This window comes from Onychomys torridus, chromosome 9, assembly GCF_903995425.1.
Source record: "Onychomys torridus chromosome 9, mOncTor1.1, whole genome shotgun sequence".
NCBI classification, from domain to species: domain Eukaryota; kingdom Metazoa; phylum Chordata; class Mammalia; order Rodentia; family Cricetidae; genus Onychomys; species Onychomys torridus.
In genome coordinates, this window is record NC_050451.1 from 43,068,778 (window position 1) to 43,138,108 (window position 69,331).

Consider the following 69,331-nt stretch of genomic DNA (forward strand, 5'->3'; position numbering starts at 1 on the left):
AGAACAAGAAGAGGGAGGAATGAAAAAAGGAGGAGAGGAGGACTCCAGGGGTCAGCTTCCCAGCCGCAAAGCCAGACTTGGAGTAAGAAGGAAAGGAAAGAATACAGAACAGAGAAAAGTAAAAGCCCAGAGGAAAAAGGTAGACGGGATGATTTAAGAAAAGCTGGCTAGACAAGCCAAGCTGGGGCTAGACATTCATAAGCAGGAATAAGTCTCCATGTATTTATTTATTTGGGAGCTTGGTGGCAGGCTCCTAAAAGAGCAAAGAGTTAAAAACAAGAACAAACAAACAAAAAACTACAGAATCAGCTACCAATATTGAATCCATTGACATTCTTTCCCAGGAGAGGGAAAGACTGGCATTAGGTCTGAGGTAGAGTGCCTTTCTATTATTACCGGGTTATTGGCAAAGCACACATTGCCACCACCGAATTATGTGCCCCCTCAACTCCCTCCCATTCTAAACACATGGTCCTTCAGTGTGGAGGAGCCTGGCAGAACTTACTGAGACCGCTTTTCTTGCTATTTGTAAAAACAGTCGGCTGGGAAGTGATTTCGTAGCCTGTAATCCCAGCACTGAGGCAGCAGAGGCAGGTGGGTCTCTGTGAGTTCAGGGCCAGCCTGGTCTACAGAATGAGAGCCAGGACTACACAACACAGTGAAACTCTGTCTCAGAAAACAAAAACAAAAACAAAAAATACATAATAAATAAACAGGGAAAAGAGGATTCACAAAACATTCAAGCTGATGACCCATAACTGCTCTGATTAAAACCTGATTCCAGCCGGGCGGTGGTGGCGCACGCCTTTAATCCCAGCACTCAGAGGCAGAGCAAGGCAGATCTCTGTGAGTTCGAGGCCATCCTGGGCTACCAAGTAAGTTCCAGGAAAGGCGCAAAGCTACACACAGAAACCCTGTCTCGAAAAACCAAACAAACAAAAAAACAAAACAAAACCCACCAGATTCCAGGAGGGAGCTGGGAGATGTTACCTCCTCTTTTTTTTTTTTTTTTTAATTTAAGATTTTCATTTTATGTGTATATGTGTGTTTTGCTTACATGTATGTCTGTGTACCACTTGCATGCAGTGCCAAGGAACTCAGAGGGGGGCGTGGGATCCTGTGGCGGTTTGAATGATTGGCCCCCATAAGCTCATAGGGAGTGGCACCATTAGGAGGTGTGGCTTTGCTGGAGTAGCTGCGGCCTTGTTGTAGGAAGCGTTGTAAGAATCTTTTTCTATCCTGCCAGTCAGCTCCCAAAATAATGACCTGGAGACCTCTTTTAATTATGAAAGCTCAGCCTGTACCTTAGGCTTCTTACTAACCAGCTCTTATAACTTAAATTAACCCGTCTATATTAATCTACATTCTATCACATGGAGTTACCTTTCTTCCACCTTGCACCTCCCCTCCTGTTTCCTCCCCATGTCTCCTGGCTTCCTTCACATGCCTAGATTCCTCTCCTCTTTCTTTCTCTCCCCAGAAGTCCCACCTGTATCTCCTGCCTCCCTATCGGCCATTCAGCTTTTTATTACACCAATCACATCTTCACATAGTGTACAAATATCCCACAACAAAGTATGTCACTATGGGGCAGGCTTTGAGGCTTCCTATGCTCAAGATACCTCCCAGTGTCACACAGTCCACTTCCTGCTGCCTTCTGATCAAGATATAGCCAGCACCATGTCTGCCTGCATGCCACCATGCTTACCTCCATGATGATAATGAACTGAACTTCTGAAACCGTAAGCCACCCCAATTAAATGTTTTCCTTATAAGAGTTGCCATAAGCCCGGCAGTGGCGGCGCACGCCTTTAATCCCAGCACTCGGGAGGGAGGCAGAGCCAGGCGGATCTCTGTGAGTTCGAGGCCAGCCTGGGCTACAGAATGAGTTCCAGGAAAGGCACCAAAACTACACAGAGAAACCCTGTCTCAAAAAACAAAACAAAACAAAACAAACAAACAAAAAAAGGGTTGCCATAGCCAAGGTGTCTCTTCACAGCAATAGAAACCCTAAGACAGAGCCTAGAGAGCTGAAGTTATGGATGGTTGTGAGCAGCCATATGAGTGCTGGAACTGAACGTGGATCCTCTGCTGCAACAGTAGACAGTGCTTTTATTTGTTTGTTTGTTTATTTATTTTGGTTTTTTGAGATAGGGTTTCTCTATGTAGCTGCCTCTGCCTCTCGAGTGCTGGGATTAAAGGCATGTGCCATCACCACCCGGCCAGACAGTGCTTTTAACAGCTGAGTTATCTTTATAGTCAAGGCACAAGTTTTCAATAAAAAGGAAAAGATGCAAAACTAAAATTAGAAAACAGAGCAACCAGAATGATGCAAATCTGCATTGAGCCCTTCCTCACATATCATCAACAATTAGAGTCTCATTGCTACTTAAGACAACCAGAGTTTATGTATCCCAGGATTATATATTATGATTAAGGTGGGCTTAACCAATCCTGCTGCACCCTTTCTCTCTGACGGACGGGTGACAGCTACTTAAGTCATGGAAGTGTTCTGTCCAGCAACTGTCTCTCCAAATGTCACAGAGCTGTCCAATTAGGAAAGATGAAAGATGCCAAACAAAGTCAATAAGATAACATTTAAAAAATGTTAGTCTGGGGCTCGAGAGATGGCTCAGTGGTTAAGAGCACTGGCTGTTCTTCCAGAGGACCCGGGTTCAATTCCCAGCACCCACATGGTGGATCAACCAAACAGCTATAATAGGATCTGATGCCCTCTCCTGGCCTGCAGGTATACATGCAGAGCACGCATACATGAAATTAAATAAATAAAATAGTTAGTCTGGAATTATCAACACATGCAGCAGTTAAATCTCAAAATGAGTATGCTGCGTTTAAAAAAAGACCAAAATAAGAGAGCATACTTGTCTTAGTTACTTCTCTGTTGCTATGAAGAGACACCATGCCCAAGGCAACTTACAGAAGAAAGAATCTAAATGGGGCTTGCTTACCGTTTCCCAGGGTTAGTCCATTGTCATTCACGGTGGGGAGCACAGCCCAGGGAGGTAGGCGGGATACTGGCGAAGAAGCGGAGAGCTCATATGTGATCCTCAAGATGCAGGCTGAGAGCGAGAGACCAGGGCCTATCCTGGGCTTTCGAGACCTCAAGCCCACCCCTAGTGACATATATGCCTGCCTCCCCCAACAAGGCCACATCTTCCAAATCTCAGACAGTCCGACTCCCCAGGAACTAAGCATGTGGTGGCCATTCTCATTCAAATCACAACACTAAATGAGTCCTCAATTCAAAAGTCTAGAGAACCGTCACGGAGAGCAGACAGGTGATTGCCAAGGTGTGAGCAAGGAGGAAAGGGCCAGGAGAAAAGGATCTTAAAAGGCCATAAGAAAACCTTCTAAAGAAATTGTTTCATGGGTGTTTATATGTATTAAGGCCCATCAAATTGTAGACTTTGGCCAGGCTTGATGGTGCACACTTTTAATTCCAGCCAGCAGATCTCTATGAATCTGAAGTAAACCTGGTCTACATAACGAGTTTTGGGCCAGCCAGGGCCACATAGTAAGACTCTGTCTTTAAATAAATAAACAAGAATTAAAAATAAATTACAGGGTTGGGGATTTAGCTCAGTGCTTGCCTGGCAAGCACAAGGCCCTGGGTTCGATCCTCAGCTCCACATATAAATAAATAAATAAATAAATAAATAAATAAATAAATAAATAAATAATAGACTTCAATGTAGAAAGTTGTAATGTATGCCAACTACCCTGGGGTGGGGAAGAAGTAAACTAGGTTTGGTGGGCATGCCTGTAATCCAGACACTAAGGAGATGGAGACAGGGGGATGGAGAGTTTGAGACCAGCCTGAGCTACATAGTAAGGCCTAGCTCCATAAAGATTCTAGCTCCAAATATGAGGCTGGTCTTGACTGTGCCAACCTGTAATTCAAGCACTTGAGAGGGAGAGGCGGGACCAGGAATTTCAAGACTCCTTCAACCACATGGAGAAACTGATGCTAGCCTGAACTACAGTGAGATCTTGTCTCACAAAATAAGTAAATAGGGTTGATAAGCTGGCCCATCTAGACTCACTTAAGCCTGACAACCTGAGTTCCATCTCTGGGACCCCCAGAGGAAAGAAAGCTGTCCTCCTCTGACTGTGGCAGATGTGGTCACATACATGTATACACACAAATATACTTGTATACACACACGTACATGTACACACACACACACACCATACTAAAACTAAAGGAAGGAGGGAGTGATGTGTCTTAAGGTTCAGATAAAAGGCTCTGGAGTCAGTTGACCGTGGGCTGCAGCAGCTTAGCCTTCTAGGTATCATTTCCTTCCCTCTTGTGGGAAGAATGCATCGTTCCTATGTCACGGGGTTCTTGTGAATGTGCAGTGATTTTCACAGAACTTGACACACAAAACCACAGCTCAGAGCTGGCACGGATCCTTGGAGCTGAGATTCCAGCACGCTAGAAGTTGAGGCATGAGCATCTCCAGGAATTGGAGCCACTCTGTCTCAAAACCCAAGCAAACTACCTAGAATCCCATCACTTGGAAGGCAAAAGCAAGCTCTGTGAGTTCGAGGCCAGCCTGAGCTACAGAATGAGTTCCAGGAAAGGTACAAAGCTATACAGAGAAACCCTGTCTTGAAAAACCAAAAAAAAAAAAAAAAAGTAATTTAAAAAAAATTCAAGGTCTCATCAGCTCACATCAAGCTCAAGGTCATGAAATCCTGTCAACAACAGCAACAACAAAGGAGTGATGGTGAGGTAGCTGAGTGGGTAAGAGTGCTTTCTGTGCGAGCTTGAGGACCTGAGTTCAAATCTCCAGCACCCACATAAAATGGCTGACGTGACTACGCTCTCCTGTAACTGTCATCAGAGAAATGGAGACAGGGAGATCCTGAGAACCCAATGGCCAGCCCATCAGCCTCGCTGAACTTCCAGTCTCTTAAGACACCCTGTCTTAAAGCAATAAGGTAGGGAGCAGTAAAAAACCAGCTAGGACATCCTGCTTGGTACAAACAGCATACACAAACAAAACAAAACAAGTTTCTCTTTCTCTCTAAATAACACGCTTGTGACTTCAAGCATTGCTCATCTTTAGTCAGCCATGGTGACTCCTGCCCCGACTCCCAGCACTCCGGGGGCTGAGGCAGGGCCACTGAGAGTTTACAGCCAGTTTTGATTACAGCATGAGGATATCTTAACTCACGCACAAAGCTTTCAGTTAAAGGAGCTGAAGACAGATTGGGACTAGAGGCTAGCTCAGCTGGCAGAGTATTTGTCCAGCAGTCAAGGCAGGAAGCCCTAGGTTCCACCCCAAACACTGAGGAAAACTGGACACCATGTCCCGCGAAATCAAGCACCCAACAGGTAGAAGTGAGAGAATCATAAGTTCAAGTCACGGGAAGCTACAAATGTAGTGGAATTCAAAAGCTACTACTTAAAAAAGTCAAGGACCTCTCCAAAGGTCAAGCCATGGCTTAAGAAGTCTTGGTGGTAATTTAGCATATATATTCCTATGCTCCTAAACGATTTTCTTGTGTACTTCCAAGAACTCCTAACAGTGTGTTTATCTAAAATGCCTATCAAGCATCCAAGACCATACGAAACAACACCTGTCTCCTAAGTCAGGAAGATAGCTTTATTTCTTGTGCAATTTAGGGTGAGACTCTCCTTTCTTAGACAACCTTACTTCTTAGCTAACCACTTTTAGGAATGTAGACTGAGCACATAGATCCCCTTTTTGATATACTAACTGGTCATTAGCACTCAGTTGACCTCCTCTTTTGCCACTTCCATTTTGGGTTGTAAAAGAAAGTCTGGTGGTCACTGCCTAAGGAAAATTCTTACCTGCCTTTATGACCCTGTAAGAATTCAAGCCTGGTGACCTTGCTCTGCCAGAGGATTGTTATTGCTTGGGTTTATAACTGGATTCCTGAGAGACTTGGGGGATCAGAGAGTATAAAGAGAGAGAGGAGGATTTTTGAGGAGAGAACTTGAAGATGAGGCAGAGACAAAAGAACAGAAGAACTAGATGGGTAAGAACTGGAGAGGAATGAGCTAGATGGGGCAGAACAAGATGAGAGAGAAGGAGATGTAGGGGAGCTAAGATGGGAAAGAACTAGATAGATGAGGACTAGATGGGGCAGAACTGAGATGAGAGAATTGAGATAGAACATAGAGGGGACAGCAGATAAATGTGGAGAGAAATCAGGCAAGAAAGGAGCTAGGCATGAGAGCAGAGTAGAAGCTGTGTAGAGAGACAACCATCACAGAATAATACAGTGCATGGACTACAGTGTTTTGTGTACATAGATTCACTTCCTATCATCAAAGATTAAATTATCAGCTGGTTGTAGATTCTCCCCAGCCCCTAGGTATTCCATAACATAACAAGTTCAAAGCTAACTCGTACTACAAGAGACATTGTCTATAAATATTTAAGGAGATAGGGATGTAACTCTGTGTTATATATATAGTATGTATGCTTGAGGTTCTGTGAGCAATCGCCAAAAAGATCTTTCACTGCAGTTGACAATCCTGCATATATGAAGTCTTCATTCATAGCTGTTTGAGCACAGACATATATAGCCATGCACCACATGACATTTCTGTCACCCGTGGATAATATCCACCTGAGTGACCCAGATTATGTTGTTTAGTGAAAGCCATCAGAGATACACTATGATGTTCCAATGAGTAGGCAGTCTTTTGCTGCTAATTTGAATAAACTGGCATGCCAGACGTGGTGGAACACACTTTTTTCTGGTAGATCTCTGAGTTCAAAGCCAGCCTGGTATACACAGTGAGTTCCAGGACAAGCAGAGCTACACAGGAAACCCCATCTTGGAAAAAAAAAAAAATGAGCAAACTCTTTGGATTGTTTTGTTTTGAGGAGATTGTACCTTACTTGGTTGCCAAGGCTAGAGTGTTAGTGACTACTCACAGGCACAGCCCCTCTACTAATCAGAAAGGGAATTTTGAACCTTAGTTACTTTTTTCTATTGCCATGATAAAACACTATGACCAAGACAACTTATAGAAAAGTCTATTGGGGTTGGGGATTTAACTCAGTGGTAGTGCGCTTGCTATCCAAGGCCCTGGGTTCGGTCCTCAGCTTCAGCAAAAAAAAAAAAAAAAAAAAAAAAGTCTATTGAGACTTACAGGTTAGTCCATGGCCATCATGGTGGGGAGCATGCTAGGTGACAGGCAGGTATGGGTCTAGAGCAGTAGCTAAAAGCTTACTTCCTGATCCACAAATAGGCAGCAGAGAGCTGGCTGGGAATGGCATGAGGTTTTGAAATCTCAAAGCCCACCTCCAGTGACACCATCCTCCTCCAACAGGCCACACCTCCTAATCCTTTCCAAACAGTTCCACCAACTGGGGACCAAGTATTCAAATGTATGAGCCTATGGTGGCCATTCTCAAACCACCACTGATCCCTTCTGTTGCTCATCCCTCCCTCCTTAGGCAATTCTAGAGGTCCTTCACTCCCAGAAAGTCACTACCAAATCGAATGCTGGAACCTGTGGTGATCAGTGGCAGAGTGCATTATGGCCCTGAACTCCAGGATTCAACCAATCCTCCTCTCTCAGCCTCGCCCTGCCAGGCCTACCAATCTCATTGGGTTTAGTTGGGTTTTTCTAGAAGTTCTAAAAGCAGTAATGTTCCAAATATTATGCATTTTAAGGTGGTAATTGTCGAGACCTCTCATTGCCCTAAGATCCCTTAATTATGTGTAGGAGAGTTTTGGCTGCATGTCTGTGCACCATGTGTGTGCCTACTGCCTATGAAGCTCAGAAGAGGGCAGTAGATCCCCTGGAACAGGAGTTTTGGAAGGTTGTGAACACCATGTGGATGCTGGAAATTGAACCCAGGTCCTCTGAAAACAGTTAATTTTTTTTTTATTTTTTTCATTTTTTTCAAGACAGGGTTTCTCTGTGTAGCTTTGGAGCCTGTCCTAGAACTCAGCTGTAGACTAGGCTCTCCTTGAACTCAGAGATCCACCTACCCCTGCCTCTGGAGTGCTGGAATTAAAGGCATATGCCACCACCGCCAGGACAGCTAGTATTCTTCACTGAAGAGCCATCTCTCCAGCCCTTCAAGGGCATTAAATCCCATCCACTATGCACTGCAGGCTATTCTTCCATCCCTGTCCCCAAATCCTATTAACCTTGCAGTCATAGCAGTGCCTGGACTTTGTCAGAAGAGACCACAGTGCCAAGGGGCAGAGGAATGCTTAAAAGGCAATCAGCCACTTCAGGAAGAATTTACCAAATACTGGAGTTTGAGGGATGCCGGCAGCACCTGGGTGAAGTCACTGACCTGGGCCAAACATGTCTAAGGTGCTCTGGCAAGGGCTTTGGTAGGTGCTCACCACTCAGCCCTTGGTTAAGTGACTTACAGAAGGAAGGGAAAACAGACAGAGATGCTGAGGGAACCTAATTCAAAGCCTTGGGCAGAGCCAACAGAGGACATCCTTGACCACATGAACCTACTGACTGGAAGAGGGTAGGATCTGTTTTCTCGGAGATGGTTTTGTAGGGCCCCTTACCTCCCTCCTGGTGGGCAGCTACCCAACCCTCTGGACTGTCCCACCTGACCTCACTGCTTGGGACTTGAATATTGCCAGATGCCTAGGCCATACTGCTGTCCACATCAGCACCCCATATTACCCCCTACTGCAAACGTAAACTGAGATCATTTCTCAGTGACACATACTGTCAAGTATTCTCTTCTAAAAGAAAGGAACTGATGATGCCAACTTTCATCCATAACTCCTGGAGACTTCAGCTGCCCAATCCTGCACTACCCCAAAATTGACTGGCTATTAGAGACCAAGTACTAACTGGGACATGTAGCAACATCATTTCACTGTACTGATTTCAAATAGCCCTCTGTAAAATGGACAACTGGACTAACTACTCTCTGTGACTTTACTGGAGACACCTGGCAATCCATCTAAGGCAGGCAGAAGCTAGCTAGCTTTACTCATACCATGCTTCCTGGAGAACAGACTAATGGCCCTAATGGACCAGTCAGAAAAAGCCCACATCCAGAGGTCTCGGGGTGGGGGTTGAGGGGTGGACACAGGCATGACTCTGGACCTCCCAGGTTACCACTTGAGTACTCATTCCATACTCTACTACGGAACAGCACCGGCTCCCACTCAGTCTCTTAGGTCCCTTTGGGTCTTAGGTAAGGCAAGAGCACAGACCCGAACATGTCCAGATTTAAGTGAGGTGGAAGGAAACAGGCAGGGACAGCAATGCAAAGCAGCAGAGGCCATAACATCACTTTATTTGTATTCCTTCTTACACAAAACCATCCGAACAACAACAGAATAAGGCAAGGCAAAGGCTGGGCATTTGTTCAGTGCACATGTTCTCGGGGCTGTTCCATAAACCTTTTCTTGTTTCTCCAGCCCCTGCTCTCAAGGCTGAGCACTGTTCATATTGCTTCATATCCAGCACTATGAATTCCCATGCCCTAGCCAGAGGCCTTTGAAGACTGGTGGCTTGTGTCCCATCTTTTTTTTTTTTTTTTCCTTTTTGGAAACAGGGTCTCACTATGCAGCCCTAGTTGGCCTGAAACTCACTCTGTAGACCAGGCTAGCCTTGAATTCACAGAGATCCACCTGCCTCTGCCTCCAGACTGCTGGGATTAAAGGTGTGCATCACCATGCTTGGCAGTCCTGGAATGCCTACCCCTGCCCACCATGACACAAGGTAGGAAAGCAGACTGAAATGTTCCTCTCTGACGAGTGAGGGTCTCACAGATGAACTGTACCGGCAGATGGTCTGCACCTTCTGTGCTGTAGGAACAGAACTCAAAGCGTTTCCAAGGCTCGGACCCTGCACACAGGGCTAGAGGCCGATGGTATAGGAGCGGCCGGTAGGGTTGTGAATTGGAGAACAGACTGGAGCTGTCACCGCCCACTCATACCACACCTTCTTAGAATTGCTGCATCGCCAGAAACGCACGCAGATGCTCTGGCCTTCCTGCACCGTGATGGGCTGCTGAAATAGGGAGACAGGGAGAGTCAGGTAGAGCTGATGAACTATACACGGTAATTAATGTACTAGGGTAGGCAGAGATTAGATGACAAACAGCCAAGTGTAGGCTACAAACCTAGAACCCCAGAGGGCTGAGGCAGGAGAATCAGGAATTCAAAGCCAACTTGGACCATAATTCCAAACCCTACCTCAAAACCAAACCACAAAAGATAAACACAACAAAGTATTCTGACCTTACCTATTCTGTCAAAATATGGAACACTCAGACCGTGAACAAAGGGTAGTGAATGCTATGAGCATGTACAAGATTCCATGAAAACACCCAAGAGGAAGCCAACCTACTCTAGGAGGTCCGGAAAACGACCCGACAGTAGGAATTTCCAGGAAACCTAGGTTAGTTAGCAGGGTGGCGAGATGAGCAGAGACCCTCTCAAGCAGAGCAGAGGAATAAAAGCCGGAGACAGCAGCTGGAAGGCAGGAAAAATCCACCAAACCAACTCTCACACATGGTCACCTAAGGGCAGTGGGAGGGCACTGAAAGGCTTAAATAGTGAGGTAATTTCAAGTCAGAACTGTAAAAAGTGACTCCTGTCCCAGGTAAAGACTGGACATCTGAGATGTGAGGAGTCCACTTGGGTAACCCCAACCAGGATGTACCAACTGCTCAGAGCAGGTGACACAGGAGCAGAACACCCCAGCAAAGTTATCCCTCAACATACAGCCTTAAAGGTGATTCCTACCTTAATGGGGAAGAGGATGGGAAACCATGAGAACATCCCAGGAGAGTGAGTCTCTGGACGGATACCTGTGGAGACAGAATAATGGAACCTTGACGTCTCCGCCTTCCCTCTTACCTGTGATCTTCTGTGACCACAAAAAGGAGGAATCCAAGATCTCCATTCCCTGACCCTGGTTCCCCACCAAATTCTGTGCTGGCCCAAAAGTAACATCCACTAGAATTCAGCCCCAGCCTCAAAAGCTCCGAAGGAATCAAGTTTTCTGGAGCAGTCTCAAGAACGTGCAGACTGAAGGAATGCCCCCAGCGCGGGGATGCCCCCTTACACCGTCCCAGACACTCACTCAGAGTGATGTCCTGATAAAGCACAGTCTCAAAGTAGCCGGCAAAGCCATGCAGCACCGTGTTCACCTCCACAGGAAACTCCAGGGTGCAGTAGCGGTTGTTGTCAATCATGGGATCTGTTAGGAAATTGAGGCTGGATGGCAAGGGGCCAGAACCCCGGAGAACTTGGTAAAACTTGAATAAGATCTAGCACAAGAGGACTAGATGTGCAGACTGGGAGAGCAAGCAGAGGGAGCGGGACACCGTGCGTGAACCTACTTCGGTTGGGATGGCTGAAGGTGAAGCAGGGCTGGGGTGCAGAGAGCTGGTGGAAGTTGTGCAGCCGAACCACGTAGGGCATCTCGAACTGTGCCTGTACAGAGTGGGAGAGCCAGAGCTGGAGGGCACAGACGTGCGGGGCCAACTTCCCCAGAGAAAGCTCAAACCCCAGCCGGGTCAAAGAGGGGTCAAAGACCATGCAAAAACACCACTTCACTTCAGACACTTCCTTCAGTCCCAATTTCTCTTTTACTTCTTCATCTGCTCCACAGGAGGAAAACAGAGAAGACTAACGGATATTGCCACCTTCCAGAAAAGCAGCTCTTTACCTCAGGGTCACGGTCCTTCTCCCGACAGGCTCGGACCTCATTGTACAACTTAGAGGAAGAAATGGGAGCCAGGAAGGAGGTATATTCTCCAGGGATGCTCACACCGTCATCTACAGAGCAAGAGGGTCCAATCAGTTTCCAAAGGGAGAGAAATGGCGTGTTTGCACTAACTGAAGGCCCAAACAATGAAATGAGCCAAGGCTGCCCTGGGCATGGCAGGGAGACAGGTTGATGTGGCATGGGGATTTCACTCGTAGGCTAATTTAGAGCCACAGATTAGAAGTAAAGGAACGTAACACAGTCATGCACTACTTAGCACCAGAACAAATTGTGGGATGAGTGTAAAACGACTATGTGAAAACAAGAGTCCTCACACACACCAGGATGACCGTGATGTCCCTGATGACATAATCCTTCCTAGGGGCCACATCGTGTACATAGCCCACTGCTGATGACAGCCATTAGGCAAGGCGTGACTCTAATCTGGTGGTTTTGAAATGTTGTGGGGATAGTGATAGCCCAGGAAAGTTCCCAATGAACTTGCTCAAGTACCCCTTATGGCGGAGACTGTTCCCAGAGCCTCATTGTAAGTAAATGCTCTGTGGCCAGGTCCTATCCATGATCCTCAAAGTGCATACGTATTATGCCAGCTCAGGGAGTTCCCAGACCTTAGGTCGTCCGCCCACCCGTGGCTCTCTCAGAAGATCTCTGACATCGTTTTCTAATCTAGCAAGCAGCAATTTGCAGCTGAAAGATCTGATTTCCCAAGGCTGCTTCCTGGACCAGCCATCAACTGCCTCATAGGCCCAGCCTGGACCAACCTTTCAGGAAGTGCTGTGCTCCATCCAGACACTCAGGTGACAGCTCATTGTCGGCGAAGGAGCCCAGGAGCTCACTGACGATGATGTCCGCCTTCTCCGGAGCCACCCACTCCCGCATGTCTGACGAGACAACTGTCACCTGGCTCCCCCACTCTTCAAACTGCCAGTTCTCCAGCCTGAAACAGAGGGGACAGAGTAAGAACCAGGGCTGGAGACTGGGACCCAGGACAAGCTGCCCAGCAAGCAGGCTGCTACTCACGTCACCACAGCGTTGGGGTTCTTCTCCACAGCATACAGCCTTATCCGCCGGTCAGCCTGCTTGGCTGCCCGGAGAGACGCATTCACCAGGGGACCCCGGCCTGCACCCAGCACCATTAGCACCCTAAGAAAAGGAAGAGTCAAGCAGACTGAGCAGATGGGGAAACGGGTGGACAGCTCCCTGGGGCCATAAGGGAAGCACTCACTGGACATTGGTCTCCTTTTCTTCTTCCGGTACCCGGTCTAGCAAACATTTATAGATAGCCTGGGAGAACAGAAAACCTCATAGCTCCTTCTTCACTATCTTACCCTGTGCTCTGCCGCCCGGAAGCCAACACTATACCTGCTGATATTGGGAGTATTTGATGGGGTCCTTTTCAAATACTTCATATGTCTGAGATTCCAGATTGTCCATCAGTGGCTGATAAATGGGAAAAAGAACAAGTTGGCCAGATTTTGGCAAATGGCCAAGACACCAAAAATCTCCCATTGCTTCCTGAATTTTTGTAGGATCCTGGACTACCTACTCTCAAGAAATAGCTCTTGCCCCATCTCTTGCTATTATTTATCATTATTATTATTATTTTATTATTATTGTGGCTTTTTGAGATTTTTTTTTCAATTAAAAAATACCTGTGTTGTCAGGTGGCGGTGGCACACACCTGTAATCCCAGCATTGGGGAGGCAGAGGCAGGCAGATCTCTGTGAGTTCAAGGCCAGCCTGGGCTACAAAGTGAGTTCCAGGACAGGCTCCAAAACTACACAGGGAAACGCTGTCTCGACAAACAAACAAAACAAAACTGTGCATGTGTTTCTTCCCTGTATGTATCCCCACACACCACACGTGGGCAGTGTGGACGAAAGGCCACTAAAAGTATCAGATCTCCTGGGACCACAGTTGTGAGCCACCATGGGAATGCTGGGAATCAAATCCAGGTCCTCGGGAAAAGACACCAGGGCTCTCGACTGCTGAATAACCTCTCCAGTCCCTTCTCTCACCTTTGTAAATGTGCCCCAAACCTACCTGAAGTGGGGACTGCAGATAGTCTTCATAGCCTTTGGCAAAGAGTTCATATGCATTGGGTGGAGGGCGGTTCTGGCTTAAGTATTCCAAGTACTGGAGGTAGGAGCAGAATTCCTTCTCTGAGTGGTGGTTGGTGCCCGTGATGATAAACTGCACTTCCAACTGTGAGAAGTCAGACCATTAGACCCAGCCCACAGACCATGACTACAGAAATTCTGGTTTACGACCAAAAGCCCTGACATGAAAGAAAACCCACACCAACAGTTCTCCAGCAGCAGTCCAGGACCCAAAAAGGGGGGGCTCGGATAAGTCTATAAAGGCCTCCTTTGCCATACAAGCATCATCCTGACTCCAATGGCCACCAGTGAGGGGCCTGCAGCTGTCATGGCAGGCAGGGAAACTCAGCTCAGCCTGATTTAGGCTGGATCAAACTCTGAGTCTAATGCCAGGCGGGCTTATTGCCAGCATATTTAAACACAGTAGAGTTTGAGAAAAAGTTTCCTGGTATAATACAACAAATTTCTCATGAAGCTTGGTTCCTTCTCCAGAAATCAATCAATCTCTCTCTCTCTCTCTCTCTCTCTCTCTCTCTCTCTCTCTCTCTCTCTCTCTCACACACACACACACACACACACACACACACACACACACACACACACACACACACAGCCAATCACCTGTGCCTCTTCCAGAGGGAAAAATGTCATGTACCAGTGAACAAGTCAGGAGATGCCGCTGGGCCACCCACCTTGAGGAGCCGGAAGATCAGTCTCTGCTGCATCTTAGAAAGAACAGGAAACCCCTTCTTGTTGGTTAGGAAGATGCTGGTGGGAAGAATAGCTGCTTTGATAGGCTCTCCAAGCCAACGATCGATGACGTGACTGGATGGGAGGTCAGCCCCAATTTCAAGAGCTACACAAAGGAAGAAAAAGGCCTACCACCTGTTGTCAGGCAGGGAGCCTTGCCTTACTGGGGTGCAAGTTTTTTCCTTCTGCTGAAAAGTGGTGGTTGAGCCCAGAGAAAGCAGTCAAAACACACACAGAACTAATCTATGTCTTCCCTTTTCCAGACAGGCTCTCACTGGATAGTCGTGGCTGGCCTCGAACTCACAAGAGATCTGCCACCCACACTCTGGGATTAGAGGTACATGGAAACAGAATGGCCAGTGCTGGCTCTATCTTCAGACTGGGTCTCAAGTAGCCCCGCATAGCTCTGAACTTCCCATGAACTTCTGATCCGCCCGCCTCCACTTGCTAGTGCTGGGACTCCCGGCATGTGCTATTACATCTGGTTACATGTGTGCCATGGATCTTAGAGCTTCGTGTGTGTGTGTGTGTGTGTGTGTGTGTGTGTGTGTGTGTGTGTGGAGAGAGAGAGAGAGAGAGAGCGCACAGCCAAGTGCTCTCCCAACCGTGTTACACCCCCGCCTCATGGAATCGTTGATCCTTGGTTTTTAGATTTAAATTTTATTCATGTGCACATGTGTGTGTGTATATGTACATATATCATGTGTGTGCCACATGTGTGTGCACATATACCATGTGTGTGCAGGTGCCCACGGAGGCCAGAAGAGGGAATCAGATCCTCTGGAGCTAGAGTTACTATGCGGTTGTGAGATATCCAGTGTGGGTGCTGGGATCTGAGCTCTGGTCCTCATGATAGAGCAGCAAGTACTCTTAACCACTAAGCCACAGCTCTAGCCCTGAAACTGCTGGGGGTTTGGGTTTGTTGTTGTTGTTTGTTTGTTTGTTTTTTTGTTTTTTTGGTTTTTTGAGACAGGGTTTCTCTGTGTAGCCCTGGCTGTCCTGGAACTCACCCTGTAAACCAGGCTGGCCTCAATCCCATAGAGATCTGTCTGCCTGCCTCCCAAGCACTAGGATTAAAGGCGTACACCACCACCGGCTATTTTTGCTGTTGTTGCTGCTGTTTTTGAGATACAGTCTGTCTACATAGTCCTGGCTATTCGAGAACTCACTAATTAGACCCGGCTAGCCTTGAACTCAAAGAGATCTACCTGCCTCTGCCTCCCGAGCCCAGGGATGAGCCTGCTGATTCTTGCTCTAGGAGGTTCCTCCTATCCCAGGACCCCGTGGACTTACCTACTGCAATTCTCTTGCTATAGTCACACAGAGTGCGGAAGTTATGCCACCTGCCCAGAGTCAGAAACAAAAATACAGTCAAATGCATGTGGCTTATCACTCAAGGAGCTCTTCCCCAGTCCCCCATATTCCTCATCCCACCCCATGCAGGCAAAGCAGCAAGAGGAGACATACCACATCCACGTCTTCTCTTCCCCACTGTAATCCTCTGTGTGTGTAGTTGGTACATTCTCAATTACATCATCCCTCAGGTCCTCTGGTGCCACCAAGGGCACCCTCATCCAGAACTGCATATGAACAGGGACCGTAAGTTAGAACGCTGTTTTGAACTAACTGGGTCCAGAAACTTCCCTCAAAAGATATTGATCCAGATCTCAAGTTAATCTATTTATATGCTTTTCTAAATTTGATTACACCTGTGTTTAATATCTTATACATATCCTTATGCAAATACCTACCTTTTATTTTAACTAGAAAAATTAAGTATTTTTCTATGATTTGGTTTTGTTTTACAGTGCTAAGACTCACACCCAGAGCCTCCTGTATGTTAGGCAAGTGATCTACAACTGAGCTGCACCTCTAGCCCCATAGATTCTGTTCTGAAACTCTCTACACAGCACTTTGAGATGGGGGACAGGGTAGAGCAGTACTGACATTTCAATTTGGCCAAATACACTGAGGCATAACTAAGCAAAAGGTACTTCACACAGCTGACTATTATGATATACAGCAGGAAAGAAGGCATACCATGGAAGAGTGGTGGCCAGTGTGGATGTGGTTGGTCAAAACTCTGGCCAGGTTTGTGTTATCTTCCTGATTCAGGGGCAATAGGAAAGCTGGAAGGCCCAGATATGCCCCAAAATTCAGCTCCTGTAACATAGCCTGAAACACAGGGAAAGAGAAAACCATTAAGGGCTAGGAACCAAACACTTTTGGAGAAGTTAAAACTGGATCTGACATTGTGGAATTCACTATGTAACTCAGTTTGGCCTTGAATTGGAGGCAATCCTCACTCAGCCTCACAGTCCTGGAACTTGCTCTGTAGACCAGGCCAGCCTTGAACTCACAGAGATGTGCCTCTGCCTCCCGAGCGCTGGGATTAAAGGTGTGTGCCACCGCCACCCAGCCTATTTCTGTCTTTTTGAGACATGGTCTGTCTACAAACTCCTGGCTACCCTAGAACTATGTAGACCAGGCTAGCCTTGAACTCAAACTTTTTTCTTTCTTTTTGAAACAGGGTCTTAGTATGTAACCCTGACTGGCCTGGAACTCTCTATATAGACCAAGCTGGTGTCCAACTAACTCAGAGATCTGCCTGCCTCTGCTGAGTTACAGATGTGAACCACCACACCCAGCATCAGACACTTTTAACTGTACTCTGATTTACCAGGTTCTGGAGGAATGGGAATTACTGTCCTCAGCCAGTTTGATGACACAACTAATTTCTTTCCTCGCCACCCCCCCACCCCTTTCTTTTCCTGGCTTGGAACTCTCAATCCTCCTCCATTATCTTCCTGATGTGGAATGGCCTCCCAAAATGCTGAGGTTACAAGTAGGTGCCACAATACCAAAGTCAGACCTAATCTTTAAAAGGACCCCACAGAGAAATCCGACCACCTTACCGCCTCAGAGTTCCTTCGGATCTTCTCTACTTTTGAGTCTGGATGAATCCACGGAGAGAGCTTGCCCACAATTAGCGTGTTCCAGTCTGCGCTCCCCCACCCAAGAAAAGACAAAGACTCAATGAGGCCTGGCATTTTCTTGTCAATTTCTCGTTCTCAGCAGGGAATAAAGAGCAGAGATGAAAACAAGCCTTTTTCTCTCAGATATAGGGGTAGCCTGACGGAGAACGGGGGACTACGACCCTTAGTAAGTAAACAAGGAGGAAACAAGAGTTACCTATACCACAGGGGCTAACCAATATAACCGAGTCAGAAAAGAAGAAAAATGAAGACCTATAAAGCATTAGTTATCACTGCCTCTAATAGTAAGGGGCACATGGGATGGTCCCTACCCCTTCCTGACAGCAGTAGGTCTGATCGTGTCTGGGGGCCAGGCCGATTCTTAGCAGGTTCCTGAGTGAACTCCCTCTTGAAACGCGGGTGGAAGACAGGCATGCAGAGGAAATCAAACCTACAACCGCGACAGACTCAGAATTATCATGTACAGTGAGGACCCAGCGATCCAACCAACTGGGTTTAAAGTATGATTTTGCACAGTTCTCCAACGCCATCAGTCACCCCACGGGCTACTGAGTTCAGCCCATCTTGGGGCACATCACTTTCACTACACTGTGCATCAAAAACACAGCCATGAGAAAGACGAGTGAGGAAAAAAATGGACATCCAAGCCAAGTAGCATTCGCTCTTCCCTGGCAACACTGGCTCTCCAGGAATGTCAAACCCAGGTTTGTCCCAACACTGCCCGTGCCTCCCGCAGCCAGATGAACCTCTTCTCTCGCTTGCCCCTCATACTTCCTTCTCCTCTCAGATAAGCTCTGCCTCCGAGGCCCTTGGTGGACTGCCTTGCGTCCCTTCTTTAATTTGCCCAATAACTCCCCTGTATTTGAACGCGGTGACCACACGCCTCCCAGAGTTTCATCCTCTCGTTCTTGGGGCCGAAGTCTTGCCCACTCAAGGAGTAATGGTGTCTCAAACCCTCCTCATCCCCTGCGGGCAACTAGTCTGCCCTCCTTGGTCCCCAAATTTGGATCCCATATTCCTCTGGCGGAGGTTCAGCCCTCACCCCTGCTTGGCCACAGCACCCAGAGTGTCAGCTATTTCGGGGACGCAATTCAGGTCCCTCCCGCTGGACACGCGGCTGCCACCGGCACCTCCGACTGCCATCGCCGCCATCTTTTCCCTCGCGCGGCCCACGCCGGGATTCCTTGATCCTAGGGACCAATCACAAAGCGGAGAAGGGTCCCCGGGAGGCGGGACAAGTCGCCTTAACAACCAGAGCGTCTTCACAGCCCCAGAGCGGAGGCGGAGGGACCGAGCGGCCGCTCCCGCCAATCCACAGGCCGCACGGTGACGTCGGCGTGGCTCCCCGGTTCTGCCAATGACAGACCCTCACTGGTGACGCGCTGCGATCTCCCAGAATGCCCTGTCCGCCTGAAGAGTTCCAGAGAGACTACAGGTCCCATGCAACCTTGCAGGCGAAGCCTGAAGTATCATCATTGGGCCACACCAGAACGTCTGCGGGCCAGTGGCGCAATGGATAACGCGTCTGACTACGGATCAGAAGATTCCAGGTTCGACTCCTGGCTGGCTCGTTGGGACTGGTACTCCTTTATTTGCATCCCTTGCTAATAGTGACTAAGCTACTAGTTATGAAACAATTTTCTTTCCTCGTCTCTCGGCCGCCTTATTTCTTTCTCTCCTCACGCTGTCATTTTCAGGTCTTAACCTGGTTCGGTTTTGCAGCCATCCTATGCTGTGTCTTGTATCTGGACAAGTGAATCATGGAAATTCCGGTGAAATTTCATCAATTAAGACGAGCTTTGTCTCATTTCTACGCTACACTTAAATATAGACTGTAGTAATTTAGCCACTAATTCCTAGTGATTCGGTCTCAAACACAGATGTAAATAAACATCTGCGAGCGCGCACACACCCCTCAGAGAAAAGGGATTCACGAGATTACAGTGCCCTGGAATCGTGAAGCTGCCTCGCCGAGGACCATGAAAATCTGCGTTTCCCGTCAACAGCTGGAAAAGGCAGCGACAGCGACAAGGAAGAACCTAGGAAGGGAAATGGGGAACACATACCTGAAGGCAAGAAGCCCACAGATGCTGAGGGTCCTCCGGGCCAATCTGGTGGGTTTTTTCTCCGCTGATGTTCCCTCTGCTTGTGTCACATGCAAAAACAAAAACAAAAACAACTAACCAAGAGGAGGAGGCCTTGACAGAATTCAGGACACAGGAGGGGGAAAATAGGGTGGGCGTTTTGTCCTTGCAGTGGGAGCGTTCAGGGAGATTTGGGGTTTAGGGGTACAGAACTGGTCATCTAGAGAGTGCTGTGTAACAGAGAGTTGCATGATCTGAACCAGACAATATTTGGAAGTTTCCAGACGAGAAGTCTTGACTAGTGAGATCACCATGGGTTCTGGAGGACAGTGCTCTCAGCAACACAGGAAGGATGTGGATAGGATGTGCTCTAAGGTGCCCTGGGTAATGTAAGACTTCTCCCCCATGCTCCCTATCCAAGAAGGACAGTCAGGGAACCAGAGAACTAAGAAAGTGTACCATGAGGGGTTAATGATGCTTTTGTACCACCACCACCACCACCACCACCAGCATCACCACCTCCATCACCTCCATCACCACCACCATCACCACCACCACCCATCACCTCCATCACCACCATCACCATCACCACCACCACCACCACCCATCACCTCCAGCACCACCACCTCCATCACCACCCACCACCATCACCACCACCACCCATCACCACCACCACCACCACCCATCACCACCACCTCCATCACCTCCATCACCACCACCACCATCACCTCCAGCACCACCACCTCCACCACCACCACCATCACCACCACCTCCATCACCTCCATCACCTCCATCACCACCACCTCCATCACCACCACCACCACCCATCACCACCAGCATCACCACCACCACCACCACCTCCAGCACCACCATCACCACCACCACCACCTCCACCACCACCCCTTTTGCTGCTCCAGGATCCTACGCAGGAACCATATTACATTCAGTTGCATGCTTCATTAGGCTCCTGTGGACTGTGACTGTGTCTCAGATGTTCTTTGTTTCCAATGATTGTTCGTTTCGATGAGCGCTGGTCAGGCATGTTATAAGATGCCCTTCTGTTGGAACTTGTCTCATGTCTTGCTCCTGATTAGACTGGGAAAGAAAAATCAGAAACAAGCTGCCATTCTCTCTCTCCTTCCCACCCTCCCTGTCTCCCTTCCTCTCTCCCTCTCTATTCCTCCTTCTTTCCATTCCTCCCTCCTTTCTTTCCCTGTTCTTGATTTTTTGAAACAGGGTTTTCCTCTGTAGCTGAGGCTGGCTTGGAATAACCCAGATTGGCCTCAGACTTTCAACAATCATCCTGCCTGGTGCCATTTCCATCACATATCAAGGATACATTCTATCAGCATGACTTATAACTGTTAATCATCTGGTAGAAAGAGTTTCTCAGGTTTCTCAACAATCTACTAATTCTTCTACCAGGTACAGTTGTAATATCTATAGCACTGCTACTTGGGAAGCTGAGTCTGGAAGATCTCTTGAAACCAACCCAGATACACACTCACTAGCTCATCCACCAATGACAATTTTCCATTCTATACTTTTCAGAAGGATGTCACCCTGCACGCCCCTGCCCACACCTTGGGAATGGAGAGCTACAGTTCTTCTGTAGGGGAGTGGATCTGTAGAATTTATTTGCAATTCCTCTCTCCCCGCAGATCTTTTCAGTAGGTGAATGTCTGTGGGAAGTGAATGCTCTGCCCACAATCCACCCAATAAAAAGCTGTTGGGGAGGCTTCCTTTCTCTCTGCCTCAGTTGTGCCCAGCAAACTACATCCATGGAAGACTTGGAAGGTGTCTGTTCTTGAGACTTGTGGACCATCTGTTTCTGGGGTCTCATTCCTGATAGCAAGGTAGTGGTTGCTCCTCCGTTGGCTGTTAAAAATCCATAGGTGAGAAAGAAAGGAAACTTGGGAAATACTGTTTCTTCACTAGTTAGACTGATTTTCAAGAGTATGGACATTTATGGAGCTGAATTTCTTCCATCTCTGATGTCTTTGTTCTTCGTTAACTGGCTTTGGCCACCAACGAGTAGTCTCTGGGAATTCTCTACCACATTGCTCCTGCTCTTTCCTACAACCTTTTCCGATGGCACTGGTGAGGGGGGAAAAGCCCATAACTACAGGTTTGTGTATAGCAAGAAGGGAAGAACTGAAAAAGAGCAATCCAGAGCTCAGGTCAGTGAAGGTGGCCCCATGGGCAAAGCACTCACCACACAAGCCTGGTGACCCAGAACCCTTATCAAAGAGGGAAAAAGAATCCCCAAAGTCGCCCTGTGACCTCAGAAGTTTGCAGATCTGAGCTGTACAACAGGATTGGGGGGGGGGGTGCGGGGCTTGGCTGGGATGAAGAAAGGCATGGAAGAAGGCCAAATAGTCTAAGTAAGAAATAAGGTTGCAATGAATGTGGCCAGCCTCCTCTACAGTTTTTCAGGGCAGCCAGGGCTACACAGAGAAACTTTGTCTCGAAAAACCAAACACCCCTCCCCCCAAATAAATAAATACAAACAACAACAGCAGCAGCAACAAATAATAAATTAGGTTACTTTTCCAGTAGACTCTAATGACAACAGATCAGAGCATTGGAGACTTTCGGGAAAAGGAGGGGAGGGGAGGGAGGAGAGAGGAGGGGAGGAGAGGGAGGGGAAGGGAAGGCAGTGGGTGCCCACTCCCAGATAGCTCTCCCTCCCTTCCAGTGTTCCCTGTCTTCAGGCTCAGTTTTATTTGACTGAGTTTGTTCTTCTGTTTAAACACCTCTGTCATGCTCACCCCCCACCCTCGTCCCCCCCACCCACCCACCTTCACTCACCTCTGCACCAGCCTGGCCAGCAGCACTCAACACCTACACAATGGCCCCCTCGACCCTCCCGCTGCTCCGAATTGCTTTTTACAATCAGAGCCTTCCTCTGGCTGTCTGGCTATGAAAGTGGCGGAGTTACTGAGGCAAACTAATCTGTGCCAATTTGCATTTTCTTCCTTGTCGCCTCTATTATACAGTATTAATCTGCCAAGACAAATAGAAAGCAGGGGCTGTTCTAAACATAGAAAAAGATAGAAAGCTACTCAATTGATGTATGAAGCAGAAACACAACCAGAATCAAACTGTCAAGAGCAGCACCCAAAAAGACTCCAGACCAGTTCTGTCTTATGGATATAAAACTCCTGAGATATTTAGAATTATTTTAAAAAATCAGTACATTGCTGTCATGATTATACAACACAACCAAATAGTGCTTATCCCAAAAATTAATACCAAATTTGATATTAGGATATATATAGATATAGACAACAGACAGCCCATTCCGGAAGTCCAGCTCAAAACTGTGTGTAAGTCCAGTACCAGGGAATCCGATATCCTCACACAGATATGCATGCAGGCAAAACAGCAGGGCACATAGAATAAAAATACATAACTTTTTTTAAAAAGACACCTATGTGATGAATGGAGGAGTTAATTGTCTTCCATCTGACCCAAAGACCTGGCAGCTGTGGGGTCTGATGGTAGGGTCAGCTTTGGGGACAATGATTCCAAGACTTTCTAGCAGTGAGCTCAATGCATAGTGGCCTGCCACTTCAATCACAAGAGAAGCATATTTGCAAACACTTCCAGCTATGACTGGTCCAATGATATAAGCTTTATAAATGCCAAAAGAACATTTCCATGCATAATACAATCGAAGAGCTGGAGTCAAGGAATCAAAAGTAGGGTCCTGACCCTGGGCGCTGTTGGGGTCTTCTCTCCACTCTGCCTCATTTCTGCATGAACTGCGGTCCACCGCCATGGGTGGGCCAGCAACCTCGGGTGTGGGTTTCCACCTCTGGAAGAAAAGCAAGCCTGGCGACTTGCCTGCCTTCCTCTCCACTCCCTGTTGCAGCTTTGAGTCTAAAGTGATTGACATTCTCACCCAAGCCCCGCCCTTGTGACAGTGCGTCGCTCAATAGTGTGTGCGCTCAAAAATGTTGAAAACCACCTATCAGCCTGTACCATGTCTTATAAAAGAATATTTTGAAGATGGCCAATAAAAGATATATTTTCAGGGGCTGGAGAGATGGCTCAGTGGTTAAGAGCATGTACTGCTCTTCAGAGGACCTTTATTTGATTCCCAGCACCCATGTCAGGTGGTTCACAACCACCTATAACTCTAGCTTCAGGGAATCTGATGCCACTGGCCTCCTTAAACACCTGCAACCATGAGCACATCCCCCTGAGGCACACACACACACACACACACACACACACACACACACATATATACATAATTAAAAACTAAATAAATAATTTTTTTTTAAAAAAAGATATTTTGGGGGTTGGGGATTTAGCTCAGTGACAGAGTGCTCGCCTACCAAGCGCAAGGCCCTGGGTTTGATCCTCAGCTCAAAAAAAAAAAAAAAAGATATGTTTTAGTTAGTGTTCTATTGCTGTGAAGAGACACCATGACCAAGGAAACTCTTATGAAAGAAAGCATTTAGTTGGGGCTGGCTTCAGAGGCTTACTCCACTATCATCATGGTGGGGTGCATGGTGGGAGCACAGGGACTCACATGGTGCTGGAGCAGCAGCTGAGAGACAATGGGCCTGGTGTAGGCTTTTGGAAACCTTCAATCCCACCCCCCAGTGACACACTTCCTCCAACAAAGCCACACCTCCTAGTCCTTCTAATCCTTCACAAATAGTTCAACTCTCTGGTGATTATTCAAATATATGAGCCTATGAGGTCACCCTTATCTAACCCACCACACATATCTACTGTGCAATAATCCTTCTCTACACTGTGAAAATGCGTTGTGTCATTGTTAATAAAAAGCTAATTGGCCGATAGCTAGGCAGGATTTTGGGGGCAGGAAGTCGGGAATAAGAAAGGCAGAGTAAGAGGGTCTTGAACCAGACACAAAAGAAGCAACATGGAAAGTTCATAGATGAGGTAATTGAGCTTCAGGGAAGCACATAGATTAATAGAAACGGGTTAATTTAAGTTGTAAGAGCTGGCTGGAGACAAGCCTAAGCTATTGACCAAACATTTATAATTAATAATAAGTCTCCAGCGTTGGGGATTTAGCTCAGTGATAGAGCACTTGCCTGGCAAGAACAAGGCCCTGGGTTCGATCCTCAGCTTAAAAAAAAAAAGTCTCTGAATGGTTATCTGGGAGCAGCTGCTGAGACACAAAGAAAATCTGCTTATATCCTCTATAATTTACTTCTAGAAAGCTAGCCTTAGTGATTTTTACACACTGGGACAAAAGATTATCCAAGAGAAATGCTTAGTGAGGGCTTTACTTATGCATATGGGTGTTTTGTCTCCATGTATATCTGCACACCAGAAGAGGACACTGGATCTCACCGAACAATTACAGATGGTTGTTAGCCACCACGTGGTTGCTAGGAATTGAACTCAAGACTTCTGGAAGAGCAACGATGCTCTTAACCACTGAGCCATCCCTTCAGGCCCTCATTAAAGGCTTTTTTAAAACCACAAAGCAAGTTAGAGAACAGAGAGTGGCAATGGATGAGTAAATCATCCATGCAGTGACATCTTAAGCAGCCATTAAAGTCAATGTTGCCAGAGAAAATTGAATAATGTGGGGAAGTGCTCACAATATTACCACTAAATGAAACAGATTACAAACTGTACATACAGAATGACCTCAGTTGTGTGGAGAAAGTAACGTTTTCCAATTTTTCAATGATGAGCATGTTTGTATTACATTAACAACATTTCTAAAAGTTACGTATAAGCCCAGGCTCGGCTCCTGGACTGTTCTGCTTCATTCACCCTACTCCTTGCTAGGCTTTTGTGGCTGTCTAACCTTAGCTGTGAATAACACGATCATCCCCGAAGGCAGACATTTATTAAGCTTTACCACACATCAGGTGTTTTACAAAATATCGTCAGTCCTCTAGATATAACTGTGTGAGGTAAGAATTATTAATGTCCATTATTCAGGTAAGAAAACAGAGATAGGTGTATCTTGAGTAAAGTGATACTTAACTGTGGAAGAGCCATATGCAAAAGAGTCTGGTTTCTCATTCCAAGGTCGTTGCTTCCTTTTTTTAAAACAACAGTATTTGTCAAAATGTGGTCCAAGAAGCCGAGTGGTGGTGGTGGCACATGCCTAAAGTCCCAGCCCCCGGGAGGCAGAAGCAGAGGCAGGTGAATCCCAGTGAGTTCGAGGCCAGCCTGGTCTACTGTGTTGTAGACTGTTGTTTTATCTAGGCAAAGATGTGTTACATTTGTTTATGCTGCAGAATGTTACTTTAACTGCGTAAAGCTGCACTTGTTTATGCTACATTTGTTTAATCATGTAAGGATGTGTGTTTAATTATGTAAAAAGCCTATGTGACAGACTGAGCACTCATCAGTCGTTCTGTATTTTTTCCCCCAGAGCTGAGGATGGAACCCAGGGCCTTGCGCTTGCCAAGCGCTCTACCACTGAGCTAAACTTGGGTCCTTGGGAGTCAACACTGACTGGGACAGAAAAGCAGCTCTAATGAACTGGGTGCCTGTGTGAATGATAAAGTCCCTCTGGCTCTCGCGGGCTCCTCGGTACTGGCGGGCGGGAGCCTGGTCGCTTCAGCCCCTATTCCCTGGGGTTCCGAAGTCCCAGGAAGGGGAAGTTGTAAGTCCTTTCCCGATAGTTCCCTCAGAGCCCTGCACTGCATGGTCCCCTTCTGGTCCTTGGGGTACAGTGCGTGAGGAGCAGTCCCTCCCTTAGGATGGCTTCTACCGCCCAACCCCAACCCAGCCCCCGCTTAGTCTTGCCGCTTGGTGCTAATGCTAGAAGCAGCCTTTCTAGTCTGCTCTCCCTCTTTCTTTCCCTTCTATCGTTCCTCAACCCATCCTTCTCTCTCACCTCCCCTTTCCCTCTTGCTCCTGCCGTTCTCCTTCTTCTCCTTTTCTTCTTGCGCCTTTCCTGGAACTCGCTTTGTAGCCCAGGCTGGTCTCGGACTCACAGAGATCCGCCTGCCTCTGTCTCTCGAGTGCTGGGATTAAAGGTGTGCACCACCACCGCCCGGCTCCGTTCTTCCTTCTTTTTATTTGAGTGTCTCTGTATACAGCCCTGCTGAACTCCAAACTCGCGATCCTCCTGCCCCAGCCTCCCAAATGCTAGGATTACAGCGAGAGCCACCAGGCCTGGCAATTGCAGCCGTTTGAATCCCAGCGACCATGCTCGCCCCAGAGCTAACTCTAAACCGCAGAGGCCTGGGAGCGGCATGTGGGACTGTGCAGGCACACCCAGAAATGCTCCTGACTCTTCGATAGTAGATAACCATTCATTCTAGCTAGGATGAAATCCCTTTTGTCCTAGCCCACTGAAAATGCCTCTCCTTCCGACTCAAACTGTGACGATCTAGTTGGACTTCCGGGTTCTCGACCACACTTTTGTCGTTAAATCCCCAAGTAAACTGCATTTTGTGCAATTCTGTATCTCACCCAGAATGTAAAAGGAAACCTACTTGATTCCTAAAACCCCTCTGAGGTCCCTCTGATGATGCAGGCAGTGTCTTGCTGGGTACCCAGAGATCCTGCTCACCGTTGAAGATGACCAGGCTGGCCTCTAGGGGGCGATGTTTTCCTGCCTTTGGTGGCTGGGAACGCTGCAGGCTAGGTCAAAACCTTCCTTGAGAACGCCTATATTAGGTGTCTAAGCCCCTGAGTTTTCTTGCCAGCGTGATCTTACTCCACTTTCTGGAGGTGATTTCCTGCACTTAGCAGACCGGCAGGAGGGGGGTAAAGGGAGCTAGGACCACCGCAGAGTGGCGGGGACACAGCAATGCCTTCTGAACAGCCTTTGCTATGTAGCCAAGGACAACCTTGAATTTTCTTCTTTTTTTTCTCCTCCTCCTCCTTCCTCTTCTTCTTCATTTGTTTGTTTTGTTTCTAGAGACAGGCTGTCACTATGTCTTGGAGTCCTGGGACTATGTAGACCAGACTGTCCTGGAACTCACAAAGTTCTGCCTGCCTCTGCCTCCTGAGCAGTGCTGGGATTAAAGGTGTGGTCCACACCTGGCTACGACCTTGATTTTCTGACCCTGACAGGTGAATGTCTATGCAGCAGGATGACAGATATGCATTACCACACTGACTTTATGTGGATTGACAAGAACCAAAATCAGGTATTCACGATTTCAAGGCAAGCCCTTTCCCTACTGGGCTATCTCCACAGTCCACTACACCCAGTTTACACAGTGTTGGGGTTGAACCCAGGGCCATGCTCATGCTAGACAAAAACAGTCTACCAACTGACCTCCCTGGTAGAGGTTAAAAAAATAAATAAATAGTTTGCCAGGGCAGGCAAGATGGCTTAGCAAGTAAAGATCTTTACTACGAAGCCTGACGGCCTGTGAGAGCCCCAGGTCCATCTGGTGGAAGGAAAGAATGAGTTATCCTGACTCCCACACTCCCCCCCACATTCACACTCATGCTCACTGCCCCTCCCAACACACTCAATGAACAAAATTTAAACTAGCTCAACAAAACGGTCTCAGGCAAATGCTTGATTTTCCGTGAGATCTCTGAAATGGAAGAAACAATTCGCTGTTCATCTTCACGGCCCTCGGGAACAGGGCGGGGGAAACACTGCTGTGGACGCTTTTCTCAAAGACCAGCACTCCAAAGCCTCTGGTGAAGCTACGGGATGTCTTTCTCAAATTTTGGTCACACAAGTGAAAGCCTGGCCACTCCTCTTTCTTGACCTCTCCTTCCTTTTTTCCTAGTTGCTTTTCCCAAAATCCTATCCCAACAAAGTCTAGATCAAATCTGCCCTCCTCCCGAGGCTCTACCTTACACGTCCAGACTCACAGAGCTTGGCTCGCAGGCACATTGGTCCACACTCCGTGTTGCTTCACATTTGAAAGCTGTTATGTGTCTGCTAATGTTGGTCTTCTGAGTGTTATATATTTTTTGAAGTAATCTCAGTTCATAGCTCAGGGTGATCTTGAACAATCCAGGTTGGCCCCAAACTCAACATCCCCCTGCCTGCACCTCCCTAGTGTTGACATTATAAGCATGCACCACTACACCCAAGCTTTCTTTTATCCCCAAGATTATTTTATTTTTATTTATGCATGTGTGTGTGTGTGTGTGTGTGTTTAAGTGTATGCCATGCATATTTGTGTGCTCATGGAGGTAAGAAGCCGGCATCAGATCCCCTGCAGCTGGACTTATAGGTAGCTGTGAGTTTCCCAGTATGAATGCTGGGTATCTGCAAGAGCTGTGAGCACTCTTACCCACTGAAGCATCTCTCTGGCACGCCCATTTCTTTTTTAAGTTATCATCCTTATTTATTTTTTTTAAAAAGGTTTATTTATTTATTATGTATACAATGTTCTGCCTGCATTTATGCCTACACCCCAGAAGAGGGCGCCAGATCTCTTTATAAATGGTTGTGAGCCACCATGTAGGTGCTGGGAATGGAACTCAGGACCTCTAGAAGAGCTAGCTGCCAGTGCTCTTAACCTATGAGCTACCTCTCCAGTCCCATCCTTATTATTTCAAATACCAAGATCTAGTTGGATTTGGGGTAACATCTGATTAAATAAGGGAGCTTCATGCTGTTAGGCACAGCAGGAAGAACTGTTGTGTGATTTTTGAAGTTCATTTCCAGATGCTTCGAACTACCTAGAGAAAGTGTGTTTGAGGGGGGAGGTGGGGAGGGTTGTTTTGTTTTGTTCTTGGAAGATTTACTTTTTTTTTTTTTTTTTTTATCTTTTTTCCCCTTTTTTTGGAAGATTTATTTTTTATTTATATGAATTTGTTCTTGTGTCTGCACATGCCCTAAGAGGTCAGAAAAGAGCATTGGGTCCCCTGGAGCTAGAGTTAGGGAACTCTAGTCCTCTGGAAGGATGCCCATCTTTCCACCCCCAACAAAGTGTGCTGTGCTGTTGTTAGTTTTGAGACAGGGTCTCAGTGTATAGCTCTAACTGGCATGGAACTCACAACGATTTAGCCTCTGACTCCAAAAGCTGGAATTAAAGGTGTTTACCATCATGGCAGGCGCAAGAAAATGCTTTCATACATTAGAGAAATCCAGCTGGGCATGGTGGTGCACAACTTTAATCCTACACGAGGGAGGTAAAAGCAGGCGGATCTCTGTGAGTTCGAGGCCAGCCTGGTCTACAGAGCGAGTTCCAGGTCAGCTAGGACTACACAGTGAGATGCTGTCTCAAAAATAAAAGAAACAGAGTCAGGATTGCTGCAAGTTCAAGGCTAGCCTGACCACATAATGAGATTTATTTCAAAAAAAAGAAAGGAAGGAAGGAAGGAAGGAAGGAAGGAAGGAAGGGAAAAAGAAAAAGAAAGAAAGAGGGGCTGAGAGATGGCTCAGAAGTTAAAAGCACTTGCTGTTCTTCCAGAAGACCCAGGCTCAGTTCCCAGCACTCACAGGACTGCTCATATCCATCTGTAACTCCAGTTCCAGGGGATCTGATCCCTCTTCTGGCCTCCACAAGCACTGGCCACGGATGTGGCGCACAGGTATACTGTGCATGCCAGCAAAATGAAAACAAGCTTCTGTCCTCCACCAAAGAACACCCTCTCCACAAAAATGCCGGTTGCAGCTTGGCGGTAGGGTGCTTCCTTAGCATGCACAAGACTCTTGAGTTCACTCCCCCGTGGGGAGGAGGGGAGGAAGGTGCAAAGAAAAGACCAGGAACAAAGCTAACCAGGAAGTGCACACCTGTAATCCCAGCACATAGCAGAGGCATGAGGATTGAACTGAAGCTAGCCTGAGCTACCTAGTGAGACTGTTACACTAAATATATGAAAAAATAGGAAGAGAGCACACATGCACACAACCCCACCTCTAGGAGCCCGAGGCAGGGCCATGAATTTGAGGCCAGCCTTGGCCACATAACACTATTTTTTAAAAAAAATTAATGAAACCTGACATCCAAATGTAAGACATTAGATTTTATTGGACCTGAGATCAGGAAAAGAAGTTTGAGAAATTTGATGACCTGGATAATAGTCGTTATGGAATTATTAACTTTTATGAATAACAATTTTATTAGTTATGCAGAGGAATGTCCTAATTTTTAACAGTTGCCTCCTGGAATCTGTAACTTCCTGTAAAATGGTTCAGGGAAAATGTATATGGCAGTTCATAGCTATGTGTAAGTCTAGGGGATCAGACAGACTCTTCCAGCCTCTGCCGGCACCAGGTACACAGATGATACACATATACATATGCAGGCAAAACACCCATATACATAAGATAATAAAAATAATTTTTCTGTTTATTTTTTTGAGACAGGGTTCCTTTGTGTAGCCTTGGCTGTCCTGGAACTAGCTCTGTAGTAGAACAGAGATCCGCGAGTGCCAGGATTGAAGGGATGGGCCGCCACTGCCGGGCTAAGAATAATTTTTAAACAAAAGGGGAAGGAAAAGGAGCCAGAAAAAAGAGCAAAATGTTATCAATATCAAATGTAGATTTACAATATATTGGTATTCATCCTGCCATTTTTCAGTGTTTCTATAGATAAAACTTTCTCTAAATAGTTTGGGAGAGAAATTGCTTCCCGTGGACCAGCATTTGTGTACAGATAGTGGTTGGCACCACCATTTACAGAAAGGTTTAATGGAAAGTACAAGACTCAGGCTCTTCCCAGGCCAGTCCTGACCTTCATTTGACCTCAGCAGAAGGCTCCAGGTGCTTGCTCTGGACCGCCGTTTCATAGCTTCTGAGCGAAGCCTTCTGCTCCTGCCCTGCTCTCAAGCTGACACCAGCAGACCCCTGCCTGGCCTCAGCTACGCAGACTGTAGAATTGTGTCCTCAGGGTTCCCACTCTGCTTTTGGAGAGGCACTAAGTCCTTATGCCACGGGAGCATACGTGGTTGTGTCCGAAGATGAGCCGGATGCCTGGCTGCTGTGGAACATTTGTTTAACGAGGCAAAGATGTGCTACATTTGTTTAACTACGTAAGGATGCGCTGCAGTTCCGTTAATTAAGTAAAATTAACTTGGGCTCAGAGAAATGAGAATTAGCAACCAGTTGACAGGAGGTAGCAAGGAGGGGCGTAGCATGTGTTTTTTAGTTGGGGTGGTGTGGAAGGAGGGAAGCCTCTGGAGAGGCCAGCTAAGAAAGTTAGCCAGTTGCTACTCTTAACTCTCCGAGCTGCAGGTTTTCACCCTGGCCTTTGGAATCTTCAGTTGTAATAGAACAATAATAAGAGATTTAGTTAGAACTACCTTTGGCGTCAGCAACAGAGCCATTGCGTGGGGGGGGGGGGGGGCGGACACGGGATGGGGGGGACACAGAAATATCCCCCCCCCCCACCAAGGCCTGAGTAGCAGCGCTGTTAGTAGTTTCGAGCATAGACACTCTGGTAACGGAAGAACAGCAGCTGGCTGCTTTAGTATAATTGCCCCACTGCAAACGACAGTGACGAAATGGTTTCCGGTCTTCCTGAGGACCTAGCACTCCTCTGGAGAGTGTGGATCCAGATCTAAGCCACTTCCTCTCTTCCTCTGGGACTCAAGGGCAGGCTGGCCCGTCCACCCTTTGGATCCACCGAGTTCTTCTGCCTTGCTGTCTCAGTCAGTGTTCTGTTGCTGTGAAGAGACCCCACAACCACAGCGACTCTTAAGAAAGAAAGCATTTAACTGGGGAGTTAAGTCCACTAACATCATGGCTGGAAGCATGGCAGCATGCGCGACGCTGGAGCAGTAGCTGAGAGCTACATCCTGATCCATAAGCAGAGAACCTGGACCTGGCATGGGCTTTAAAACTTCAAAGCTGCTGCCACCTCCTTGCCCACCCCCCATACACACACACTTCCTCCAAGGCCACACCTCCTACCCCTTCTAATCCTATCAGAGTCCACTCCCTGGTAACTAAGCATCGAAATATATTGGCCTATGGGGCCATTCTTACTCACCTCCAGACCCACACACACTTCAATGCTTTTTCCATCTTTGCAAGGAAAATGACTAAAACCTTAAGACATAATATTACTACTTTATTCAGAAAATAGTATTATATAGGGCTGATGCAAACAGATATGCATAAAATTATATAAATCTGATAGCTACATCTTCCAGAAAAGACCCAGTCATCGTAAACAAGGAAACCAGGGGCAGTCATAATGACTGCAGTGTTTTAAGCCAATGTCCTCATATTCCCTTATAGTGGAGGTGGTCCGTCGAGCAAGAAGAGAAGGTGGCCATGTAGAATCCATGCTTCCTGGCTCTGCCTACACTCAACTCAGTGGTTAGGCCTTGCTAAACTCCTGGAGAGCCCAACGCTTGTTCTCCACTGCCAGTTTGAGCTGGGTGTACTCCTTCACCAGGTTCTCAAAGTCTTCTCCAAGGACCTCATAGGTTTTCAGGGCCAGTCTCGATTTCTCCATGTCCTGCTCTTGTAGGCGGATGGCTCCCTCCAAACGATCCCTAAGACCCCGGCAGAGAAAGTTCAACAGAAGGATTTAAGTCCTCAGAAAATAGACCAGTCCCGAAACGTCACCATGAGCAAATCTGAAGAGCCTGGGAACAGGCCGTGAACAGCTGTGTCTGGTTCTTAGGGGCTCTTACCTAATGAGACAATGCACTTCCACTTTCTCAGCACTGTAAGTGTCAGACAAAATCTTCAGCTCCTCCATCCTGACACAGGGAAGAAAGAAATGTTAGCTGCATTAGCCTAACAACTGAGTTCAATCTCTGGAACCCATGTAAAGGTGCAAGATGAAAACTGGATCCAGAGTTGTCTTCTGACCTCGACATCCACTGTGGGGCATGCACATCCCATCACACACACACACACTTCTTTTAAAGTACAATCAAGAATGGCCAATAAATTGGGGGCTGGAGAGATTGCTCAGTGGTTAAGAGCATTTGTTACTCTTACAGAAGATCTAGGTTTAATTCCCAGCACCCACAAGGCAGCTCACAACTGCCTATAACTCCAGTTCCAGGGAATCTGACACCCTCTTCTGATCTCTGTAGCCACCAGAGGTCATTCATGCAATCATAACACTCATACACATAACAAAATAAAAATAAATTGAAACAGAATTTTTAAAAAAGAACAGCTAACTCTGCTGTGATGGCGCATGCCTTTAACCTCAGCATCCAATAGGCAGAGGCAGGTGGATCTCTGAGTTCAAACTCAGCCTGGCCAATGTAGTGAGTTCCAGGCTAGCCAGTTAGCCAGGACTGCATAGTGAGACCCTATCTCAAATAAATAAATAAACAAATAAATAAATAAATGGATGAATGAATGAATGAATAAATAAATAAAGCCAGGGTAGCTAACCATAATCAAAATATAGAGATGAGATAGACCAGTCACTGTGAATCCCCAAGCAACTAACCTTTTACTTTATAGTAAAAGGCTATAAAATAAATACTTCAGAGTAGAAAGCTTTTTGGTAACACAAAGAAAGGCTAATTATACTGCCGGGTGACACTTTTTGGGACCCACTGGTGAAGAGAGATGAGGAAACCGGGGTGGGGGAGTGGCAAGGAGACAGAGTCCAGGTTCACAGCTCACTTCATCTTTAGGATCATGGCACTGCACTTGATTTCCAGGTACTGGGCGTTGATGCGGTCTAGCTCAGACTGAGTCTTCAGCCGATGCTCCTGAAGAAGCCTCTGCAGCAAGGTGAGGCAGCGGAGAAGCACCTGAACCCCCCGGAGGAAGGACAAGCAAGCCATGAGAGCCTTGGCTTACCCGGAGGGGTCCTGGGGTCAAATCAAGAGAGCAGGCCACTCCCAACAAACCTGGGAGTAGGTAGCTCTCTTCTTCTCCAGCAGCACCAGCTGCTCCTTCTGCTGGCTCTTGGCCTCCAGGCACTGCTGCTTCTCTCCTACCAGGACCTCTGACAGTTTCCACACCTTTGCTGCTTTCAGCGTTTCTCCATCAGTATCTGGGCAGAGACAGGACAGGAAGCCCAGTAGATACCACCCTACAAGGGTCTTCATCAGCCAGGCGGTAGGGGTGCACACCTTTAATCCCAGCACTCAGGAGGCAGAGGCAGGCGGATCTCTGTTACTTCGAGGCCAGCCTGGCCTCCAGAGCAAGATCCAGGACAGGCACCAAAGCTACAGAGAAACCCTGTCTCGGAACCCCCGCCCCCCCCAAAAGATTTATTTGTTTTATGTATATGAATACTCTATCTGTGTGTACGACTTTATGCCAGAAGAGGGCATCAGATCCCACAATAGATGGCCGTGAGCCACCATGTGGTTGTTGGGAATTGAACTCATGACCTCTGAAAGAGCAGCCAGTGCTCTTAACCATTGAGCCATCTCTCCAGCCCACCTTTCCTGCTTTTTAACAGTGTCTGCATCTTTTTTTTTTTTTTTTTAAGATTTATTTATTATGTACACAGTATTCTGCCTGCATGTGTCCCTGCAGGCCAGAAGAGGGCGCCAACGCAGGACCTTTGGAAGAGCAGTTGGTGCTCTTAACCACTGAGCCCCCCAGTGTCTGCATCTTATAGTTAGTTAGGTTCTCCCATTCTGCAGTCTAGGCTGTCCAGGAATTCAAAGTAACTTGCCTGCTACAGCCCCTGGGGTGGTAGGCAGGCCTGTGTTTTTGTTTGTTTTTTGAGAAAGGGTCTCACCATGTAGCCCTGGTTAGCCTGGAACTTGCTATGAAGACTTGGCTGGCCTCGAACTAAGAAATCCATCTGCTTGTGTCCCAGAGTGAATTATGTAAAGGGGTGGGGGGTATGTGCATGTGACTATAGGTACCTACAAAGGCCAGAGATATCACAATACTTCTAGAACTGGAGTTACAGGCAGTTATGAACTGGCCACTGTGGCTTCTAGGAATGTCCTCTAACAGCCAACTGCTCTTAACTGATGAGTCATTTCTCCAGCCCAAGCCTTGCATTCCTTTATTTATGTGTTCGGTATTTTTAAATTATGTGTACACATGTGTATATGGCTTTGTGCACATGTGAGTCCAGAAGGCACCAGATCTCTTAGAGCTGGAGTTCCAAGCACTTGTGAGCCTTCTGACATGGGTGCTGGGAATCAAACTCAGGTCCTCTGCAAGAGCAGGGGGCTCTAAGCCACTGAACATCTCTACAGCCTGTACTCCACACACACACACAAGAGATAAGGAAGACACAGATACACTGAACTTTGCTCACTGCCATTCTGATTCTTCTGAGAAAGCAATTCATCTTTTCCCGAAGCGAGAAGACGCCACCCTGCTCAGCGCCTTCACATAAAAGGAGTCCTTACAAAAGTTTTTGTTTTAATCCTACTACCTAGGAAACAAAACATTTCTGAATCTAAAGTCTCAGTCAGAGTAGTCAAAACTGGGTATGGTGGGTCATGCCAATAATCCCAACACTTGGGAAACTGCTGTGAAACAATCCTTTTCTACACTGTGAATATGTGTTGCTCTCAATGGTTTATAAAAAGCTGACAGGCCAGGAGCTGGGCAGGAAGTTAGGCAGGAAAGCCAAACTGAGAATGATGGGAAGGAGGGCGGAGTCAGGAGGTAGAGGAAGTAAGAAGAGAATGCTTGGTACCGAGAAAAGATATCAAGCCATGTGGCTAAACATAGATAAGAATTATGAGTTAATATAAGTGTAAGACTACTTAATAATAATTCTGAGCTACCAGCCGAGCATTTATAATTAATATTAAGCCTCCCAGGTGGATCACTGTGAGTTCAAGGCCAGCCTGATCTACAGAGAGTTCCAGGACAGCCAGGGCCACACAGAGAAACCCTGTCTAAGACTTGTCTCCAACCCTTATCAAACTGAAGAGCAGGCTAGCCAAGGAGCCTGGCCAGGGCAGGCAGCTCTCACCTGAGCTGGGGTCGTGGTAGCACAGCAGGGTGAAGCACTTCCTCTTGAGCTGCTCCTCCACCTCCAGCTGGAGCCGAGCTCTCATCCACACGAAGTCCTAAAGAGAGCACACAGACCACTGGCACTCGGAAGACCTCGCTAATGGACATGAGGACACGGGCCGCCTCACACATAACCAGAGAAATGGCATCAGAGAGCATGGGATGGCAGCATTTGGGGGACCAAGGCCAGAGACTACATACATGGGACCCTGTCTCCAAAACATAAATCCTAACACTAAGCAAGCAAATTATGCTATATCTACCAATGGTTCCGTTTGTTCTTCCATGGTGGGTATGGAACTCAGGACCCTGGGCATGCTAGGCACAGGCTCTACCACTGAGCTATCTCCCCATCCCTGGGAGTGGTTTAAGCTGATACAATAAAACTATCAAGCACCCAGTGCCTAGACAATGTTCAGAGTGCTACTGGAGGTTATCATTTTATTAATCTATTTATTATTGTTGTTTTCTTGTTGTTGTTGATTTTTTGGTTCTTTGAGACAGGGTCTCTCTACATAGACCTGGCTGTCCTGGAACTCTGTAGCCCAGGCTGGCCTTGAACTCACAGAGATCCACCTGGCTCTGCCTCCCAAGTGCTGTAACCATCGCCCTGCACCACCACACCTGGCTTTGTTGTTTGTTTTCTGGGACAGACTTGTTACACAGACCCAGGCTGGCTTTGAACTCACAACTCTCTGCTTCAGCCCCCAAGCACTGGGTCTATAGGCATGAGCCTCTACTCATTTTGTTTTGTTTCTGAGACAGGGTCTTACTCTGTTGTATGTCTCTGACTGGCCTGGAACTAGCTATATAGATCAGATTGGACTTGAACTCATAGAGATCTGCCTGCATCTGCCTCACAAGTGTTAGGATTTCTTCTTAAAGATTTATTTATATGTTTACGTCTGTGTGGAGGAACAGGTACATGGGAGTGTAGGTGCCCATGGAGTCCAGAAGTGAGTGTCAGAACCCCTGGAGCTGGAATTACAAGCAATTATGATCCACCCCTGGGAACTGAACTCAGGTCCTCTGCAAGAACAGTATGTGCTCATGCACTGAGCCACCTCCCAGCTGCAGTTTCTACTTTTGAAATACCTCTACCGATTTGAGTCTTTTTGTTTTAAAGGCAGTCTCATGTAGCCCGAACAGGCCTTAACTAAGTAGTCAAGGATGATGTTGAACTTCTGGTCATGAGTTGAGGACAGTCGGAAGCCAGTCTGGCCTACAGAGTGATACCCTGTCTCAGAAAAACCAAGGGGATGGGCCAGGACAGGTAGAACATGCCTTTATTCACAGCCCTCACTCAGGAGGCAGAGGCAGGGGTATCTCTGTGGGTTCAAGGCCAGCATGATCTACATACAGAGTTCATCCAGCCACTACTACACAGTTAAGTCTTGTCTCCCAAAAATGCTTTTAAAAGGGGCAAGAATGTAAGCCGGCTCAATAGGATCCAGGTTTGCTTCCCAGCTTACAAAAGCTGTAACTCCACTTCCAGGGTGTTGAGGGAGATCTGATCACACTGTGAACCCCAAGATTTCGTTATTTACATAAAATCAACCATACGTCAAGAGACAGAGCAAGCAACTGGTTGACTAGAAGTAACCATAGAGAGTAAGGGGAAGTTGGGAGGTCAGAGGCAGACCCACAGGAAGTAGAAGGGAGGGACATCCGGTTGGAAGAATTGTGTTTGTTTGTGTCAGAAGATGTAGGAGAAACCCTGTTTCTGAGATGACTGCAGAGAAGGAATGTCAGCCTGCTGCTTTCTCCGCCTCAGGGAGCTAGCAGGTTTCCACCCCAGCATCTGATACTTAGTTTAAAAAACATTTGGCTCCCGACATTGAGGCAGCGGCAGAGGCCAGAGGATGCCAAGGCTCAGCCAGGCCTTGGCCTCAGCAGCAAGGAGGCAGCAGGCTCAGGTCAGCCAATGTGCCATAAAGAAAGCAACACGAGGGACCCAACACCCTTTCCTAGTCTCCTCAGACGTGTGGTGCAGAGACGCTCATGTACGCAAAACACCCGTATATATTTTAAAATGAGAGAGTGAGCAAGGAGAGTGTAAATAGCCTCAACGTACTTATAACAACATTGCATTTCACTTTCAGCCTCTGCTTGAGTGCCAGGGCAGGTGACATGGGGACTTGGTGCATCCATTAAGATGTATCTCAATAAGATGCACACTGTGTGGCCATGGAGGCCCTGAGGCCTGCCACCATCAGGAATCAGCCTCGTGCAAACAGGGCTGTCCTGCCAAGCACAGAACGAGTAACTGGAGCCCTGAGACTGACAGAAACACCACCAGGGCTGGGCAAATGGGACATCTAAAAAATTGTCTGTCACAGACTCAGACGAGGACTCTGTGAAGGAACACCAGCTAAACCTGAGGGCAGTGACGCAGCACCCAGCGCATCCAATCATCATGTAAATGCTCTAATTTCAAACAAAAACAGAATGCATTGCTAGATGTAGTATTTCAGATACTCCATTCTCGTGTGTAACTAAGGTAAAGTGCTTGCCTCGCACACAAGAGGCCTTGGGTCTGATCCCCAGTTCCTCACAAATCAAGCATGGTGGTGCATGCCTGCAGGCCTAGCATGTGGGAGGTGTAATCAGGAAGCTCCAAAGTTCAAGGCCAACCTGATTAAACACGAGTCCCTGTAGGAAGAGATGGAGAGACAGAGGGACAATTGAGATACAAGGACTGCAAAGACTTGCTCCAGTGTCTGCTTCCCACCTGTGAGGGTGGCATGAGCCCCAGGAGGTCAGCCTTCTCCAGCCCGAGCAGTGGGGGCACCTCCGCCTCCTGGCCAGGCCCTGAGAGCTGTGTGAGTTCAGTCACCAGCAGTCGCTGTTCAAGGGTCTCATGAAACTGAGGATAAGAAGACAAAAAAAAAAAAAAAAAAAGATAGATGACTACAGAACTTTTGACTTGCGGGGGCGGTGGTGGCGCACGCCTTTAATCCCAGCACTCGGGAGGCAGAGGCAGGCGGATCTCTGTGAGTTCCAGGCCAGCCTGGGCTACAGAGTGAGTTTCGGGTAAGGCACAAAGCTACACAGAGAAACCCTGTCTAGAAAAACCAAAAAAAAAAAAAAAAAAAAAAAAAACGAACAAGCAAACAAAAACTTTTGACTTAGCTGGGCAGCAGTGGCAGATGCCTTTAATCCTAGCTCTCAGGAGGCAGGCCTATCTATGTGAGTTCAAGGCCAGCCTGGTCTACAGAGCGAGTTCAGGGCTACACAGAGAAACCCTGTTGTTTGAAAAAACAACTTTTGACTTGGCCTTTAATCTCAGCATTCAGGTAGGCAGAGCGCTGTGAGGTTGGGGATAGCCTGGTCTACATGGCCAGTTCCAGGCCTGCCAGAGCTACACAGTGAGGGTTACACCTGTCTCAAAAGAACAGAACAAAACTAACTTCATTCCCACTTCTTCTTTACCCCCCTGCTCCTCTTTGCACACTTTTTTTTTTTTTTTTTGGTTTTTCGAGACAGGGTTTCTCTGTGTAGTTTTGCGCCTGTCCCGGAACTCACTCTGTAGCCCAGGCTGGCCTCGAACTCACAGAGATCCGCCTGGCTCTGCCTCCCGAGTGCTGGGATTAAAGGCGTGCGCCACCACCGCCCAGCCCCTTTGCACACTTTTCAAAGTACTCAAGTCATCACTTCAGGGAACTGAATTACTCGGTTCCCTGCCACCGCCCCCACCTCCTTTCCCCTCTCCCTCCACCCCCCCACCTCCCTTCTTCTCTCCTCCCACCCCCCCCACCTCTTTCCTCTCTCCCTGTGCCCATTCTTTCTTCCCCCCTTTTCTCTCTTCCTACAGAGCCTCACCGTGTTGCCCAGGTTGGCCACACTGTGGCTTTTCCCACAGCCTCCAGAGCCCCGGGGGACAGTCACACACTGCCACAGCTGGCCACCCTGGTGGCTCTCATCACTGTAACCAACACGTCCCCACTTCTTCGGCCTCACCTTTTTGTCTTCCGACGTCAGATTTGTGTCTTGTGCCTTCACATAGTAGTCCACAAGCAGCTCTTGGATGACTCTGTGTAAGATCTCGTACCTCAGCCATGTTGTCTTCTGCAACCGGACTTCATTCCACGCCTCCAAACAAGACAAAACCCGGGCCTGAGACTCTTCCCTCTCCAGGCCCTGACCCTCCTCCCGCCATCCCTTCTCCCAGGGCCTTACCTGAGCCTGCTCTTTCGCCAGGGTGAGGCTTAAGCCACTTTCATCCAGATGCTGTGAGAGGCCGAGCAGCAGCTTGCTGAAATACGGGTTCTGTATCAGGTCCTCTTCAGTCAGGGCACAAGGAGGAAACTGCTTGTCACACACTGAAACAGTGACAAAGCAAACACATGGACTCTTGCTGTAATTGGGCATCGATACCAATTACTTCTGAAGCAAACAAACAAACCAAAAAAAGAACCCTGGCTTTGAGTAGGAAAATTCTCTAAATAAAATGCGATTTCAGTGGAAAAAGAAAGCCGGGGCAATAACATACATCTGCAGTCCCTGCTACTCAGGAGACTGAGGTAGGAAGGTCCTTTAAACCCAAGAGTTTGAAATCAGCCCGAGAACACAGTGTCAAAAACTAACAGTTGCTGTTTAGATGGTTTAGCTGGTAAGGGTGCTGTCACCAAGCCTGATGACCTGAGTCCATTCCCCGGAAACCACACAGTGGAATGAGATCACCCACTCCTGAAACGTGTCTTCTGATCACCACACGTCAGCGCTCACACAAATAAAATATAAAACAAGTATTTGGATGTGGTGGCACACACTTGGAATCTCAGCTTCAGGGAGACGGAGGCAGAAGGAGAATTAGGAGTTCGAGGCCAGCTTGAGCTAAGCGACTTCCGGAGGGGCCTGTGTTACCTTGTGCCTCAAAACACAGTCACAAATAAACTGGAAATGATACTCAGATTAGCAAGTATTTACTTTATCTGCCTCATCCACACTTCTAGAACCTTTTTTTTTTAAGGTTTTCTATGTAGCCCCAGGCTGGCTCTGAATTTGTGATCCTCCTGCCTCACCCACCTAAATGCTGGGATTACAGGCATGCAACGCTGAGCCTGGCCAGAATCATTAGAGTTCTTGAGGCGGGAAACAGACCTGGCAAATTCCAACTGTGGATGAGACCTCATCAGTCTGGTAAGCAAAGCTGGGAAAAGGTAGAAGAAATGAACTGACTGCTTAGAACTCTGTCCCTGTAAGCAGAGCTGAGTAACCCGCATGGGCACAAATCAGCACAGAATTGAGAGAACCAACAACAGGTCAGTGGTGTCCAGTTACCCCATCTGCTCAAGGCCCTTCTTTCCAAAATCTCTTGCCCAGGGGCTTTCTGAAGAGGTCTTTTTTGTTTGTTTGTTTTGTTTTTCGAGACAGGGTTTCTCTCTGTAGCTTTGGAGCCTGTCCTGGACTAGCTCTATAGACCAGGCTGGCCTCGAACTCATAGAGATCCACCAGCCTCTGCCTCCAGAGTGCTGGGATTACAGGCGTGCGCCACCCCCACTGTGGTGAAGAGGTCTTTTACCATTACCTACCAAACACAGAAATGTTTCCTTTTTGGATTATTATATCCAAAGTCATTTTAGGGAATAACAAATCTTTTATTTTCATTTTCAGGCATAAAGTTGGGTGTGGCGGTGCACACTCATAATCTCTGAACTGTGAGGTGGAGGCAGGAGAATCGGAAGTTCAGAGTCAGCCTGGGCTACAAGAGAAACATGAACACACAAGCAGGAAAGAAGCCGTTAAGGGACAGGCCAGCCACCCTTACCTTGGCAATAGGTTTGCCAATACAGCGCGGCACGCAGCATCTACTGCCCAAGCGGATACTGAATCTGCATGAACAGTTGGTCCAACCCGATTCTCAAACCTTTTCATCCCAGGAGGCAAGAACCTAGACAAGATCCCCGGAGAAGCCATCTACCCTTACCTTGCTGCAGTATCTCCACCCCTTCTCCAGGTGAGCAGAAATCTCCGGATGCCATCTGACTTTCTTGGTGGTATCTGTATGGAAGGAAACTGCAAGATGAATAAACCCCCGCGGCTCAGGGTTGCACGACCTCAGGCGCTCTTCACAAGCCCGGGCTGGTCTCAAACTCCATGCTGCCGAGGCAAGCCTTGCACTTCTGATCTTCTTCGACTGCCTCCGCCTCCCGAGAGCACCCCCACATCCTGCTCAGAGATGTTTCTTCTAGAGAAGGGCTATATCAGACATCAGGGGTCCCAAAGTAAAAGTGCCAGAATACCTTATAATTCAAGAACAAAATGTCTGCCTGGCGGTGGTGGTGCACACCTTTGATCCCAGCACTCAGGAAGGCAGAGGCAGGCGGATCTCTGTGAGTTCGAGGCCAGAGGAGTTCCAGGACAGGCTCCAAAGAGAAACCCTGTGTCAAAAAAGAAAAAAAAAAAAAAAAAAAGAAAAAAAGAAAAGAACAAAAATATCTCCCAAGCTGTCCAATCACATCTCTTTCTAAAGAAACTATGCTGCCCCACCCAGTCCACTAAGGTCTAAAGGAAGGCTGCCCCCTAGCACTACAAACTGCTGCACTCACATTCCCAGGAAACTGGGGAGTGGGGGGTCCAAGTGTGCCTCTTCCTCAGTGACAGCTCAGCTATGGAGCATCTCACTGGTTTGTGGCACTTCTCGGACTCTGTCCTCTCATGGAAGAGCTGTTTGTCTGGGGAAGGAGTGACAGCCAGCTGAACCACAACCGCTTTTCCTATAACAACGCTAGCAAAGTGCCCCTAGAGGAAAGTGCACAAGAGTGTACTGCAGACTGCAGAGTGGACACAACCATGGGTGTTTTGCTAGAACCTGGAGTGCCTTGAAAAGAACGTCATCAACAGAGGGCAGTGAGGAACTCAACAGGAACATAAACATTGCCTGCCCATTCTTTCCTGGTGTTTGCTCTCTACTCTGACCTCCACAAGGTGGCTGAGCCCGAAGCAGGGCTGACCCTGAAGCTCATCAGTACTTAACGCTTCAGGGCCACAGAACATTGGTTTATTCGCGCCTTTTATGAGTCCCATGAAAGCAACTAGTCGTTTGTTTTGTAACGTTGATGCAGCTGAGGAAGTGCGATGCTAGGCCTTCATCTGTGGCTCTGCCAGCCCCCCACCTCCCCCCACCCCGCTCCGATGTGTCTGTGCGAGGCTAAGGGAAACCCTCTTGTACCTGCAAAACCGCAAGAACGATTCTTACCTTGCATTATGAATTAATAACAATCGACTTGTCAACAAAAGCTATTTAGCTAAGTTCGGTTTTACCAATTCAGTTTATCGTTGAGCTACGCCTGCAAATAAAGTTTTGAGGGCCAGTTAGGCACACAGCCAGGAGGGTTTCCACCGGCTCGGGGTCCTTCAGTGGCCACGGGACACGACCTCAGGCTGCACCCCCAGCCTGCGCTGGCTGCGGGCGTCACAGGCGCGGGGGTGGCCAGCTTCCAGCCCTCCAGCCGTCCCCGCACGCTGCACTGGACGCAGATTGATTTTCCAGGTGTTTTCACCAGAGGTGACCCTTACAAGGCCCCGAGATAATCAAGATGCAGAACGCGCTCTCCGGCGCCGACCTACCGTCTGCGCCGCCAAGGAGTCCTGAGGGCGAGCGCGGCCTGGCCGCGAGCTCGCGGACGTCGAGAGCAAAGCTGCACACCTCGCTGGCCGAGCGCCGAGGCCGGGGACTGCCGGGGTTAGACGAGTCCGCCAATGTGGACGGAACCGGTCTTCACTCGGCCGGGCCGCGGGGCGGGGCGGGGCGGCGCTGGGCGGGAACGGAGGCCCCGCCCCGGGAGCGCGCACTCGGCTCAACCGCCTGGAAGTTGGCAATTTACCGGTTTAATGGGGCTCAGGCACGGAAGGCTATAGTTAGAGGTAGCGGCCCGGAAGCTTAGGTGGTTCTCAAACAAATCGCACCTTTACCGGCTTCCTCTTGGATGTGTTTTGTTGTTGTTGTTGTTGTTAGATTCATATATATACATGTATATGTGTATATATGTGTGTGTATATATATATATATGGTCTCGCTGTGTAGCCCTGGCTGTCCCTGTCCTGGGACTCGCTTTATAGACCAGGCTGGTCTGCCACTCAAGAGATCCGCCTGCCTCTGCCTCTCCAGTGCCGAGCTAAGGTCTCACGCTACAGCACCACGGCTGGTTTATTTTTTAATGTATGCAAGTGGGCGCGCGCATGCGCCACACGTGTGCAATGTTCACGGAGGCCAGAAGAGGGAGTCAGAGCCCCGCGAACCGATATTACAGGTGCTTGTGAGCCGCCAGATGCGGGTCCTGGGACTTGAACTCAGGCCCTCTCCCAAGAGAGGTCAGTGCTCTTCGCCACTGAGCCATCTCCCCTGGCTATTGAATGTCTTAGTCCAGCTTCCTCTGCTCTCCCCTTATTTTATTTGTAATCACATTTTATTGATTGTGTGTGCTGTGTGTGCTGTGGAGGTCAGAAGACGTTGCGGGAGTTCGAACCTACCAAGATATAGGTTCTGGGGGTGGAACTCAAGTCACAGGCTTGGCAGCAGCAAGCTCCTTTACCCATTCAGCCAAGTGCCGGCCCTGCCTTCCCCTTTATTTCTCATTCTTCATTCAAGCCCTACTCTGGTTTTGCAAAACTAAGGGAACCCAATCAGGAACTGAGTTATTTTAGGAAATAAGATGTTTAGCTGGACGCGGTGGTATTACTCATCCTTCATCCCACCTACTCCTGTGGCTGAGTGAGGAAGATCTGGAGTTCAAGGCCAGGCCTGGGCACCTTGTTGAAGTTGCCACCCCCACGCCCATCAGAGTGAAAATTTTATGTGAACTAAACAGTTTCAAAATTATTAGCTTTTTTTGTTTTGTTTTGTTTTTGTTTTTTTTGGGGGGGGTTGTTTGGGTTTTTTTTTTTTTTTTTTTTTTTTTTTTTTTTTTTTTTTTTTTTGGTTTTTTGAGACAGGGTTTCTCTGTGTAGCTTTACGCCTTTCCTGGAACTTGCTCTGTAAACCAGGCTGGCCTCGAACTCAAATTCACAGAGATCCACCTGCCTCTGCCTCCCAAGTGCTGGGATTACAGCCGTGCGCCATCGCCCGGCTAGCTCTCTTTTTAAAGCTTTGTTTATTTTACTGGTATTTATGTGCGTGGGTGTTTTGCCTGCATGTCTGTGGACCACTTGCATACTTGGTGCTCTCCAATCCCCTGGAACTGGTTACAGTTGCCACCATGTAGGAGTTGAGAATCAAACCCTGGTTACTAGAAGAGCAATAGTTGAGCTGTTTCTCTTACATAAGAGAACAGATAGGGTGGATCAAAGCGTACTAGGAGATGGAACTGTTCACTCCTTCCTTTAGAACAAGCTAGGGGACACACTTTTAACCTCAGCACTTGGGAGGCAGAGGCAGGTGAATCTCTTAGTCTGAAGATGGACCGGTCTACATGGAGAGTTCCAGCTAGGGTTGCATAGAGAGATCCTGTCCAAAAAAAATGAAGGGGGCTGGAGAGATGGCTCAGAGGTTAAGAGCACTGACTGCTCTCCCAAAGGTCCTGAGTTCAATTCCCAGCAACCATATGGTGGCTCACAACCATCTGTAATGAGATCTGGCGCCCTCTTATGTATACATAATAAATAAATAAATCTTTAAAAAAAAGAAAGAAAGAAAGAAACAAGTAGAGACATCCGATAGTATACACAGAGGAATGATCCAGTGCAGAAAGATTTTATGCCCTTGGTCAGAGCATCAGCTGCCATGTTTCATGTTTAATGCTACAGTGCCCTGTCATTTTCCAAGGCTTTTAAAAATTGTTTATGCTCCCTCAGTTCTGCAGCTCAGCCTCATTAGCTGCCAGGCCTGCATGCAAACAGTGATCGGGACAAAAGAGCATCTACTAACATTTCCTCTTCCGAGTCTTCAAGTTCTCAAATACTGAACTGCAAGGCTTTGGCTAAGGGGTTCTGAAGCACACGAGACCCTGAGAGGTGAAGGTACAGAAGCCTGCCTTCCAGAAGGATGTTGAAGACAGTGGTGGAAGCCTGGCATTGACCAGACCTCCATAGGCCATTATCTCTTCCCTCTTGGTCTGTTTCAAGCCATGAGACCTTGGGCTGCACCTCTCCTTCCTGTCCAAAGGGGGGATAACATATTTCTAGTTGCTCCAATCTCTTAGCATTGATGTGAAGATCAAATGAGATAATGGCTAAGAAAGACTATGAAAGTGGAGGTGTTTTATTAAGTGCCTTGGGAGACACAAAGATAAATGTGACCTAATTCCTACCCTGAGGAAATTCACAGCCTATTGAGAAGACGCACATGAGAAGGAAAGAATCCAAGGCAGTAAATAGGTGTCGAAAGGGCAGTTTAGATTACAAATACCAGAGAAACTTCAAGAGGGGACAGACATTTCTCTGCAGAAATAGATAGGCAAGACTGTGAAATAAATCTTATTTTCACTGTACCTGAGAGGAGAGAAAAAATTGAAAACATTTAGAATGAATGAAAGAGTCCGGCAAACTGAGGCAGAGACAGGGTATGGCTGCGTTGTAGGTGCCAGGACACTGGGTCATCTGAAAGTGTGGGGGGAAGGGTTCATAGGTGAGCTTTCTTTGAGAAAGTTCACGCCCTAGACTTTAGAGAGCCAGGACGTTAGAGCATCATCCTAGCTGTCAGAAATGTAGCAAAGGCTGCATGGTGGTGACACAGACTTTAATCCCAGCACTTGGGAAGCAGAGACATGAACCTAAGTGAGTTCAACGCCAGCGTGGTCTGCATAGTGAGTTCTAGGACAGTGAAGGCTATGCAGAGAGACCCTGTCTCACAAAACAAAACAAACAAAAAAGGAACTTCAGCAAAGGACTGCAAATCAGACCACCCAGTGTCCTTGGGCAAGAACCCCACCTCTATAAGCATGCTTCCTGTCAACCTCCTTTTCCCATGCATTTTTTGTTTTTATTTTATTTTATTGTTTGTTTGTTTGTTTTGATTTGTTTTTCAAGACAGGGTTTCTCTGTGTAGCTTTGTGCCTTTCCTGGAACTCACTTTGGAGACCAGGCTGACCTCGAACTCACAGAGATCTGTCTGGCTTTGCCTCCCGAGTGCTGGGATTAAAGGTGTGCGCCACCACCGCCTGGCTATTTTTTTGTTTTTAATACTCATTCTAGTATTTTGGCACTTTTTTTTTTTTGAGACAAGGTCTCTCTGTGTAGCCTTGGTGCCTGTCCTGCATCTCACTCTATAGACCAGGCTGGCCTCGAACTCACAGAGACCCTCCTGGCTCTGCCTCCCAAGGATTAAAGGCCAAGGCTGGAGCCCCCACGGCCCAGCTCGGCACACAATATTTGAAGAGTTTTGCTGGAACTGTTCTCTCACAAACCAGCTACTGAACACCCTCTAGAACTCCTCAGTGTCCAGCACTGCAGCCCACACCACCATTCCCAGAGTTCAGGAGGCTGTAAAAGGAAGGATCCCAGACTTGAGGACAGCCTGGGCAATGCAGTGAGATCATGAATTAAAAGCAAAAGAGGGATTGGGGATGTTGCCAAGTGATGGAGAGCTTGCTATGAATGTGTAACATCCTGGATTCAATCTCCAGTGTCACAGACAGACATGTACATACATACATATGTGACTGGTTTTCATTTATTTTTGAGACAGGCCTCAAGTATTTCAGGCTAGCCTTAAACTTACCAATATAGCCCAAGGCTAGCCTTGAACTCCTGATCCTCCTGCATTCACATTTGATTATTCATCCAAGTAAATCGTCAAATTTAAAAATAAAAATATAATAAAAATAGAGAGCATAGTGGTAAATACCTTTAATCTTGGCACTGGGGAGGCAGAGGCAAGTGGATCTCTGTGAGTTCAAGGCCACTATGATCTACATAATGAGTTTCAGAACAGTCAGGGCTACCTAAAGAGACCCAGTAAATGAATGAATGAATGAATAAATAAATAAATAAGGCTGGAGAGATGGCTCAGTAGTTAAAAACACCTGCTGCCCTTTCAAAACACCTAAGTTTCATTCTGAGCTCCCACTTTGGGCAGCCCACAACCACCTGTAACTCCAGTTCCAGGAGATCCAACATCCTCTTCTGCCCTCTGTGAGCCTCCACACACATGTGTACACACACACACAGACACATACATGCACATTAATTAAAAATACTATAGGGTGAGCCAGGCAGTGGTGGTGTACACCTTTAATCCCAGCACTCTGGAGGCAGAGGCAGGCGGATCTCTGTGAGGCCAGCCTGGTCTACAGAGCAAGTTCCAGGACAACTGGAGCTACGCAGAGAAACCCTGTCTCCAAAGACCAAGAAAATAAAACAAAACTATAGGCTGGGTGTGATAGGAAACACCTTCAATCCCAGCACTTGGGAGGCAGAGGCAGGCAGATCTCTGTGAGCTGAGGCCAGAGTGGTCTACAAGGTGGATTTTTCTAGAGTTGTGTGTAAGTGGAATAAAATTAAGATGTGTTCTTTTGTGGGGTCTGATCACCATAATTATTCTGACAGATCTCTCTGTGTGGCCCTGGCTACTGAGAGCAAAGGTATGTACCAACAAGATCAGCCTGGTGATGCCTCTCTGTGGCTGAGGATAACAAGAACTCTCTAAAAGCCTTGGTTTCAGGTTGGGGATTTAGCTCAGTGGTAGAGTGCTTGCCTAGCAAGGGCAAGGCCCTGGGTTCGATCCTCAGCTCAACAACAACAACAACAAAGCCTTGGTTTGTCTGGGCTTGTACTCAAGGAAGTGCTCCTCCTTACCCCCAACACCTGCCTGCACTGCAGGATGTAGCGGCACCCACAGGTCGACAGAATGAACTTCCAACACTCCCTGGGCGCTGGCCCCTACTTATTTCATTGGTCCAAGAAACTTATTTCATTGGTCCAAGAAACGTTGGGCCTTTGTAGGGCGCTGTCTTCCCTGGGCTGTGTGTCTCACCTTCTGCTCTGCCACACTCCACGTACAAAGCACAACCATTCAGTGCTTAGCTGCCCCTTAATGATGAAGCCAAGAATACGCCTGAGCTAGATTCCAGCCAGGCTGTAGGGCAATGCAAGACAGAAAACCAGGCAGAGCCTCTATTCTCAGTTAACGTTTTCAAGACATTGCTCCTAACCCAGGCTTCTGAAAACCTTGGTGCATTTTAACTTGGAGATGCCTGGAAAGGGGGCCCAAGAAAAGTCTACTTAACCTTTCAGACTTGGGCTTGTTGCACTGTTTACAATTTCAGAAATGAGTGGGCATTTACAGGATTCTTGCAAATCCTAGTCAGGAAACAAAATGGCTCACTAAAGAAAGAGTCCCAGCCAGTATTTAGTATTCTATTCATGATACTAAAGGGAGCCTTGAAGTCCGATAGATATGCTCAACCCTAAAAGTAGGGGCTTTCAGTGACTAGTTGTGAAGCTCAGACATGGGAACAGCCAGTGGGTTAGCATGGTGGCTCTCACCTGCCATCCTAGAACTCAGGAGAGTGAAGCCAAAGCCTCGAGTTCAAGGCCAACCTGGACTGTGATGAAACCCTGCTCAAAAAGACAAAAATGAACCGGGCAGTGGTGGCGCACGCCTTTAATCCCAGCATTTGCGAGGCAAAGGCAGGTGAATCTTTGTGAGTTCAAGGCCAGCCTAGTCTACAGAGCTAGTTCTAGGACAACCAAGGCTACACAGAGAAACCCTGTCCCAGAAAAAAGAAAAAAGAAAAAAAAAAGAGACAAGACAGAGATGGATGCTCTACAGCACCCACAAAGACTGACCAGACCTAGTGGCTCCCAATCACCAAAATCAACAACATCAACAAACAACAACAACAACAACAAAAGCCTTCAGGATCAGTCTGCTTACAAATCATTTGTTCAGAAGAAGTTATGAACATCAGCTGTACCACTCAGACAGTATCTGATACATTATGGACTGAGGAACGAGTTTCCTCAATTGTTTCCAAGGCATTCACTGGAAATGAGGGTATTCAGAGGGACAAAGATTCATGATTAAAGCTAGAAAATGTCATGGCCATTGTAAGTGCACGATTTGAGAAGAAAACAGGAAAGTTAAAAGAAAATATGTAATCAACCTTTGACTTCAAAAGAAAATTTCATGACAGATGTTTATAATGTACCATTTTGGCAATAGCTTAGCACTTCTGAGGGAATTCTAGGCCCTACCTGCCCCTTATAGCCTCAAGGGCTTGCTGGCTGTTTACCAGAACTTGGTACACAGATTTTCATAGATCGAAGTGTGCCTGCTTTACCCTGAGACACTTTGAGAGCTGGAATATCAACTAGCCCTGATAGAAGTTTTGGATCTCAAAGAAAAGCAAAGAAATTGACTCAAAAATAGGACAGATTGAAACAATTTCTGGCAGGGGACTATGAGATTCGGAAGGGACTTTTTCAGGAGAGGAGGGCTTTTGAAAAACCAGGCATGAAGCAGAATGCACACAGTTGCCACTGTAACTGTGTGGACTGTTGTGACTTGACAAAGTATGTGCCATGTTGAGGAAAGCATTTCCCTAGGGGGCTGAAGAGAGGCCTCGTCGTCATTTAAGAGCATTCGTGGCTCCCCCAGAGGACCCTGATCAGCTCCCAACACCTACATGGTGGCTCAGACTCTGAAACTAAAGTGCCAGGGGATCCAACACCCTCTTCTGGCCTCCATGGCACCACATGTACGTGATATACAGAAATACGTGCAAACAAAACACCCATACACATTAGATAAGTAGATAGACGGATGGATGGATGGATGGATGAGTGGGTGGGTGGGTGGGTGGGTTGGTAGGTAGACAGACAAACAGGCCGACATAGATATTTAGATAATAAGAAAGCTAAGTTGCTGATAAACAAGGTTTCTCCCTTAAAATTTATATAGTTACTGGGAGAAGTAGGCCATCCCAAGGGCATTTGGAGTTTCATGCTTGAGAAGAATTTACATTGTGATTTTGAAACGCCTCCTGAGATTAAAGCCTTATGATAGAAAAAGCAAAAGCAAGAGGAAGCTAGCAATTGAGTGCACTCTCCATATTCTATTTACCAGTGAGAAATTTAACTCAGCTAACTTACAGGATGTACCATAATAGCTTAGGAGGTTATTGCATTTAAGTTCATCATGACCCGTTATTAAAAATATTCAAGCACAGATGATTCTGGAGTGAACTTTTGGGGTGTGATGGGCAATGCAAAATGAATGTTATGGTTCCTTTAAGTGGTTAATAATGAGATAAGCACTCACACCTTTAGTCCTAGCACTCAGGAGGCAGAGACAGGCAGGTCTCTATGAGGTTGAGGCCAGCCTGGTCTACAGAGCCAGTTCCAGGACAGCCAAGGCCTGTCTCAGCAAGACCCTGTCTCAGAAAAACCAAACAAAAACAACAAAACCAGTTAATAAGTTTTATGCCTGGGAAGCCCATTAGAATCATCCAAATCAGGAATTACTGATCTAAAAGTCTACAAGGACCAGGCAGATGTGCACTGTGTGAAGGTCAGCCTTAATACCGGGACACACACACACACACACACACACACACACACACACACACGGACAACCCACTATGACAAGCCCCAGAGGGAATACACAAAGAAGTACCAACCAGTTGATTCAGTTCCTAAGCTGACTCACCTGACACTCAGGGTACACAAACAGATCTAGAAAGTGAGGACGAGCTGCCCTACTCGGTGGTGACAGCATCCATGGACCCTGTTCCTCAGAATCTCATTAGGTAGCTCAGACTGGCCTCAACTTACAAGCCTCAAGCCGTAAACTCTCAAGTGTTGTGGGCCAGCACAATCCCTAGTGTTTATTATCCTGTCCTGTATCTTTATTTCATAAATGCACAGACATCTGAAAGAGCAAATATTATTATTCTGTACATACGATTTTGGTACATTTTTGGTTTTGGCTTGTTTTTGGTTTTTGGTTTTTCAAGACAGGGTTTCTCCATGTAGCTCTGCGCCTTTCCTGGAGCTCACTCTGTAGCCCAGGTGGGCCGTGAACTCACAAAGATCCGCCTGCCTCTGCCTCCCAAGTGCTGGGATTAAAGGCATGTGCCACCACCTGGCTTAGAATGCCTTTTCAACTGAATTAATTCAGTTACTTCTAGGCTCACCACCACCTGTAACTCTAGCTCCAGGGGAGCAGATGCCCTTTTCTGGCCTCCGTGTATATAACCTGTACACATGTTATATACCCATACAGACACATACACATAAATTATAAATAAAATAAAATAAACGACCAGGCATAGCAACATACACCTTTGATCCCAGCCTTTGCAGGGCAGAGGCAGGCAGATCTCTGAGTTTGAGGCCAGCCTTATCTACAGAGAGTTCCAGACCAGCCAGGGCTTCATTGTGAGACGCTGTCCACAAAACAAACAGGAACAAAAGAACACCAAAACTGAAGGCTACATAAGAGTGAAATCTGCTCTCACAGAGGACCTGATTTCTGTTCTCAGCACTCATGTTGAGCAGCTCACAATTGCCTGTAACTTCAGCTCCCGGGGTTCAAAGACCTCCAGGTTCCACGAACACCTGCATTCACATGTAGGCACACACACAATCTAAAATAATAAAACTGGTGGGCAGGGATGTCCCATACCTTTCATTCCAATACTCAGGAGGCAGAGGTAGGTGGATCTCTGTGAATTCGAGGCCAGCACAGCCAGAGCTGTTACACAGAGAAACCCCATCTCAACAACAACAACAAACTAATAATAATAAAACTTAAGAAAAAAAAATTGAGAGGTAGAATGACAACACCCTGTCCTGATGATGCCATCCTGAAATCTCAGCGACTTAAAAACCAAGATAGGAGGTCATAAGATGAAGGGCTGCTTGACAATTCACTGAGATCCTGTTTCAAAATATAAAGTCAAAACGAAAAATCTGGTTGGGGTGATTGTGGCGCACGCCATTAATCCCAGCACTCAGGAGGCAGAGGCCGGCGGATGCCTGAGTTGGAAGGGCCAACTTGGTTTACAGAGTGAGTTCCAGGACAGCCAGGGGTACACAGAGAAAATGTCTCAGAGAGAGACAGAGAGGCAAGAGAGGTCAGCTTCATTGGTAGAGTGTGTCTTTAGGATGCATTGGCTTTGGACTAGGTTCCAGAACCACTGTTCCCTAACACACACCAGACAGTCTAGCTGGGTAACTCAACGGTTGAGTTTGTACGAGTATGCACAAGGCCTTGGGTTCAATTCCTAGCATCACTAATAGCACTAGACCTCTCTGTACATAGAGTCTGCACTTGGCAACAGAATTTCTGCTGTGGGCTGGCACTTCCTGATCTGCAGTCAAGCTGTACATCCTCGCTCATCAGCACTCTGTACCCTGGGATATTAGGTCTTTTATTCATAACCATCAATTACTTTACACTCTCCTTGACAAGTAGCTTATAATCTCAAGCCATTTTATGTGTATGTTTGTCTCCCTGGCTAGACTGTGCCCTTCAAGGGGAGGAACCCTCTTCCAGAGCATTCTTTTGTTTTGCTCGAAAGTGCTTCTGAGGGCACCTTGGACACAGTTAGTTCTAATCAACAACATAACAAACACAAACCAGAACAGTTTTAATTTCTGTTGCCTGTGTCCCTCAGTCTCCCCAAATTGTCATTACAAAGTGCTTTTCTCACAATGAGTAAGCTTGTGTCATTTACCTGTGGTGGTGCCACTATGGTATGGGAAGAGGTGACAGGTCCTTCATTCACCTTCAGGAGTCAGTCATAAAGCATCATCTAGCTGTGTGACCTTGGGTGAGTCATATCATCAAGAGGCGCTATTTTTGCTTCTGGTGTGTATGATGGATGTGTGTGTTTGGGTATGTGTATGGTGTATGCTATATGTGTGTGATAGGTGCATATGTATATGTATATGATGTGTGTATGTGATGTGTATATATGTGTGCGTGTGTGTGATGTATGTGTATGCATGTGTGTGTGTGTGTGTGTGTGTGTGTGTGTGTGTCTGTGTATGTGATACATGTACAAGAGTATGTTCCATACACACACAAGGCTAGACCAGATCATGGAGCATCTTGATCACTCCGTCTTATCAATTGGAGACAGGGTCTCTCACTGAAGGTGTAGGCTGACTGGCCAGCCATCCTCAAAGGTGCAACAGGCTCTGTCTCCACCATGCTTGGGTTACAGTGCACACAGCCATGCCTAGCATTTCACCTGGATGCCAGGGGTTAGAACTCAGATCCTCACGCTCGCACAGAGCAGGTACTCTTCCCCAGTGCACCATCTTCACGGCTTGTCTATGTCCTCATTCTAGAAGGAAGGAGACTGTACTCTCTAAAATCATGCCCTATTTGGCCCTCACCCATTAAAGCTAACCAGTGCTCTTCCTTTTTGCTGGTGGCAAAATAATATTCAATACACAGTAAAAAGAATTTGCTGGACTAGCAAAATGGCTCAGTGGGTAAGGGCTCTTTACCTGATGTCCTGAATTCAATCCCTGGGCCCCACAGGGTGGAAGACAGAACCAACTCCAGAGGGTGGGCCTCTGAGCTCCACACACAGGTGGTGGCAGGTACATGCCCCTCCCCCACAAAATAAATAATTGTAAAAAAAAAAAAATTTTTTTTAAATAGAACCAGGCATGGTGGAGCACATCTTTAATCCTGATAAACAGAGACAGGCAGAACCCAGGACCACCAACCCAGGGGAGGCACCATCCACAATGGGCTGGGCCCTCCCCCATTGATCACTAAAGGAGAAAATGCCTTACAGCTGGGTCTCATAGAGGCATTTCCTCAACTAAGGCTCCTTCCTCTCTGACGACTCTGGCTTGTGTCAAGTTGACACACAAAACTAGTCAGTATACCTTGTCTCAAAAAAGAGAGAGAGAGAGAGAGAGAGAGAGAGAGAGAGAGAGAGAGAGAAAACAAAAAGGAAAAAAATCAGGAGGGCCTGGAGAGTGGCAGTTTATGCAGAAAGGATCTGGATTTGGATTCAAGTCCAAGCACAGTTATATAACAATTTCCTCCCAGATAAAACATTCCATCCTGCAGGAAGCTCTTAAAGCTTAGGAAGGTAAACAACTCAAAAGATCTCAGGAAGTACCTGAAACTAACTAGATTCACTAGACCCCATCCTGCAAGAGTAAACAATGAAAGCTGAGTCTGTCTCCCATGAAAGGAGGCTGAACCGCAAAAAAGATTTCCCAGAGTTGGAGCTCCAAAGAAGACCCTGAGACCGGTCCACTGCCTGGAAGAAGCAGAAACCAGCCGAGCTGCCTGGAAGAGGTGCAGACCAGAGTCACTTGGAAAGGACGCTCTCACCTGTGAGCTGCCAGCAGGCTGTGCAGTGTGTCTGGGTTTCCTAGCTTTTGTGAGTTGTCACCCCTGCTGGGGTGGACCTTGGTGATGCAGCTGTCTTGCAGTCATTTCTGTAAGTAACCCCTCACTTGAATGCCAGCAAGTAACACTAATAGAACTCCTGCTTGACCAAGTTGGACTTTGGTGACCTTGGTGCCTTGGTCTGTTGTGGGTCTCCTGTCTGGGCTGAACAGACGTGTGTGTCACGTCCCCCAGGAAAAGTTTTGTCACACAACAAGCACCCACATGGCAGCTCGAAACCCTCTGTAACTCCAGCTCCAAGAGATCGGATGCCATCTTCTGGCTTCCATGGACTCTGCATGTACACGGTGCACAGACATACATACAGGCAAAACACCTGAATACAATTTTTTTAATTAAAAAATATATTTTAAAAAAGCTAAGAGAATTTGCCAAGATGAGGATGCACACACATTTGTAATCCCAGCGCCTGAGAAACCAAATCAGAGATTGCTACAACTTCCAGGTCATCCTGGGTTAGTGGGAGAATGGCCTGAGCTGTACAGATGAGACCAGACGCCAGAGGCCATTATTTCACTTTAGAAACAAGGTCTGGAATCGGAGAGTTGGTTCAACAGTTAAGAGCTTTTGTTGCTCTTTCAGGGGACCCAGGTTCAATTCCCAGCACCTACATGGTGGCTCACAACCACCTGTAACTCCAGTTTCTGGGGATCTGATGCCCTCTTCTGGTCTCTGCTGATGCCAGGCATGCATGAGGTACACTCACATACACACAAAATAATAAAATCCGTGAGTATTTTTTAAAGAATAGAAAGAGGGTTGGGGATTAAGCTCAGTGGTAGAGCGCTTGCCTAGCAAGCACAAGGCCCTAGGTTCAGTCCTCAGCTCAAAAAAAAAAAGAAAAAAAAGAAAAAAGAAAGAAACAAGTTCTCTCCGTGTAGTCCAGGCTGGCCGCAATTTTAAGGCCTCCCGGCCTTTCTTCTGAGTGCTGAATTAAGGCGTGCTCAGCCTAGCAATCTGCTCTTATTTTCAAGGCCAAAGCTTAACTCCTTTATAACTGAGACCAACAATGGATTTACTAGGATCCCTTTATGGCATAGCTGAGACCCAATCAGCGAAGTCAGAGGGGACCGACAGGACCAGAGGACTGAGGCTGATTAGACTCTTTTGGAGTCTTATCACAGGGCCACTGAGCCCAGCCAGGTCAGCTTTCGGGTGTGGGTGCTTCAAAAACAGGGTGAATAAAAATGTTTTCCAGGACTGCAGACATGATGGCTCGGTAGGGAAGAATGCTTATTGCCCCTACAGGGGACCTGAGTTCAATTCCCAGCACTTCCATCAGGTGGCTTACAGCTGCATGCAACTCCAGCTCCTGGCTACCTGACACCTTTTGGCCTTTTTGGGCACCGATGCGCGCTCCAGGAAGCGGAAGTCAAGACTCTACAAGAAAAAGGCAAAGAAAACCCTTTGAACTCACTTCCCCCTGTGCTCACCTGCATCCATCCATTAGTGATGGAGCATATGCTAGGCAAATACTGCTCCATTGAGCTACATCTTAGCCACTACCCTTTAGCCCAGGTTGGCCTCAAAACTTTTGATCCTATATCAGCCCCACCCCACCCCTACCCATACTAGAACTAGGTGCATGCCACTATGCCAGATGCCAGAATTTTTAAGAATATTTATTCTTATGTATGTGAGTGTTTTCTCTACACATGTCTACGCACCACATTTATTCCTGGTACCGGAGGAAGTCAGAAGGCATCGGAGCCCCTGGAACTGGAGTTACTTACAAAGGTTCTAAACTGTGATGTGGGTGCTGGGAATAGAACCCGGGTCCTATGTAAGAGAGCTGTCCAAGCCTGATCCTTACCTTGCAGCTTTCACCTCAGAGAGATCCTAACTTACTGTTCCTCCCCTTTCTCCATCTCAGGACTCGTGTGTTAATAAATATGGAGTGTCCAAGTTAGTCAAAGTCTCCCTATTGCTGTACCCTTGACACCGTCTCACCCGTCACCAGCAATTGCAAGCAGTGAAGTCAAGTATTAAGAGGGGCAATCTTCCAGTACAAAGGGCATATGGGGACTCCATGGGGACACAGGGTAGCTGGTTGCTCCCCTGCTGCAGCCTGCCCCTCTGGCAAGAATAGTTTTGGGGAGCCCCAGGAAGTATTAGCACAGACCTAGATGGGAAGGAGCCCATGGGTGGGAAAGGAGAAAAGCCCAAAGTAGAGCTGGATGTTTCCTCAATTCAGGACCAAGAGGCTGAGTGCACAGCTACACATGCTTGCCTTTTTCCCCAGCCCAGTGGGAAAATGTCCTGCTCACAGGACCCCTGTCATTCAGTAATAGTTCAGAAGTCTCAGCTGTAAATGAGCAACCCCAATTTCAGAACGTTTCTCCAAAAATACATTTCCAACTCTATGTATCTGTTCTCTTCCTCACCTGGAGGCCCTGTCCAGTAATTCCCAGAATGGCTGGCACAGTGACCCTTGATCCTAGAATCGCCCCCAAAAGTGGGTCTTCAGTACCTAGGAGTCCGTCATTTCCAGACTCACTTTATGGTACAACTACATTTTAACAATACAGATGCGGAAGTCAGACCAACGCACCAAAACCATATGTCGTTCCACTAAATTCTCAAGGCATACTTACAAATGAACTTGTAACAAATATTGAAGAAACACAATACACTCACAAAATATCTGTACCAATTGTTATTTATTGCTAGAATTTAAACTTTTTTTTTTAAGTGTCCAAGAAATAGATCACGTGGGAAGACACTCAAAAAGGCAGGGAACAATCTTATCACTTACAAAGTGCCACAAAGTTGAGAAATGTAGGTTGCTAATAACTCTTAAGTACTCTTGATGAACAGGCAGAAACCACTGAATGCTCAGCGTAAGGAAAAGGCGGCTAGGGTAACACTCACAAGGGGATGGAGCTCTTGTCAACCTGCTCATCAAATGCACTGAACTTCCAGCCAGCGAGTGAACTGACTTTTAAGACATCCGGCTTTGGGTGAGTTCAAGTTTCAGCCAAGCGGACTAGAACCAACAGTTTTGTTCTCTCTGGCTTCCGCAAAGCCTTGAGTTGTGGGGATGTAGCAGATCCAAGGCAGGATCCCTTTAAGAGGTGGACCTCAAACGATAAGCTACTGCTAGGGAACTAAGTGTAAAAGTCACCTGAGAAAAAAGGAGTCAGAGGGAGGAGCACAGGCACACACAGATACAAATGTATCCACACATGCTGGGCTAGAGGGCTCAGTGCACTTCAACCCCGGGGCGGGGCTAGCCTGAAGCTTCCTGGACATCCCACCCAGAAAGTTTCATACCCAGAGACCTGCTCATGACTTCCCCCCAGCTAAGCAAAACAGCAACCAAGGACAGGCCCCACTCAGCCTCCCCAGGTCCCTGAGAAACAGGCAACACAGGCAGCAGGAACCCCCAGAGCTGATCTCCGTCCCAGCAGACAGATGGGGGAGCTCTCTAGTCCTTAGGGAGACAGCCAAGAAATGACTCATGTCATTAAGTCCAGGGCTTCCAGCCCTTCATGCAGACAAAGACAGGACACTGTGGGAAAAGCCTGGCTGACCCCGTGTGTAGGGTACAACAGACTGGGGGTGGTTTCTGTGATGCCCTCTCCTGTGATCCAGCACTAGCACATTGTTCGACTAATACAGAAACATACACTGGAAATATACATCAGAATCCGATGTTCAGAAAGTACTGGAACCCGCCCCGCGTGTGCTCTGAGGCACAGGCTATATATAGCGCAGGCTGCACACGAGGAAGGCCAGTCAACCCTCCTGGCAAACAGAAGGTCCCTCCTCCACAGCCTATTTGGAATGTTAGGATCTTTGGGTCTCTGGCCTTTGGGGCCTCCCCAGAGAACTCTTCACAAGGACTGCAGGGTGCATTCCTTGCATGCAGAGTGCATGGCCTTGGCTGGCCAGAGAATTTCTCCACAGGGGTGATGGCAGCGGCGGTGGCGGCGGCTGCACAGCCACAGCTCAGATATAGTTGGTGGGGAGCTGTCGGGCACTGAGTCGCTGCATGTGACAGCCATGGCAGAGCAGGTGTCCATCGAGAGGGAAGCAGCAGCAGCCTTCCTCGTCGCTCAGCTGCATACGGCAGTCCTAAGGAAGAAGGTGACGCATTCATAGCAGCTCGGGCTCCCTGCACACAGAGGCCATCTTGGGGGAGTCTGCCCTGCTCAGGAGCAGACTAGCTAATGACTAGGAAGAACAGGGCCCGGGAGGCAGGTTGCTGACCCCAGAGACACTTCATCTGGACACCAGGTGTCGCTGCGGTTGTAGAAATGACACCAGCCCCATCTCCAGCAGTTAGTTCATGCTGGGGAAGCCACCTTCAAACCTCAACAGCTAGCACCAGGAAGAGCAGTAGCTGGAGGACAAAGAAGACTGGACACGGGTCACAACAGAGTCCTAGTTCCCGGGTGTCCTGCATCACTTCCACAGACGCCCAGTTATTCCCAAGACTGACTCCCCCTTCCAAACTCCCATTTTCCTCCATCAGCCCCGGATCTAGTACTCACCTCACAGTGGTAGCACTCAAAGTGATAATCTCGGTCCATGGAGATCACCCTCACAATGTCCTCACAACCCTGGAACACGTAGAGCCCCATGGGAGGGGGGGCGGGGTGAGTGCAGCACAGTGTCCCTCAAAGTCGTCATCCCAGCCCCAGAAACCCCACCCCACCCCCGCTCCAACAGGCAGATCACACAAAGGCTTCTCTGCAGTCAGATGCAATCCCATGTAGCTTTGAGATGGTTCAGCAACTCCTACCAAAAATGCTTTCCCTAAACACGGTACTGCTCCAGGACAGTGCCATGCGGCTCTCCCTCTATGTAGGTACTCGGCCTTACCTGCTACCCACACGTGTAGGGAAGCAGGGAAGGGGGGAGGGGCAGGGAAAAAGACATGTCTGAGCACAAGTCAGGCTAAGAAAGAGGTTTTTGGCTTTTCTCCGAGCACACCCTCTCCATACACAGCTTAAATAATCTCTGACCCCATTTTTTTCTTTCTTTCTTTCTTCCTTCCTTTCTTTCTTTTTTTTTTTTTACCAGCTTAAGGATAGCTTCACCCTTTTCCAGTCCCTGTATCTGGTGACCTTGAGAGCCTTGTTCTCTGGACAGGGACAGAAGATATGGAGCCTGGGCCCAGCAAGACTATCAGACATGTCTGGGTCCGGAAGTTTAGGTCAGGGCGGTGACCCCAAGAGCAGAGTCACACGGGAAATCTTCACAGAATGTGCATTCCTCAGAAGTACCACTTCCCAAGGGAGGCCAGGCTGCATGTCCCCATCTCCTCCCAAGGGGCAACAGTACTGGCTGCCCTGCGGAGCTCAGACACACTGACCTCTGAGGGCAGGATGGGTTGTCCACAGGCTGCACATTTTGGGGCGTAATTTCTGAAAGAGAGAAGACAGTGATAAGTAAGCTGAGGTTGAGGGGTCCCTGGGCCCAGTCCCATATCTCCCGCCACCCTTGGGTTAGACTCACTTGTGGTAATCAGTGACACAGTACACCTGGTTGGAGAAGTCCACTGTGAAGGGGACGCCATCCAGGCACTTGTTACAAACGACGCATCGGAAGCAGCCTGGGTGATAGGATTTCCCCATGGCCTGTAGGATCTGGCTTGCGGGGTGGGAGGAGGATCAGTCTCCGTTCAGTCTGCTCCAGCTACCCATTATGTTCCTTTCCAACCCCCTCCTGTCCTAGAAGAATGCTACAGAATTTGAGTGGGCCAAGGCGGCTTAAAATAGAGGAAAAACAAACAAAAACCCAACCAAAACCCTGAAAAAGGTCTCAGAAATTTCCAGGCCTGTGGATTTTTGTTGTTATATCTTGGAGACAGGGTCAAAGGTATCTTAGACTGGCCTTAAAAATAGTTGAGGATGACCTTGAACTCCAGATCCTCTTGCCTCACTTCCAGAGAAATGAAAGAACAGTTCTGCAAGCACCATCATGCCTGGTGTGTACGGTGCTGAGCATGGAACCCAGGACTGGTCATGTAAGGCATTCACAGATCTACAGCCTCAGGCCACACCTAATCTTTTATTACAACTCGAGGTGGATGCCAGAATTTCTATTTATTTATTTATTTTCCAGTCCTTCCCAGGTATCTGCTAGACAGCCGTAGTTAAGAATCACCACTCTAACTTTTTCATTCTTATTTTTGTTTTTCAAGACACCAGAACCCACTCTGTAGACCAGGCTAGCCTCGAACTACAGAGAGTCACCTGCCTCTGCTGGGATTAAAGGTATGTACCACCGATCCTAGCTCCAATTCCTCCTTTTTATGCAGAAAAGAAAACGAAGTTCCAACTGTTTCCAACCAGTAGCAGAAAAGGGAGCACGTCCACCCAGCTCCAGCTCGGGCTGGAGGGCAGGCTACGCTGCAGTCAGGGAGGGAACAGAGCCCAGAAGCCCCGCAGGGTGAGACTAGGGTCACAAATTTGCTCTCCCAGGCAGCGGGGTAGGCAATGTGGGGCCGCTCTGGGGAAGAATGGCGAGAACATGGCTGTCCAGTGGTAGGCTCCCTTGGCCGCCTTCTCTTATGTTTACGAAGCCACCAGTTTCCCCTCACTTCCAGGTCCCAGCTGAGGGCGCATTTGCTTACCTTCTCTAAAATCAAGTGGCCACAGACACAGCACTTCTCAGCTGCCTCCTGAAACCCTGAAAACTAGAAAAGGGATGAAAGGAGGTCTTCACCAAGCTGGAAATAACAATGGAACCCACCCCGACGGGACGGCCACCAAACAGTGTCCCGTGTCAGAGCTAACTCTCAGCCCCTGCTCACCAGGTAATCTTCCTCACAGTAGACAGAGCCGTTGACACTGTAGAAAGCCTTACAGCGCAAAGTTCGTCCTAGAAGCAGCAGAGAAGGGGCTGGAGCCTATCTCTGGAGCCCACACATAGGGCTTTTCCTCCTCTGGTCCCTGCTCCCCAATGCTGCACAGGACAGTTGGACCTGGACCTTCAAGCTTTCCCTAAATACCCTCTAGTCTTCCTTCCCAAACCAAAACACCATATGCATGCGAGAGACTGAAGCAGAAGGATCAAGAGTTTAAGGTCAACCGGGCGGTGGTGGAGCACGCATTTAATCCCAGCACTCAGGAGGCAGAGCCAGGTGGATCTCTCTGAGTTCGAGGCCAGCCTGGGCTACCAAGTGAGTTCCAGGAAAGGCTCCAAAGCTACACAGGGAAACCCTGTCTCGAAAAACCAAAAAAAAAAAAAAAAAAAAAAAAAAAAACAAAAAACAGAGTTTAAGGTCAGCTTGGCCTACATAGTAAAACCTGCCTCAGAGCGAGGCACGGGATATAATAGAAACCTCATGATACAATTCCACCTGGCCTTGGCCTCATTGCAGCCAAACAACTTTTCTGGCCCACTGCTCCTCTAGCTCAACAGTGTCTGCCACCCACACCTCTTCAGTGCGTGGGGAGCCACCAAAGAGCCAAGGTCAGGTAAGCTGAAGTGCCTGGTAAGCAGCACTGACCCGGTGTTACTTGATGTGCAGGGGGCATTCACTAGTCCTAGGCCTTGCACTCTGGGACCGTCTAACCTAGGGGGTCTTTGTTTCAGTAGGTATCCGGCTCTTGTCTGTCTAACTCCTTCCTGCCACAGCAGGTGGTCAGGACATCTTGGAGTTACTGCTTTGTGTGGGAGCTCAGGGGACCGCAAGCGTCTTCAGGGCCAGAGGCAGCCTGTGATTCTTAGGTCTACACAGGCAGGCAGTGTGTTTCCCTTTAGACCAACATCGGCAAAGCTACTCACTCCCTAAGGTGTAAGTGGTCACGGATAAGCAAGGCCTCTGTGAGAGCACGGGTGAAGAATGGGGCAAGTTTCCCATTGAATCCACTTCCAGCTCTGAAGGGGTGGGGGTGGGGGGGTGTCCAGAAAAGCTCACTTACATGACTTAGGAGAGAAAAGGAGAGGACATGCCCGGAAGAGGCCCAGTGAAAAGGACAGCCAGATCAGCCCAGAGAGATGCAGGCAGAAGCTGGGGGAGGAAGAGAGAGGCTGAGTGCTGGAGTCAGACAGGCAGAGATAGGAGATTACAGGGTTAGCCAAAGAATCAGAATGGGTAAGCAGTGGTAAACGGATAATGAGGTGAGGGAGGGTGTGGTGGGGGAGCACCCCCACAGAGGGCCTCCTGAGCTAACAGCAGCGGCAGACATTCCTGGAGTGTGATGTCATCAGCTTGGCATGGCCCGGTGGCCTCCACTCTAGTGAGGTGGCTGAACTCTGACCAGCCAAGAGAAAACCCCCCTCCCTGCCCCCCCAGCTCCCCATTCCCCCAAGCCCACACCCGCCCTTCCCACATTCCAGTCTTTCACTGTCGCCCCAGGCAACTCTGCTGCCCAAGACCGAACCTCACCAAGAAGAGGTGGGGCGGGAGCCCAAGGCTGGGCCAGCAGGGAGGCACAAGAAAAAAAAAAGGAGGTTCAGAGAAGAGCAAGGAGTTTGAAAGACTAGAACGCTCAGCAGGCCCAGCATGGAGGGGGAAAGCCAGGTAGCACTCAGGCATGAGGGAGAGACGGGGTAGCTAGGGTAGCTCTGGGGTCCTGACAGGTAGGTGCTCCTTTCTGTGAAGGCGTTTGGCCGGTGGAGGGGAGGAGGTGCTGGGGGAGGGGGGCTTCTGTAGCAGGTGGACTCACCACAGGAGCAGCAGACAAAGCACTGGGTGTGGTAGAGGCTGTCCAGGGCCTGGCAGGCATTGCTCTGCCCATAGATCCCTTTGTTACACTTGATGCAGGTGCCTGAGAGGAGAAGAGCTGGTCAGTGTCATGCCCCACTTCCCCAGCTCGAACCCAGGCACCCCCAAGCTCTCATCAGAATGTGCCTGACTGACGCCATGCTGAAGGACACGGTTCCCTCAGTGTCTGAGGGGAACTAGAAATGGGAGGCAGTGGGTGCAGGTGCCAGCTCAACCTGTAGAATGCTTGCCCGCCATGTGTCAAGTCCCGGGTTCCACCCCTGGCACCGAAGAAATGGATGTGGTAGAGCTCGCTGGAATCCAGCAGTCAGGTCGAGAGGCAAGGGGATGGGGAGGTCAAGGTCACCTTGGCTACAGGGCAGTTGAAGCCTTAAGTTGAAGCTATGAGACCCTGCCTCAAAAAAAGAAAGAAAACGGAATAGGGTGCAGCCAGATCTTGACTAGGCAGATCCATTCTTCTCAATTAATGGAGTCTCTGAACACCTATTTGGTGCTTGGCACAGAACCTAATTATAAAAAAAAAAACTGTTAAGTTCAAGATGCTTTGTTTGTTTTGGGACAAGTGGGCCGGAAGTGGTGGGAGATGGAGATGCCAGTAGGCAGAGGCTCAGCAGCACCTGTAAAAATTTCCTAAAGAAAGCAATCCGGGGCCAGGAGTCTCTCTGGGACTTCAGTTTTTACCCGCCATAAAATTCGATCTGGCCCAGCAGAGGGTCTTTTGTGCAGATGGGCAATGTGAACACTTCTCTGGGGAAGTCAATATTGAGAACACGGTTGGGGCTTCAGCGGCAGGAGTGTATAGGATCTTGGGGGGGGGGTTTAGTGGGGAGGGGTGTTAGCAGACCACAGTGTGGCCTTCCTGCCACGTGAACCAGGGCTTAGCTGCTCTTCCCTGGCACTCGCCACTAACATACCTACACCTGGTTCTGGAACCAGCCTTTCCTGGGTGTGTTCTTCCTTTCCTCCACTCCCCAATTCCAGGCCCATGACTGAGGGCTAAGACCTGTCTTTGGGGAGCAGATCCCAACGGGCCTGCCCCACCTTCCCCCCTCGGCACACTGCCACGCTCCCTGCCTGTTGGGGCCCATCCCAGTCTTTGCCCAGGGGCTTTTGGGAGCTGGTGCAGCAGCTGCGGCATCTGATGGGCCTGGGCCTGTCCTGTTCCCACCCTCTGGCAGCTGGGCAGAGCTGAGGCCAAGGAAGAGGGCCCCTAACTAGAGACAGCAGTAAAAGGTACCATCAGGCCAGCACTGGCTGGCCCTGCGGTAGGGGTCTGTCAGAGGCAACCTGGCTTCATTTCTGAGTTCAAAGGGCGTTCTCCTTCCTCATGACCAGAGAAATTTGCCCCAGATTGCCATGCCAGGGGGTCCGGTCGGAGCCACGGACACGGTGGAAAGAGGAAGATGCTCGGGCATGTTTGCCTCACCTCGGCTCGCAGACGTCGCACACCTAGCGTCTCCCTGCTATTTCGTTGTACTTTCTGAGTTTCTTTCTTTGGGCTCTGATGGTTTAGCCAGTGAGACTTCTCTTCCCAGGTCTCTTGTGGGCCTCAAACGGAAGTTGTTAAATGGGCCCTGCCACGGTTTCCCTTGATCAAAGAGATGTAGATCATCTACTCTGCGACACCCCCCGCTCCCCTTCCCCAATAGGTGAAAAAAAAATGTGTTTATGTATTGAGATCTCAGTCCCTTCCTGCCTACCACGGTATTTATTACCTTTGAACTGCCTCCCAATTATCCTTCTCTCTATTCCTATTTCTAGCCACGGGGGTGGGTAGGGGACAGGGAGAAACATGGTGGGAAACGGGCGGGTACTTGGAAAACCAAGAGCCCCAGAGTTAATGGGAGTGTCCTCCACATTCAAATCGTAACTGCTTTATATAATTAAGTAATATCTGTGGGGTCTGATAAGACCCCACCGCCTAGCTTTAACAACCAATCAATACTTCTTGAAAAGAATATTGGAGAGGCTGTGTCCAGGTTTCCTCCACAGGAGCAGGAAAGTAGGTCTACTTGTTCCTGAATGCTGGTCAAGATATGCCAGCGCGGGGGGTGGCGGGGTGGAGTGGGGGGCGGCTCAAAGTCAGTTAACACCTGGCAGTCACACAGAGCAGGTATCTACCCAAAGGTAATGGTCTCCAGGTGGTCATTGGTTTTGCCCTGCCTTCCGGAGGTACTGGCTTATTTTAAAAGGCCACCGGCACACACACACCTCACCACCAGGACTAGGGAGAGCGGGGCAAGGCCTGAGTCCCCGCTTTCCATTCTAGGGAGTTCAGAGCAACCTCCCAGGCTCCATTTCCCCGACAGCAGCCACGCCTGCGCGGGAGCGGGCAAACACCCCCCCAGCTCAAGCACACGCTCCCCACCCCTCCGCCGGGCGGGCGTCGCCCACGGCACCTGGAGCGCCGGGGCAGGAGTCGGCACGCACGCGGCCGCCCGCCCCGCCCCCCGCGCATTCCCCGAATTCCTACGGGCGGAGCAAGGAGCGGGTGGGGGCGCGGCACGCCGGAGCTTGCAGGAACCCAGCCGCGAGGGGGGCGCGGGAGGATGCTCCCCCGGCCCCGCAGCGCCTCCTCCTTACAAGGCCTCCTCCTGCGACGAGCCGAGGTGCTCCGGTGCTTGAGAAAGATGGGGACTCCCGAGAAAATCAGGAGTTGAATTTGTCAGGAATCAGTAGCCCTGTCCCATTAGAAACCTGGCAGGAACGAGCAAGTGCTCTAAGGTCCTCCCTCTTCCATCCCTCTGGCCTCTTTTCTAGTCCGGGGTCCCCGCCTGCAACCCCGGGTCACCGGCAATTTGGGCCGTCGGGGCGCTGGGGAACCGCATGCGTTGTCAGGTCTCTCGGGTCCCTAGCCTCATCTCTCCTACTCACCAAAGTAATCCTCTCTGGCCTCTGGCTCCCGCATCCGGATTCGGGAGGCCTCTGGAACGAAGGGACCAGGAGACTCCTCCAGACCCGACGGCTCAATCCCCGAGGGTTCCCCGCGGGCACCGGCTTCTCGCCCACCGGTAGCCACGGTCAAGCGCAGCAAGGCTGTGAGCTCGTCCTGGTAACGGGCCCCCGCGGCGCAGTCCCCGTAGCCCGTCACCGAGTGTCGTCCGGGTTGCGCCCCACGTCTCTCCAAGGGCCCCGCTGTTCCCACCACGGCTCCGGCTAGAGCTCCGGGGCTGCCCAGGGCTGGGGGGTACGAGTGGCGGCTCTCCTGGCAGCCGAACCCCACGGGCCGATGAGCGCACAGTCGGTCGAGGGCGGCATGGAGCTCCGGGTAGGCGGACGGAACCCCTCCAGAGGAGTAGCCCGCCGGAGCGGTAGTCAGGGGGAGGCCGAAGAGGCACGGCCCCGCGGGCAGCGGGCTCCCGTGGCGCTGGTCGTAGCCCATGCTGATGCCGCTGGTCCGATTGCTGCACGGCCGGCTACCTCCGGCTCCGCTGGCCCCCGCCCCGTCCAGCAGCAGGCTGCCCCGGGGGCTCGACGGCTTGCTCGCATCGCTGGCCGAGCTACTGGCGAAGCTGGAGCGAGGGCTGAGGGCCGGGGCCGTGGTCTCCAGCCGAAAATCAGGAGGCAACGAGGGAGGCAGAGGCAAGGCTCGAGTGGGCGGCGGCCCCCCAGGAAAGGACCCTTCGAAGCGCTGCGCCTCAAAGGAGCCGCGTGCGTTCCGCTCGGCGTCCAGGGACCCTGGCTCCCTGGCCGGCTCCAAAGGCTCATCCCCAGGTCCCCCATTAGCTCCTCGGTGTCCTGATTTCCTAGGTCCCCCCAACGCACTCAGGCGCCCCTTGCCTGCTCCGGGGGTCCCATCAGACCCAGACCGGCTCGCTTCGCCCTTTCTGCGGCCGAACTTGGCGCTGCCGGAATCCGAGAGTCTCAACTTTTCTAGCAGGCGACTGGCTTTCTCCCCTAACCGCTCCATGCCCTCGGATCTGGGGCCTGCAGCCCCCTCCCCGCCCGGCACGCCGCAGCGTTTCGGCCCAAGGCCGGGCTTCGGTTCCCCCGGGCTCGGATTCCCGGGGCGCAAGCGACGCACGACGGCTCAGCGGGCGGCCCAGGTGCCGGGCTCCCGCGATCCCGAAGCATGCCCCGGCGAGAGGGTCCGCGCACGGCTGGCAGGGCCCACGGCAGCAGCCGTCCTCCGCAGGTCTGTCCACGCGTCGGCTCGCGCCACCGCCCGCCGGCCCGGCCCGCCCCCCTGGCTCTCACTCGCACCGACCCAACTTCTCCAAACTTTTGTCTGCCTAGCCGGATCTACTTTCCGGGAAGGGCGGAGCGCGGTGTGCACCCCGGGTTGGCGTGTCCGCGCAAGGATTTTCTGCATCGCAGGAAGGACACTGTGGTCACTGCCCCCGAGGTGGAGGGCTGCCGGCAGGACGTGAAAGGTCAAGGGGCAGACTGGGCAGCTGCGACCATAAAACTCAAGAGTTGGAGCAGGAAAGGGTTCGGGGGATGAGTGAAAGGGAACTCTTTGTTTACAGTTGGAATGTGCGGAGGGGCACTGTGGAATGTATCCATCAACGATGGGCAGAAGGGGCAATGTTCTCCACAGACATCGTGACACTGTTCTTAGAGAGAGGACCGAGGGGGAGATGGAGAGAGGGGCCACAGAAGTGATAGGACAGGGAGATCACCGTAAGAGGAAGATGACAAGTGGATACTTGGGAGGTTCAGAGACCTACAGATAGCTCTGAGAAGTAATGAATCGCAGGCAAGAAGTGTGGGAGCTGTAAGGACCGACGGATTCATAAAACGGAAAGGACAAGTTGGTCCTGATAGCCTGCAAGACAAAAAGATGAACTGCACGAAAAAGAACTTTCTGGACCCACGGCTCTTTGATGGTGGAGTGGGAGGATGCAAGAT

General features: G+C 48.6%; 3 protein-coding genes and 1 non-coding gene across 8 annotated transcripts; 1 reads left to right on the forward strand and 3 right to left on the reverse strand.

The window, feature by feature from the left end:
* Window positions 1–9,632: 9,632 nt before the first annotated feature.
* Window positions 9,633–18,900, reverse strand: Prmt5 (protein arginine methyltransferase 5). 3 transcript variants are annotated; one of them, XR_004945936.1, is made up of 18 exons: window positions 18,625–18,900; window positions 17,894–18,012; window positions 17,502–17,587; window positions 16,627–16,761; window positions 16,054–16,166; window positions 15,880–15,929; window positions 14,529–14,692; window positions 13,781–13,942; window positions 13,100–13,177; window positions 12,963–13,021; window positions 12,758–12,880; window positions 12,499–12,674; window positions 11,678–11,787; window positions 11,349–11,442; window positions 11,090–11,206; window positions 10,750–10,814; window positions 10,352–10,476; window positions 9,947–10,012 (listed from the first exon to the last, which is right to left on the reverse strand). XR_004945936.1 is itself a non-coding variant. In XM_036199886.1 (17 exons), the coding sequence occupies exons 1-17, from the start codon at window positions 18,732–18,734 to the stop codon at window positions 9,860–9,862; spliced, it is 1,914 nt and encodes a 637-aa protein (XP_036055779.1). In that variant the 5' UTR covers window positions 18,735–18,897; the 3' UTR covers window positions 9,633–9,859. The 3 variants fall into 3 exon arrangements, 2 of the variants coding, with proteins under 2 accessions (XP_036055779.1, XP_036055780.1); XM_036199886.1 differs by lacking the exon at window positions 10,352–10,476 and having other exon boundaries at window positions 9,633–10,012; window positions 18,625–18,897; XM_036199887.1 differs by lacking the exons at window positions 10,352–10,476; window positions 17,894–18,012 and having other exon boundaries at window positions 9,633–10,012; window positions 18,625–18,688.
* A 180-nt stretch (window positions 18,901–19,080) lies between these two features.
* Trnar-acg lies at window positions 19,081–19,153 on the forward strand. Its single transcript has one exon. It is a non-coding gene; the product is annotated as a tRNA-Arg (tRNA).
* Window positions 19,154–32,601: 13,448 nt separating this feature from the next.
* Window positions 32,602–44,283, reverse strand: Haus4 (HAUS augmin like complex subunit 4). Of its 3 annotated transcripts, none has more exons than XM_036199992.1 (10): window positions 44,043–44,283; window positions 42,400–42,488; window positions 40,650–40,792; window positions 40,431–40,562; window positions 39,202–39,336; window positions 36,430–36,526; window positions 34,382–34,527; window positions 34,152–34,282; window positions 33,194–33,262; window positions 32,602–33,052 (listed from the first exon to the last, which is right to left on the reverse strand). In XM_036199992.1, exons 2-10 carry the CDS (start codon window positions 42,452–42,454, stop codon window positions 32,875–32,877), a joined length of 1,086 nt encoding a protein of 361 aa, XP_036055885.1. In that variant the 5' UTR covers window positions 42,455–42,488; window positions 44,043–44,283; the 3' UTR covers window positions 32,602–32,874. The 3 variants fall into 3 exon arrangements, with proteins under 3 accessions (XP_036055885.1, XP_036055883.1, XP_036055884.1); XM_036199990.1 differs by having other exon boundaries at window positions 42,400–42,473; window positions 44,043–44,281; XM_036199991.1 differs by lacking the exon at window positions 44,043–44,283 and adding an exon at window positions 42,716–42,785 and having other exon boundaries at window positions 42,400–42,473.
* A 14,169-nt stretch (window positions 44,284–58,452) lies between these two features.
* Window positions 58,453–68,681, reverse strand: Ajuba (ajuba LIM protein). The gene is made up of 8 exons (XM_036198461.1): window positions 67,355–68,681; window positions 64,422–64,523; window positions 62,561–62,628; window positions 62,381–62,443; window positions 61,261–61,391; window positions 61,118–61,169; window positions 60,294–60,362; window positions 58,453–59,874 (listed from the first exon to the last, which is right to left on the reverse strand). The coding sequence occupies exons 1-8, from the start codon at window positions 68,388–68,390 to the stop codon at window positions 59,749–59,751; spliced, it is 1,647 nt and encodes a 548-aa protein (XP_036054354.1). The 5' UTR covers window positions 68,391–68,681; the 3' UTR covers window positions 58,453–59,748.
* Between the last annotated feature and the right edge of the window lie 650 nt (window positions 68,682–69,331).

What these genes read in the sequence shown, in the direction of transcription:
- Prmt5 (XM_036199886.1), bottom strand. Translation starts at nt 18,734, where the DNA reads ATGGCGGCGATGGCAGTCGGAGGTGCCGGTGGCAGCCGCGTGTCCAGC. An exon ending in TCCGAAGGAACTCTGAGGCG is followed by an intron (nt 16,762 to 17,501) that starts GTAAGGTGGTCG and finishes CCTGTGTTTCAG; the next exon opens with GCTATGTTACAGGAGCTGAA. An exon ending in AATACTCCCAATATCAGCAG is followed by an intron (nt 13,022 to 13,099) that starts GTATAGTGTTGG and finishes CTGTTCTCCCAG; the next exon opens with GCTATCTATAAATGTTTGCT.
- Haus4 (XM_036199992.1), bottom strand. Translation starts at nt 42,454, where the DNA reads ATGGCATCCGGAGATTTCTGCTCACCTGGAGAAGGGGTGGAGATACTG. An exon ending in AGAGAGCTACCTACTCCCAG is followed by an intron (nt 34,283 to 34,381) that starts GTTTGTTGGGAG and finishes CGGGGGGTTCAG; the next exon opens with GTGCTTCTCCGCTGCCTCAC. An exon ending in GCCATGATCCTAAAGATGAA is followed by an intron (nt 33,263 to 34,151) that starts GTGAGCTGTGAA and finishes TCCCTGTGTCAG; the next exon opens with GATGGAGGAGCTGAAGATTT.
- Ajuba (XM_036198461.1), bottom strand. Translation starts at nt 68,390, where the DNA reads ATGGAGCGGTTAGGGGAGAAAGCCAGTCGCCTGCTAGAAAAGTTGAGA. An exon ending in GGCCAGAGAGGATTACTTTG is followed by an intron (nt 64,524 to 67,354) that starts GTGAGTAGGAGA and finishes TTCTCCTCTCAG; the next exon opens with GCACCTGCATCAAGTGTAAC. An exon ending in TTGAGTGCTACCACTGTGAG is followed by an intron (nt 59,875 to 60,293) that starts GTGAGTACTAGA and finishes CTTCTTCCTTAG; the next exon opens with GACTGCCGTATGCAGCTGAG.